We start from the raw sequence: 70553 nt of genomic DNA, 5'->3' as shown, positions 1-70553 counted from the left end.
ACAGTCACTGCCTGACCCAAGTCTTGTCTTTTTATCCCAAGACATCATCCATCCCATGGATGATGATTTTCTCTGGTGAGTCATCTGCCTCCCATCCTTTCTCTGCCTTCCTTCATCTCAGGGAGAAGAGGTGAGGAATAGGGAAAGGGAGAGGACGCCATATGGGGACCCACCACAGGCCAGGCGTGTGCAGGTGGTTCACACGTCAGAGGCAGTGGTGGGAAGGGCCTCCTCTGCGCCGGGCACTGTCTGGCACTGTGCCTCTGTTGGCTGGGCTAATCCTCGGGCCAACCCTCCAAGGTGGGTGGTGCTACTGTCCACTGCACAGACAGGGAACCGACGCCCAGCACGGAGATGCAGCGGCCAAGCCGGATTCAGGCCACAGAGCCACCGCCTTGCACTGCACTTACCGTCCTCACACGGCACACCTCTTGGGCACAAGATGTCTCATTGTATACCCGAGAAACAGACCTGAATGTACCAGAGGTGAGATTCAAATCCAGGGCTGTGAGATTCCAGATGCAGTGCTGTGGGCCCACATGTAGGGGTGTCTGAGCTCCAGGTGTAAGGGAGTGAGACCCAGATGCAGATGTCGCCTGGCGTCAGGCACTTCCTTCGTCTGTCTGTCCCATTAGACAGGGAGGCACCTGCTCTGGACGGGACTTGTCCACCCCGAGTCCTTTCTGCTGGAGCTCACCTTCAAGGCCATTCTTATATCCTTGTGTCTCTGGGCCCCCATCTGTGTGCCAGGTGGCGCTAGTGGTAAAGAACCCGCCTGCCAACGCAGGAGACACAAAAGACCTTTGTTCAATCCCTGCGTCGGGAAGATCCCCTGGAGAAGGGCGTGGCAACCCACTCCCGTGTTCTTGCCTGGAGAATCCCGTGGACAGAAGAGCCTGATGGGTTGCAGTCCATGGGGGTCACAAAGAGTCAGACACGACTGAAGAGACTTAGCCCACACCCAGGTAGGGAGACCCTGCCAACCTCTCCTGATCCTCTCTTTATCCGTGTAACCTAGCACCAAACACAGCACCTGGCACAGAGCCAGATCTCAGGAATGATTCTTACATTTAAAAAATGGGATAGGGAGTAGCTCCTCGGGGCCAGGGGGGGAGGGTGAAGGACAGGCAGCTGCGTAGGGGTTGGGGAGGGGCTCCGTGTACATATTTTGGGGAGAGATGGGGCTGTGTGTGTAGGGGACAGGTTGACTTTCTGTGTAACCCTTCATGAGCTCAGTGTCAGGGTGCAAAGACGGAACTAGATTCTGGCAGCAATGGGAGCCTGGGCCTAGCGACTGTTCCCGGCCATCTGTGCGGTCGAGAGAGGCTGTGCAGCTGGTGCTGGACTTATCAGCTGGTAATTAAGGCCAAGTGGGTGAGTTCCTGAGGGTCTGGGGCTGATCTGTGTTGCATCTTGCTAACAACAAGCACCTAAAAATGTCCACTGGTGGGGAGTGATTTGCTCATTCAACAGGCGAATCCCACCTGGAGCCAGTTCAAATAAAATCAACTATTTTGATGGCATCCGATGATAATGTGAAAGCTCAGGGCCATGGAAAGCTTAGGCCGAGATGAGGCCCTAAGCCATCTGGGGCTGCACAGTCAGGGAAATCTTGCAAGAGTAGGCCAGGCAAGGAGAAAGGTGAGGGAAAGGCAGTCAGGTGGGGGCTATTGATAGGCAAGAGCACGTGGGCAGGAGACAGAATTTGGGACTCAGTCCCACAGGTCACTGAAGCCGTGAGAACGAAAGGCCCTGAGGAGTAACTGGAGAGGGAGGAAAGTCTGGAGCAGCCCACAGGGTCCCAGGAAGTATCAGAAGGGATTTCTGGACAGGACGGGCCTTGGCTCCTCCCACACAAGGCCAGGGATGGGAAGACAAGCCGGGGGTCAGAGTGGACCTGTGGTTGTCCCCAAGAGGATGCCAGGAGTTTTAGGCTCAGCGCCCTGAAAGGAGGGCAACCCTAAGCTTCCTGGGCCTCATGAGAGGCAGTCCTGGGAGGCTGGGGCCCAGCCAAAGGCAGTTCCCCGCCCAGCTGCTCCTCCTCCTGCCCGCGCCACACCCAGGCTGCCTGCCGAAATCTGCAGGCTCGGTCCTAGGTTTCCCCAAACACCCTCCCTGGTTCTGGCATGAGTGCCGGCTGCCGGCCGAGTTGGAGTGCTGGCGGCCAGGACCCGGCACCCAGAGAGCCCTGAGGAGTAGCCGCTCAGGTAAGGCCAAAGGCCATCTGTGTCCAGAGGCACACCCAGCCTGGGGACGACTTTGCTGGCTGCGAGTCGGGGTAGTGGCCGGGGCGCATGGCCATCCTGCCGGTGCAGAAGGGAAGGGCCCCTCCCGCCCCTGCTCTGGGTTTTCCCCTTTGTCCTCAGCTGTGAGCAGAGGTGGGAGCCGGGGGCGAGAGAGGGGCTCACAGGGGGGCCAGGAGCTGATCAGGTGGGGCATCCCTGCCTGGGCCTGCGAAACCCCGCCCCCGCTCTGGGTTGGGCTGGGCAGGGAGCCCCCGGGCTGGTGCCTCCTCGGATGCTGCCTGAGAAGCGGCCAGGGGTTCCGCCCACCTCAGGCAGGACTGAGCAGAGACCAGTGGGTGACTCAGAGCAGGGGCCCCACGTTCAAGCTGTAGGTGGTAGAGACAGGATGGCAGAGAGACAGGGTCGGGGGCAGTCACCCCGCCTCCCTCCCTGGGGATCTGTGGGGCTGGGGCAGGGAGTGGGCACACGGGAGGCTTCCCACAACCTGAGGAAAGGGGCCCAGACCCAGAGTGTGGGCCATGAAGCTAGCCTGCCTGGGTTCAAACCCCAGCTCTGCGGCTCACCGTCTGTCACTGTGGGCAAAGGAACTTTGTGCTCCACTTTCCTCATCTGTCAAAGGGGACAAACCTGTGCCCTTCTGTACAGTTGCTGTGTTAATTCATGCCAAATGCTCAGATAACAGGAGGGGAGGACAGCATGGTGACATTTGACCTGGAGCAGACTTGGAAATGGCAGCAGAAACCCCTTAAAGCAGGAGGCTGTGCAGACAGGCTCCCTCAGGTTCTGGGGAGCCCAGGATGGTAAGACCATGCTGCATGCATCAGTGGACCCCCCAGGAACCAGACAGAGTTTCCAAGAGCACACACAGGCACTCCTCACTCTGAACCATAGTCACGTTGCCTAATTGGAGGTAAATCAGATTCCTGTGTGTTCACAAACTCGCCAGTAGAACTGACCAGAGTGGCATTTCTCATTTTGGTGTCTTGACAAGGCTGTCCCACAAGATGACAAAAAGAAAAGTTTCTGTGATCAGAAGAGATGATGCAGTGCTACCTATTCTGTCCCCCTTATTCATGTGAATGTATTCACAGGGTCAAGCAAAGGGACCTGTTTAACTTTGCACTGAAAACAGTGCTTGCTTACTTTTCTTAAACATGGAATCCTTCTCTTTGCTTCTGTTGCCAGGCCACTGAGCAGGGTTCCACGGAACGCCAGGTTGGGAAGCACAGAACACGAGGCTCCTCTTTGAAGCCTAACATACAAAGAGAATCAATGTTCCCTCCTTTTTGTTTCAACTGGTGTGCCATTGGCCTTGCTTCAGATGAGCCACACATGAGCAGGACAACTGTCTGGATATTTCTAATGTTAGACCAGATGGGAGTGTGGGGACAAGGTTCCAACCTTCTCTTTAGCCCCATCTCCCAAGCCAAGTAAAAGGCACAGAACAGGTTCCCCTTGGGAGGAGGCTGTCTAAGGGGAGAGAGCCGTGCTCAGAAAGGAAAAAAAAGTCATTCCAAAATCTGGACCACTGAGGAGGAAGGGTCAGGGTTAAAGACAGAGAGGGAAGGCGGCATTAGCCACCCCCTAAACCCTGGGAGGAGCAGGCAGCTTCGCTCACTTTTATGGGGCAGAGTTGGTGCTGGGCTGAATTACCTGTGCTCCAGGGCCACCTCTGCACCTGACCAGGTGTGACCCTGCATAACCCCTCTGAACCTTAGATCCCCCGTCTGTAAAGGCGACGAGGATAGAGCCCAGTTCTGCCATGGCCATGAGGATCAAAGCTGATGACCCAGTTCTATAAAGCAGGGAGAGGCAGTGCTCTCTAAACCTGGGAAATGACCATCATCCTCTCTCCGCAGCAGCCGCCGACGCCGGGGGCCGCCATGAACTGGGGGATCTTCGAGGGGCTCCTGAGCGGGGCCAACAAGTACTCCACAGCCTTCGGGCGCATCTGGCTGTCCCTGGTCTTCATCTTCCGCGTGCTGGTGTACCTGGTGACGGCCGAGCGAGTGTGGAGCGACGACCACAAGGACTTCGACTGCGACACTCGCCAGCCGGGCTGCTCCAACGTGTGCTTCGACGAGTTCTTCCCCGTGTCCCACGTGCGCCTCTGGGCCCTGCAGCTCATCCTGGTCACGTGCCCCTCACTGCTCGTGGTCATGCACGTGGCCTACCGCCAGGCCCGGGAGAAGAAGTACCAAGAGGCCATCGGGAAGGACGGCGGGCGTCTCTACCTCGACCCCAGCAAGAAGCGGGGAGGGCTCTGGTGGACATACGTCTGCAGCCTGGTGTTCAAGGCGGGCGTGGATGCCACTTTCCTCTACGTGTTCCACTCCATCTACCCCAGGTATACCCTCCCCCGCGTGGTCAAGTGCCACGCGGACCCATGTCCCAACGTGGTGGACTGCTTCATCTCCAAGCCCGAGGAGAAGAACATCTTCACTCTCTTCATGGTGATCACAGCCCTCATCTGCATCGCCCTCAACCTGGTGGAGCTGGCCTACCTGGTGAGCAAGAGATGCCGAGAGTGCCTGGCAGCCAGGAAAGCCCGGTCTGAGAGCCTGGACCACCGTCTGGACTGGGTCACTGCTTCTTCCAAACACGGCGACCTCCTCTCGGGCGACCTCATCTTCCTGGGCTCAGATGTTCCCCCTCCACTCTTACCAGACCACCCTCAGGACCACGTGAAGAAAACCATGGTGTGAGGGGCTGCCTGGTCAGGCCTGGGTTGGAAGGACCCAGGAGCCAACATGCAGCCTTGGGGGTGGGGGTGCTGAGCCGAGAGTAGGGGCAGCCAAGAGGGAGAGTCAGGTGGCCTGGGTTCAAATCATTTCTCCCCAAGCTCCTGCCACCTGCACCAGCTGTGTGGCCTTGGGCAAGTGACCGCCCGGAGCTGAACCTCGGTTTCCTTTTGTATACAATGGAGATGATGAGCCCTGCTGCACCAGGCTGTCGCTGTGAGGAGGGGTTTAATAAGAGAATATACATGCACATGCCTCCAACGTGTGGGGTTCATGGTCAGGGCTTAATAAAATTCAATTCATTCACTGATTCAAGGTGACCTTTGCTCCTTCAATCTTGGCGAGCCTTATCGACTCCTTTCATCAATTTCTTGGCCCTTGCACAGGGCTGCACTTGATCTAGCCAGGTAAGAGGACCCCCCCAGCACTCCTGGGGAGTCTTGCTCCTTGCTTGGGTCAAATCTAGCCTTTATCCCCAGGTGCAGTTTTAGGCCCATGGGTTGTCTGCAAAGAGAATGAAGCTCAGTGAATAAGCAGTCGTGTGTCTCAGGGGAAAGTTCATGGACTTCTGAGTCCTAACACTTGACTTTGAACCCAAGTTCCACTGGGACTCTGGGAGAGCAACTGCAGCTCCTCTCCAAAGTGCGTTAATAATATCGAGCTGGTGGGATTGCTGCAAGGCAGGATGAGCTCACAGTTGCAGACGAGGTTAGCTGGCTGTAAAAGGCCACATAAACGTTAATCATTGGTATTAGGAAGTGCTCTATAAATGCTTGTGGGAAATGAGACAGAGGAGCCCCTCCCTGGCTGCACATTAACCCCTACCTCAGGCCCAAGGCCCCTGTGCAGCCCCCACCAGCTCAGGCTCTTCCTCAGAAGCCCAGGCCCTTGGAGGGTAGGCCGGGAGGCCGTGCCTGGCCCCATGCCAGCTGGAGAATTTCATGCCACAACCTTCATTCCTTGTCTCCACCTGGGCAGCGGTGCCTCATCGAGAGGAACGGAGGGTGGGAGGGTGGGTAGGCCCTCCCACCCCCACATGTCTCACCAGCACTCAGATACGTCCTGCCAGAGGCAGGGAGCAGGAAGAGGGGCAGTGCAAACCTGGGCTGAATCAAGGTTGCCCCTTTTCATAGATGCGAGCTGCTGAGGGTCTCAGCACCAGGCTTCCGGAGAAAAGGGTAGGAGAGAGGCCTAGGGACAAGAGGATGGGGACATTTAGGCAACAGCGTGGGAGGGGGGGGCAGGAAAAAGGCCACTTGGTGCTGACCTGGGCCCGAGCATGAACATACCAGGCTCCGGCACCTGCTCAGGCAGTTTCACCCATATACCTGTCAGCTTGGCGAGCCAGACCCAGCCATGCCCACTGAGCTGCCGAGAAGGCGTGGGCCAGCGGAGAAGAGGCACAGGTGTTTGCTCTGAACGTGTGCCCGGGAAGTCCGCCCACCTGCCTGCCCACCCGGTCACTCCCGTTTGGCTCACTAGTTCAGAAAGCCCCACCCAGCAGGGGAGTGAGGAACAAAAGCTGCCTCCAGGAGGTCCCCAGGCAGACAGGCAGACACGCCAGCCCAGGGACGGGAGAGTGGCTGCTAGAACCACGCAAGGTGAGGACCAGATCCGGCAGACGACTGAGCTGGGAGGCAGAGGCCAGGTGGGCTGAGGATCCCAGGGCACCAAGGGCTGTCAGTTGGGCTTCGGGAGACATCGGGGGAGACAGGATCTCTGGAGAAACTCACGGGAAGCCCGAGGGAAGGGGAAGGACTGTCCTGCCAGACAAGAGGGAAGACAGGAGACTAGAGATGAGATAACAACCCACTCCAGTACTCTCGCCTGGAAAATACCATGGACGGAGGAGCCTGGTAGGCTGCAGTCCATGGGGTCGCTAGGAGCGCGACCTCACTTTCGCTTTTCACTTTCATGCATTGAAGAAGGAAATGGCAACCCACTCCAATATTCTTGCCTGGAGAATCCCAGGGACGGGGAGCCTGGTAGGCTGCCATCAATGGGGTCGCACAGAGTCAGACACAATTGAAGTGATTTAGCAGCAGCAGCAAGTAAGAGGCGGGGTGAGGAAGAAGTGGGGTTTCAATTGGGTTGAGCACACACAGGAACACACAAATGTCTATTGTGTGTTCACTGGTCCAGGCTCAGTACTGAGTCCTAGGGAATCAGGGTAAATAGACCATTTAAGTACCCGTGAGGCACTCTGCCAGGACAGATGGAGGAGGGTGCTTAGAAAATGTCCCAAAGGCACAAGGTCTGAAGATGGCTGATACCTGAGTCAGGGGCAGGAGAGGGGCCAGAGGCAGAGGTAAGACAAGATGGCACGCCAGCTGAGGGGTGTGGAGGATGGAGCACGCAGGACATGGCCTGAATGACACAGTGGCCCACGTGGGCAGCAAACAGCCAGCGAGCCGATGGAGAAGGAAGGTGTCCCTGAAAGCAAAGGTAGATGGTTGGGGGAGGACCATGCCAGAATCTTGCCTCTGGTCTTACCCAGTCCCTCCCAAAGACTGGAATGGTTAGAATTCCAGAGAACTCACTGGGGTCAGGACAGTCAGCCCTCAGGCCCAGCGCCGAAACAGGAGGTGGCAGGATCATACCAAGCCTCCGTGATTCCAAAGAGCCTGTTTGCTTTGGAAGGGAATGTCAGGTGGGGGATGTCCTGGAGCCAGAGAGAAGATGAGGGTAGATATCATCTGAGGTCTGCACAGGGCCTGGGTCAGGCCGGTGCTCAGTTGGAGGAGGTTGAAGAATAAAGATACATGTCCCTCAGACTTCCCTGGTGGTCCAGAGGTTAAGACTCCAGGCTTCCACTGCAGGGGGCATGGGTTCAATCCCTGATTGGAGAAGTTCTGCATGCTATATGGTGTGGCAGAAAAAAAAAAAAAAATGATACACATCCCTCCCCTCCTGCCCAATCCAGGCTGGCAGCTGACCGAACAGTGGATCATCCAACCCACATTTTTGTACTGTTTCTTTAGAAGTTGTGTGACCCACAGAGCTGAAGGTTGGAGTCAGCAAGCTTGGTAGGCACATCATTACAGGATGATTACCCTTCACGTGTACCTGTTACTTTATAGAATAAAATATGTCCTGATTTTGTAACTGGAAGATGGAAGCTTAAGACCAGCTCTGCCACTTCCAGCCATGTGCCTTGGGCGGGTGCCTCTCGGGGCTTTAGCTCCCTCCCTCTGAATCTAGGATGATGGCAATCCCTACCCCACCAAGTCACGGCCAGTGCGGACATGATAACGCGGTGGTTGTGAAATCATGTGCCCGTCACACCCTTAATGAAGGTGCCCATTTCCAGGTTCTTCCAGCCCTGTGACGCCGGGCCGAGATCGTCCACTCAGGGAAGCAAGGCCGGGTCAGCATGAACTGGGCGTTCCTGCGGGATGTGCTGAGCGGGGTCAACAAGTACTCCACGGCGCTGGGCCGCATCTGGCTGTCCGTGGTCTTCATCTTCCGCGTGCTGGTCTACGTGGTGGCGGCGGAGGAGGTGTGGGACGACGAGCAGAAGGACTTCGTCTGCAACACCAAGCAGCCCGGCTGCCCCAACGTCTGCTACGACCAGTTCTTCCCCGTGTCCCACGTGCGCCTCTGGGCCCTGCAGCTCATCCTGGTCACGTGCCCCTCGCTCTTCGTGGTCATGCACGTGGCCTACCGCCAGGAGCGGGAGCGGAAGCACCGCCGGAAGCACGGGCCCCACGCCCCATGCTTGTACGACAACCCGGACAAGAAGCGGGGCGGGCTCTGGTGGACCTACCTGCTGAGCCTCGTCTTCAAGGCGGCCGTCGACGCGGGCTTCCTCTACGTCTTCCACCGCCTCTACGAGGACTACAACATGCCGCGGGTGGTGGCCTGCTCCGAGTCGCCCTGCCCCCACACCGTGGACTGCTACATCTCCCGGCCCACCGAGAAGAAGCTCTTCACCTACTTCATGGTGGCCACCGCCGTCCTCTGCATCCTCCTCAACCTCTGTGAGGTCTCCTACCTGGTGGGCAAGAGGTGCCTGGAGATCCTTGGCCCCAGACCCCGGGGGTCTCGGCGCCGGCCTCACCTGCCGGAGGCGTGTCCACCATATCCCCTCTCCCCGGGGGAGCACCCCCAAGATGGGAACTCTGTCCTAATGAAGGCTGAAATGACCACGGTTGATGCAGGTGGGTTTCCATAACCAGCGAGGTCGGCAGCTGAGACCACCAGAGCCTCTGCCTGCTCCGGAAAGCCACCACAGGGCAGGTGGGGAAGGCAGATGTGGAGCTCCATACACCCACCCGGGGACCAATGCTAAGAAGCAGTTTGGCCTCTGGGTCCTGAGCCCTGGGGGCGGCAGGTTGATAGCTGATGGGGACTTTTGTATGTGGCGATAGGGTATGTCAAGTCCTTAATAAATATGATTTTCTCAGTACTCTGCAGATCAGGGACAGGGAGGGATGGGAAGGAAAGTGGGGGAGAGGGGGTCACGATGGACCTTGGAGAGGCGGCCAAGACACTCAGTGGGCACCTGAGTCCTGGAACCTCAGATCCAGGTTTACCCATCACACACTCACACTCCCACCACACACCCCACAGAGCATGCCCCCAGGAGGTGGTGGGAAACCCAGAGCTTGATCCAGTGGTCTCTGGACTCTGCAACCAGCTGGTCAAAGCAGGAGGGGAGAGATCCTAGGAGACCCTGTGCCAGTATGAGTTGATGCCCCTCAGCCAAGTGCACATGGCTTCCCGATCCTGGCCTCCCTAACCCTGCCCAGCACAGGTACCCAGGGATGAGACCTTCGGAGGGTGAGGGGGAAGGCCTGGCGTGGGTGGGACAGCAGTGAGAGGGATTCCTGGATGGGGGCGTCTGCCTGCGTGTTTAAGAGGCCCATCCCCATGGGCCAGGACCCATGGAGCACCTCCAAGCTGATAGGTTCCTCACAGATCCTTAAGGCTGAGGGATTTTCCTTCTCTTTACTGAATACACAATCCTTCCACCCTACACACACCACTCAGACCTCGACAGCTCCTGAAACAGCTGGACTAGCTCGAGAGCCAGCACCCACACCAGTTTGAGTCACGGGACAACCCTCTGGGAGACCCCTAGGCCCCTCCCATTCAGCAACACCTAAGGTGACCATGTCATCTTTCCCCAAACCTGCTCTCCTCCCGACCACCCCCCAGCACCCCACCATGAACAGCACTGCCACCCACCCCAGTTGTCCGAGCCAGGAACTGGTCTGGCATCCTCCGCCCCTCCCCACCTCCCAGCCCCTCACGGCCCGCATCTCAGAGCAGAACCAAATCCTGCAAATTTAAGTTCCTAAAAATATCCCGAGTCTGCCTCTCCTCTCCCACCCCATAGCCTTACCCCTCCCACTGGGCCTCGCCCCCTGCCCTCCTCTACAAGGACAGAGTGGTTGTGTACGAATCTGACATCATTCCTCCGGCTGTGAAAGTCCTTCCACTATGACCACCATCCCCATTGCCCTCCACCAGGCCCTGTTGACTTCCCCAACCTCACAACAACCCCCTCCTTTCTCCTGAAAAGTAAAAGTGGTAATCACTCAGTTGTGTCCAACTCTTTGTGATCCCATGAACTGTAGCCCACCAGGTTCCACTGTAGCCCACCAGGCTCCTCTGTCCATGGAATTCTCCAGGCAAGAATACTGGAGTGGGTAGCAATTCCCTTCTCCAAGGGATCTTCCTGACACAGGGATCAAACCCGGGTCTCCAGCATAGCAAGCAGATTCTTCACCATCTGAGCCACCAGAGAAGCCCCCTTTCTCCTGGTAACACCAATAACACAGCAAAGGGCTTGAGGATCCTCAACCAGACACATCACGCTGGGTCGTGCCTCCAGCCTTCAGACATGCTGTTCCCTCTGCCTGGAATGCCCTTCCTCCCTCATCTGGGATGCTTCCTCAAACTCCCAGGGACAGCCTTAACCTCCTCCGTGTGCCAGCCTCACCTGCACTCCAGCCACTCTCCCCAAATTGGAGGGGTCCATTCTCCCCATCCAGAGAAGGCAATGGCACCCCACTCCAGTACTCTTGCCTGGAAAATCCCGTGGACGGAGCAGCCTGGTGGGCTGCAGTCCATGGGGTCGCGAAGAGTCGGACACAACTGAGCGACTTTACTTTCACTTTTCACTATCATGCATTGGAGAAGGAAATGGCAACCCACTCCGGTGTTCTTGCCTGGAGAATCCCAGGGACGGGGGAGCCTGGTGGGCTGCCGTCTGTGGGGTCGCACAGAGTCGGACACGACTGAAGCGACTTAGAGGCAGCAGCAGCAGTACTGCCCATCAGTCTGTGAGCCCTTTACACATAGGATGCTGAGTTATCCAGCTCCCCAGCTGCCTTCAACAAATCTTTGTTAAATGAGTAAATGGTCTATGAGCCGCTTGACAGAAGGGACCATGTCTCATTTATCCGAATCTGAATCCTCCACCACACCTAGCCCAGGGAGTTGAGCAAAGTGTTTCCTTGTTTGTGTGCTTTGTTGTTGTTTTAATTAATCCAGCCTACAATATTTTGGCCACCTGATGTGAAGAACTGACTCACTGGAAAAGACCCTGATACTGGGAAAGATTGAAGGCAGGAGAAGGGGACGACAGAGGATGAGATGGTTGGATGGCATCACTGACTCGATGGACATGAGTTTGAGGAATTTCTGGGAATTGATGATGAACAGGGAAGCCTGGCATGCTGCATTCCATGGGGTTGCAAATAGTCGGAAACGATTGAGCGACTGAACTGAACTGAAAATTTTTTGTTGTTTTTAAGTTAACTCTTTTTGAGAACATATTTTAAAAGCAGTCTAGGAACATTTAGGACAACGAAATAATAAGGATACCGTAATTAAATGAATTCAAGACATCCTTAGGGGTACAGTTTTTACAGCCATCCCTTGGTATCCATGGAAGATTGGTTCCATATTTTTTTCTTTAATTTTTATTGGAGTACAGTTGCTTTACAATGCTGTGTTAGCTTCTACTGTAGAGCAAAGTAAATCAGTTGTAGGTGTACATGTTAATACAGCCCCTCTTTTTGGATTTCCTTCCCATTTAGGTCGCCACAGAGCAGTGAGCAGAGTTTCCTGTGGTACATAGTAGATTCTCACTAGTTATCTCTGTTATACCTAGTAGTGTATATTTGTCCATCTCCCAGTTCAGCCCACCCCTATCCCTTCCCCCAGTCTGAAGGTTTTTCAGTTCAGTTCAGTCACTCAGTCGTGTCTGACTCTTTGCAACCCCATGAACCACAGCACATGGTTTTTATAGGTGAGGAAACCTTGACCTGGAGAGGAGAGGGGAACTTCCAAGTCCACAGGATGAGCTGAATCTGTGGGGGGCTAGGTCCCCCATGACCCTTGGAGAGCCTCTATGCCCACCCCTGATTATGCGACAAGATCAGAGAGTTCCCCCCGTCTTAGGTCAGGGTCCCTGGAAGCAGGGCCAGTGGCAGGAGTTTGTGTGTGGGTAAGGAAGAACAAAGGCAGCAGGATAGGGAGAGGGTGGAGCTGTGCAGAGCATTCTGGGAATTCTGGGTATTCTGTGTTCTGGGAAACTCAGTCTTGGCCTGAGCCCCATTGCATGAGGGAACCTTTGGATCATAAATCCCATCACACAATTGTCCCCCGGAGTAAAGAGCATCAGAATTTGGAGCTCCCATAGCTGTCAGTCATTGGTTTCAGGCTATCCCAAGCAGGAGGGCTGGTGGGGAAGGGTTGATGGCGCTCTCTCAGTCAAGGTCAATTCTCTGGGGGAATTGACAAGCCATGAGTGGATCTCTCCCAGGAATGAGGGCGTGGGTGGGGCACCAAAACCATCCACTGACCACGCCACCCCAGGAAACAAGATGACCCCCACCACCAAACCAGACCAGAGCTGTGAGCACCCAACCCCAGAGAACAGGATGGCCATCTCAACCAGCTCAGAACCACACAGCCCCACACTGCTTGGCCCAAGGCAGCTCCCGCATGTAGACCTGCAGACCTGCCATAGACAACTCCGTCTGAGATTCCAGGCTCCCTACTCCAGGGGCTTCCAGGTCCAACATAGGCAAGAGCATCACAGATCCTTGACTAACCCCACACCAGGCCTTTTCATGGATGCTCTTCCCAGAGGTCTTTAAGTCCCAAGCCACTGAGCCCAGTGGAGATGAAACAGCACCTGACCAGCCATCATTCTCTGTCCTTCCACCACCATCTTCCTGAAAACTCTTCCCTCGCTTTGGTCCTGCCATCTTTCTCCTCCACCCTCTGCCCACCCCCATAGCCGCACCTACTTCTCATTCACTAAGGACTGGAGCATGTGACTGTGGTCTTCTGGTATTCTCTCAAAGCCCACGGCCACAGGGACCACTCATGTGTCACTCTGCTCTCTTCATTCCATGCCAGCCTCGTGGCCCGGGACCTCCTCCTCCACTCCATTTGGCTGGCCACTCACAGGACCACAACCCGGGCCTGTCTTCCCCCAGAACTGCTCCACCTTTAGAATCTTCCATTCAGTTCAGGTCGGTAACTATTTACTGTTCACTTCTGTGTGACAGGTCCTGTGTCAGTTACACAGGATTTGTCTGGGAAGAATCAGGCAACAGTCCCTGACCTCATGGAGCATATATGCTATGAAGAGGATGGCTAATGAACTTGTGACATGCTGGGGAAGCCGGGCAGGGGGGACGGGGAGGGCCAGTGGTGGCTGGGGAAGAGGGAAGGGGAGGGGAGTCAACATTCAGGCACCCAGCAAAAGCTTCCCTGGGACTTCTTAAACTGACACCTGGAGAAAGACGAAGATCTTGCCAAACAAAGAGAGAAGGGGATTCCAGGCAGAGGGGAAAGTATATGAAAAGCCTAGCACAGAGATCAAACCTGATGCCAAGGATCGGAAGGAACCCAGGAGGGCTGGAGTCAGGCGAGCAAGTTCATAGTAGGCGTCAGGCTGAAGTAGACAGGGGCCGGATGTGCAGCGCTTTCTCTAGAAGTCTTTGTTAATGATTTCAGACTTTATCCTAAAAACAATGAAAAGTTGCCAGGGAGACCTTGCACAGAAGCCACGTGATCCAATTTACAGGGTCTGGTCACAGCGCGGAGAGGCCAGGGCAGGGCTGTCTGTTTGAAGCCTGATGCAATAGTCCAAGTGAGAAAGAGCAGTGGCCTCAGCCAGGGTGTGCACAGGGGTGATGGAAAGAAATAGCTGGATCAAAGACATGCTTACGAGACAGAATGGAAACGATGTGGTGACTTGGTTGGGTGTGGGGATCAGGAAGAGAGTGAAATCAAAGTGACAGCCAAGTTTCTGGTTCTGGGTGGTGGTGCCACTTCCCGAGTGGAGGAGTAGGTGTGAGGGCGATACTGATAACTTCTGTTTCAAATATGTTGACTTTGAAATTTACAAATAAGATAACCTGCTTACCCCCTCTCATTCATGGACCATATTACATCCCGGCCAGGAAGGCTGCTAAGACACTTATTATCATTCACACCCAAAACCTTGACCTCTCACTTTCTGGACTTACTTGTTTCCAACAATCTTTTTTTCTCCACCTGTCGAACGTCACCACATGCGTGCTCACACCCTAGACCCTGTTTGTACTGAGAACTGCACTGTCTCCTCTCTCTTGTCCCCCTCCAGCAAACTTTCTGCCCCATCTCCTGGCCAATAACCCCACTATCTCAACATCCATCATCCCCTTCACATCCCCACCTTCCCTCCTAACTCCAGTTAAATTCTCCAGGTGGCCCCTGTTCCAGAACATCTGGAGAATAATACCACTGGCTGGCTTCAGGCGCAACTTCTGGTCACAAAGCTCAAGTGGGCACTCCACATGTCTAAGAAATTCTATATTTTCCTAAAACTTTAACCCTATTTTCCAAGATGACTATATCATACCTCTCTTTCCCCAAACCTCAAGCCCCCATTCTCTTAATCCCCCATTTCAGCAGAGAGCCAGGCATCCTATGCCACTGGGCAATAGAAGCAGTAAGCACGCACTGGCTTATCCCCATCCACCAAGTCCGCCTTCTCCCCTTAACATGGATAAAGCATCCTGCTCCTGGTAGCCCCTGCTGCAAGTGGGCACTGTCCCCCATAACCTATCACCCACCCCCACCCCTGACTGTGTTCCACAGCTATTGCCTCACTATTCCTTCTCTATAAATATATCTTATAACATTTCCCTCTCTTTTTTTTTAAATATCCTTCTCCAGCTAATACCCTACTTAAAAAAAACCAAATCCTCTAAAAGTTGTCTACACTTGACATCTCCACTTCCTCATCGCTTTAGTGACTGCTATCAGGACTGCTCTTATCAAGATCATGAATGGCCAACACTGTTGCCAAATCCACTGGTCATCCTCATCTTTCTCCCTCAGCAACACTTGGCCATTGAGAGCTCCCTCCTTAAACACTGTCTCCCCTTGGCTCCCAGGCAGCACCCTCTCCTGACTTACTCCCATCTCGCTGGTGGGTCTTTCTTGATTTCACTAATTGTTCTTGCTGATCTCTAAACGAAAAATGCCCCAGGGCCCAGTTCTCCACCCTCTTTTCTGCTTTATCTGCTCTGTGATCTTGTCCAGAAACACCCATAAAACCATCTCTAAACTGACGATTCTCACATTATAAGTTCACACCTAACCACTCCCCTGAGTGCTAGACTCACCATCCAAAACAGAACTCCTAACCCCCCAGAAGAGGACAGATTTATGTTCTGTCCTGGTCTTCACCATCTTGGAAGATGACATTCCCGTCCACCCAGCTGCTCAATTCAAAGACCTAGATGTCTCTTTCCTCATAATCACATCCCCACTATTAGCAAGTCAAGCTGGATATAATTCCAAAATGTCTTCAAAGTCCATTCCCTTCCTTCCATCTCTGAGAACCACCTCATTGAACACTGGATACCTGAAGTGGCTCCCTGCCCTGACTGCTGATCCTCTGCACTTTCTCCTCCATATGGCAGCCTGAGAGATCTTCCTATCTTGTAAATCAAACCAAGTCACTCCCTTCCTTGAAACCCTCCCAGTGACTTCCCATCAAGGTTGTAAAAATGATGATAAAATCTTTGCTATGGCCTGCAAGGCCCTACCTGGTTAGGCGCTGGTTTCCTCTCCAAACTCATCTCCCTAAGCCCTCCCCTTCTCGAATGCCGCCTCCCCTCCCCACATACACCAGCCTTCTCCCACCACAGTGGAGTCTTTTTGCACCAACGTCTGCCAACCCTCTTCCCCAGAGCTTCACTGTGTCCCTGGCCTTCTTATCTCAAATCAAACATCCTCTCCTCCAGGAGGCCATTTCTGACCCATACCTCCTCTCATGAAACACACAGGCCACACAGTCACCCTCAACCACATGACCCCATTTTATCTTCTTCATGGTGTCTACTAGTATATGACACTTTATTTGTCCACATGTTTGTTCCCTGTATCATCCCACTAGGATGGACTCCTTGAAAACACAGACTCTGTCATGTTCACCCCTTTATCCACCCGCACCCAGGATGGTGCTTGACACACAGTAGGCACTCACCAAAAATGCTTCGACCCACTGAGTGAGTGGTACGCAGGTGAAGACTGGGCTTCAGCCAGGTGAAGAAGTAGACTGTTGGTTTAAGGAGGGAAAGCCCTGGCCAGGAGATAGCAATTTGGGAGTTGTCAGAAAAATATCTGAATGCTCTTAGACACTCAGTCGTGTCCGACTCTTTACACCCCCATGGACTGTTGCCTGCCAGGCCTCTCTGTCCATGGGGATTCTCCAGGCAAGCACACTGGAGTGGGTAGCCTATCTCTTCTCCAGGGGATCTTTCCAACCCAGGAATCAAACCAGGGTCTCCTGCATTACAGGCAGATTGTTTACCAGCTGAGCTACCAGAGAATGTATGAGATAAGATTTTGCTCCAAAATTATCTCTGAGGTAGCAAAGACCTGTCTCACATTCCAGTCCTCACAAAGTCTCCCACATCAGGGCACGCTCTCAATTAGCACGTTTAGAACAACAAAATGCTCTTTGGGGAAAACTCGTTAGCCTGAAATAACCTCAATCAATGAAGTTTTGGATATGTATGAGGATCACTTGGTAGAATCAGAAAATAATGGAGGCAAAAACATTTCAATTAGATTCAAATATTATTCCTGGGGTATGACCTTATAATTGCAAGTATTCATCTTTTTAAGCAAGCCATTCTTTTTTTTTTTTTTTTTTATTAGTTGGAGGCTAATTACTTTACATCATTACAGTAGTTTTTGTTATACATTGAAATGAATTAGCCATGGATTTACATGTATTCCCCATCCCAGTCCCCCCTCCCACCTCCCTCTCCACCTGATCCCTCTGGGTCTTCCCAGTGCACCAGGCCCTAGCACTTGCCTCATGTACCCAACCTGGGCTGGTTATCTGTTTCACCCTAGATAATATACATGTTTCAATGCTGTTCTCTTGAAACATCCCACCCTCGCCTTCTCCCAGAGTCCACAAGTCTGTTCTATACAACTGAGTCTCTTTTTCTGTTTTGCATATAGGGTTATAATTACCATCTTTCTAAAGTCCATATATATGTGTTAGTATACTGTAATGGTCTTTATCTTTCTGGCTTACTTCGCTCTGTATAATGGGCTCCAGTTTCATCCATCTCATTAGAACTGATTCAAATGAATTCTTTTTAATGGCTGAGTAATATTCCATGGTGTATATGTACCACAGCTTCCTCATCCATTCGTCTGCTGATGGGCATCTGGGTTGCTTCCATGTCCTGGCTATTATAAACAGTGCTGCGATGAACATTGGGGTGCACGTGTCTCTTTCAGATCTGGTTTCCTTGGTGTGTATGCCCAGAAGTGGGATTGCTGGGTCATATGGCAGTTCTATTTCCAGCTTTTTAAGAAATCTCCACACTGTTTTCCATAGTGGCTGTACTAGTTTGCATTCCCACCAACAGTGTAAGAGGGTTCCCTTTTCTCCACACCCTCTCCAGCATTTGTTGCTTGTAGACTTTTGGATAGCAGCCATCCTGACTGGCGTATAATGGTACCTCATTGTGGTTTTGATTTGCATTTCTCTGATAATGAGTGATGTTGAGCATCTTTTCATGTGTTTGTTAGCCATCTGTATGTCCTCCTTGGAGAAATGTCTGTTGAGTTCTTTGGCCCATTTTTTGATTGGGTCATTTATTTTTCTGGAGTTGAGCTGGAGGAGTTGCTTGTATATTTTTGAGATTAATCCTTTGTCTGTTGCTTCATTTGCTATTATTTTCTCCCAATCTGAGGGCTGTCTTTTCACCTAAGCAAGCCATTCTTATAAAAAGTCACTTCAAGAACAATAAAGAAAGTGGCTAAGTTGTGGAGACAACAAATACACACCTACCAGATTTTTTATTTTAGTTTAGTTTAGTTTATTTATGCAGCCTAGTACTATGCAATCAGGCTTTTGTGGCAAAGAACAGAGTTTACAGCATCATACACAGATTCAAAAAGCACTATGACACAAATAACTTGGGCAAAAATAAAGTTCATGTGTTCTGTAAAAGGTTCATGATAACAAAGCTTTAGTGATACTAACCCAGGTTTTAAAGAGAAATGTTAAAAGTTTAAATAAAACTGCTTCATACAATAGGAGGAGGAAAAAAAATAAAATGTCTTGCTACAATGTCTTATATGGTATCTGATTTTTAAAGTGTATAGTGAACTAACTTAATAAAGTACATTATTATTTCAACTACACTAAAAGTTTACGTATTCAAGTAGCCCCCAAACCTTTTGGGAAGTCTCCTCACTGGGAATCTAGGGGATTGCTTTTAATTTGGTTTTTATCTGCTATCTGGGCCTCTATGGTAGGTGGATACTCAAGCCCTGAGACTGAAAAAAGTGAAATGAAGTCGCTCAGTCGTGTCCGACTCTTTGCGACCCCATGGACTGTAGTCTACCAGGCTCCTCCGTCCATGGGATTTTCCAAGCAAGAGTACTGGAGTGAGCTGCCATTTCCTTCTCCAGGGGATCTTCCCAACCCAGGGATTGAACCCAGCTCTCCCGCATTGCAGACAGGCGCTTTACCATCTGAGCTACCAAGCCCTGAGACTGGCTAATACTATACAGAGGCTATTTGGGGGAGAAATAAGAAGGCGCCCTTGGATGGAGGCTTAAAGACCAAATGGAGTGGGGCTGTGGGGTAAACTGATATCATAAAAACCCAGGGTTACAATGTCACAGAGGAGGAAGTTAATGTCAGAAGCCAAGAGAAGATTCTAGAAGAGTTTCTAAGAGAAGAAGAAGGTGACCACTGGGGCCAAACACTATGAGTCAAATAAAGACCGCCAAGTGTTCGTTAGATTAACAAAGATGGTCATCGGTGCCCGTGGCAGGGGTATCATCCACAGGGAACGGGCTGCAGAAACCAGGTCCCAACAAACTGAGGGGACAGTGTGAAGGCCAGGCAAATGGTGACAGCAGGAGGGGACAACTGGACGGAAAATGGGGGCTGAAACAGAAGGGAACAGAATGGACTAGGAAATGAAAGGATATTGACTGCAAGAGAATGGGGGCAGTCAAGCAATTTATACATGCATATATAATGAGAGAGCCTTGGGAACATTTAGAAGTGGTGAGATGACTCCAGTAGAGGGGAAAGAAGGTCAGCGTCCCCAAGAGAGTCAGAGGGCATGGGGAGAGCCCTTGGAGGCTCAGACTTCAACAGGAAAAGGACAGGTCAGCTATTGTAACAGGAAGGCAGGGAGGGAAGGGCAGGGCAGGGACGAGTCACCCCACTCTCTAACCGCGGCTTCCCTCAGCCTTCACTCTCCTGCCACATCTGCCCATGTGTGTTGACCTCACAGGCACCTCCAGACTTGACCCTGTGACCCTCTCTCTGTCTGCCAGCCCCTCCTACATTCCTGTCTGTCTGTATCTAGCCTAGACTCCACAGAATCCCTCCCATCACCCTCATCTCACATGGGAGCTTCCAAATAGATGTTTGCCCAACTCCCTACCCCCACTAAGCAGAGACATTATTTTGCCAACAAAGGTCCGTCTAGTCAAGGCTATGGTTTTTCCAGTGGTCATGTATGGATGTGAGAGTTGGACTATAAAGAAAGCTGAGCGCCGAAGAATTTGAACTGTGGTGTTGGAGAAGACTCTTGAGAGTCCCCTGGACTGCAAGGAGATCCAACCAGTCAATCCTAAAGGAGATCAGTCCTGGGTGTTCATTTGGAAGGACTGATGCTGAAGCTGAAACTCCAATACTTTGGCCACCTGATGGGAAGAGCTGACTCATTGGAAAAGACCCTGATGCTGGGAAAGATTGAGGGCAGGAGGAGAAGGGGACGACAGAGGATGAGATGGTTGGATGGCATCACTGACTCAATGGACATGAGTCTGGGTAAACTCCGGGAGCTGGTGATGGACAGGGAGGCCTGGGGTGCTGCGGTCCATGGGGTCGCAAACAGTCGGACACGACTGAGTGACTGAACTGAACTGAACCCCCACTAGTGGCCAGCCTCTCCGAGGGCAGGAACACAGGCTGCCTGGTTTGCCGATGTGTCCTTACACCCCGCACCATGCCTGGTGTATAGTCAGATGGTAAGAAATACTTGCTGAGATAAAACTGGAGTGAACTGCCATCCCACCAATACCCTCACTGTCCCTCTGCCCCTCCTGCTTGGCCAACCCCCGGCCCAGATCCATCCAACCGTGCCGTCCCACCTCCATACCCTGTGCTGGGCTCTGCTGGTGAGAGTCAAACCACCAGCGCTAGGCTGCTGCAAATTCATGTTCTCCAGTCCACGTGACTCTCCTCTTTCCTCCCTGCTTCACTCTATCTGCTGCTCTTCATGCTGGTAGCCTTCTCAACTTTCTCCACTCTCCTTGCACCTTCTAGCAAGTTCCATCTTGTTTTCATCCTACCTCTCCAAGAAAGTAGAAGCTGTCTGAGAAGAACGCTTTCCTATACACGATCACCAGACCTACAGACCTACCATATCCATAGGTCCTCCTCCTCGCCCAGCACAGAAAAGGGGATGAGCTTGCTCCTGCCAACACTCGAATCTGTCCCCCTACCCCGTGCTCAGATGCCCTCCCTCCCCACCTCCTCACTCTCCTGTTTCTTTAACTTCTGCTTCTTTCCTGGCTCTCTCAGCATCCAAGCATGTTCACCTCTCTCCCATCCAAAAACCAAAATCAAAATCCGTCTTTGAACCCCTATCTCCTGCAACTTCCTCCTCATCTCTCTCCTGCCGTGCACAACTGTTCCTCCTGAGTCAGAGATCTGTCTCTACATGCTCATCTCCCTCTGATTCCCACCAGCTATGAGCCAGTCTCGGGCCCAGCACCCCACTCAGACCTTCCCTTGCCAAGCACACCTAAGATTCCTTTGTGAGTAAGCCCAGCGGGTGCTCCCAGTCCTCGGCTTAAACTGTGAGTCATTTTAGAGATTAGGCAGCCCTTCCTTCTTGAGCCTCTTCCCCGATGTATCCTGTCCACTCAGGATTCTCCTCTCCTTCTAATCTGGGGTGCTAAAGTGACAAATACATTCAAGGAATTAGATCTGATAGACAGAGTGCCTGAAGAACTATGGACAGAGGTTCATGACATTGTACAGGAGGAAGGGATCAAGACCATCCCCAAGAAAAAGAAATGCAAAAAGACAAAATGGTTGTCTGAGGAGGCCTTACAAATGGCTGAGAAAAGAAGAGAAGTGAAAGGCAAAAGAGAAAAGGAAAGATATACCCATTTGAATGCAGAGTTCCAAAGAATAGCAAGGAGAGATAAGAAAGCCTTCCTCAGCGATCAATGCAAACAAATAGAGGAAAACAATAGAATGGGAAAGACTAGAGATCTCTTCAAGAAAATTACAGATACCAAGGGAACATTTCATGCAAAGATGGGCACAATAAAGGACAGAAATGGTAGGGACCTAACAGAAGCAGAAAATATTAAGAAGAGGTGGCAAGAATACACAGAAGAACTGTACAAAAAAGATCTTCACGACCCAGGCAATCACAATGGTGTGATCACTCACCTAGAGCCAGACATCCTGGAATGTGAAGTCAAGTGGGCCTTAAGAAAGATCACTAGGAACAAAGCTGGTGGAGGTGATAGAATTCCAGTTGAGCTATTTCAAATCCTAAAAGATGATGCTATGAAAGTGCTTCACTCAATATGCCAGCAAATCTGGAAAACTCACAGTGGCCACAGGACTGGAAAAGGTCAGCTTTCATTCCAATTCCAAAGAAAGGCAATGCCAAAGAGTGCCCAAACTAGCGCATAATTGCACTCACCTCACACGCTAGCAAAGTAATGCTCAAAATTCTCCAAGTCAGGCTTCAACAGTACGTGAACTGTGAACTTCCAGATGTTCAAACTGGATTTAGAAAAGGCAGAGGAACCAGAGATCAAATTGCCAACATTCATTGGATCATAGAAAAAACAAAAGGGTTCCAGAAAAAAAATCTACTTCTGCTTTACTGACTATGCCAGAGCCTTTGACTGTGTGGATCACAACAAACTCTGGAAAATTATTCAAGAGATGGGAATACCAGACCACCTACCTGACCTGCTTCCTGAGAAATCAGTATGCAGGTCAGGAAGCAACAGTTAGAACTAGACATGGAACAACAGACTGGTTCCAAATCAGGAAAGGAGTACACCAAGGCTGTATATTGTCACCCTGCTTATTTAACTTATATGCAGAGTACATCATGAAAATGCCGGGCTGGATGAAGCACAAGCTGGAATCAAGATTGCCAGGAGAAATATCAATAACTTCAGATACACAGATGACACCACCCTTATGGCAGAAAGTGAAAAAGAACTAAAGAGCCTCTTGATGAAATTGAAAGAGAGTGAAAAATTTGACTTAAAACTCAACTTTCAGAAAACTAAGATCATGGCATCTGGTCTCATCACTTCATGGCAAATAGATGGGGAAACAATGGAAACAGGGAGAGACTTCTTGGGGGGGGCTCTAAAATCCATGCAGATGGTGACTGCAGCCATGAAATTAAAAGACGCTTGCTCCTTGGAAGAAAAGCTATGATCAACATTACTTTGCCAACAAAGGTCCATCTAGTCAAGGCTATGGTTTTTCCAGTGGTCATGTATGGATGTGAGAGTTGGACTATAAAGAAACCTGAGCACAGAATAACTGATGTTTTTGAACTGTGGTGTTGGAGAAGACTCTTGAGAGTCCCTTAGACAGCTAGGAGAGCCAACCAGTCTATCCTAAAGGAAATCAGTCCTGAATATTCACTGGAAGGACTGATGCTGAAGCTGAAACTCCAATACTTTGGCCACCTGATGTGAAGAACTGACTCATTGGAAAAGACCCTGATGCTGGGAAAGATTGAAGGCAGGAGGAGAAGGGGACGACAGAGGATGAGATGGTTGGATGGCATCACTGACTCATTAGACATGAATTTGAGCAAACTCCAGGAAATAGTGGAGGACACAGGAACATGCTACAGTCCACTAGGTCACAAAGAGCTGGACATGACTTAGTGACTAAGCAACAACAATATTCTATTGTACGGGTATTAGACCACATTTTGTTCATCTGCTCTTCCTTTGATGGACACACAGGTTGTTTTCAAACACTTGGCCACTGTGAACAGTGCTATTGTGAGTGTTCATGCCAGGCATTTGTGAGTCTCAGTTCCTAGATCTTTCAGATATACACCTGGGCTGGGACTTGCTGGGTCAAGTGGTAATTCTATGCTTAACTATTTGAGGACACACCAAGCTGCCTTCAGCAGAGCCTGCGCCATTTTGCATTTGCACAAGCCAGCCATGAGCATTCCCACTCTTCTCCTTCCCGAGGCCCAGGCCCACGCATCCGGCTGCCTCCAGAGGTCTGTGCACGTGTGTCCCCGGGGGAACTCAGACCACCTGGTAGGGCATCTGGCTGTGTTGAAGCAACCAGCCCTGAGCACACCCCAGACCTGAGGATCCAGAACAGGCCACGTGTTGCAAGTTCAGAGAGGTTTATGGATGGAGTAGGGGATGCGGGCGGAACTGCCTTCTGTGGGCAGTTGCATCATAACAAAGGGTTTCTACAGGCCACATCAGAATGTACCAACAGCCCCTATCAAAAGGTATGCATCAGGATATCATCACAAATACCATTCAGCGAATTCCAGGTGCAAGGTCACTGCCACTGGCCTCTACCCGCCTGTTCTGCTCCTCTCGTGCTCCCAGCTCAGCTAATGGCCAACCACATATCTAGGCACCTAGGTCACATCCTCCTCAGTTTGCAGGAACAGTGAGTTCAGGAACCACAGCCCTGCAACCCAGACCCATCCTAGGCTCTAGTCCCTGGCACCCAATGCCCATCACCTCCTTGACCCAGGATCAAGGTTCCCCAAGCTCTCACCCTGCAGGGGACTGGCTGACTTCAGGCATATTGCACATGTCTCACCCCAGCTAGCTTCACCCGGCCCCCAAGAAAGGGCCCACCTGACCCTTGAACACCAAGGGTTTGGGCCTGGTGGCAAGAAGAGAGGGAAACAGACAAGGCTCGATCAGTAAAAGCTTCCTGGAGGAGGGAGCACGGTCAGACAGAGACTTCTGGAGGGCCAGAGGTTGGGACCATAAGCTAGAAGGGGCTCATTAAACAGTGGCCGTGTGCTAGCCCAGGATTGGGGCTTATTGTGTTTTGGTCTACAAAGTCCCAGACCCTGTTTCAGGCACTGGGAATACACCAGTGGACACAAGACAAAAATGACTATAGATTGTAGTGATGGGGAGACAACTAACAAGAAGAATAAGCAAAATACAAAATACGCTACATGATTATAGTGCTAAGGAGAAAAATAAAACAGGAGAGGAAGGAGCAGGGGTGTAGGAGGTGGGTTGCAACATGAACGGGAAGGCCAGGGAAGGCAAGGGAGCAGCCAGGCAGAGGCTTGTGGGGAAAGTGTGTCGGCCAGAAGGAAGGGTGAGTTCACAGGTGCTGAGGCTGGGAAGACCCAGTGTGCACCCAGGACAGCAAGGAAGTCAATGAGGAAGTGCAGGGGGGAGCCAAGAGGCATCGGGGATGAGGCCAGAATGTTCCAGTGAGGCCTGAATAGGATCGGCTCACATAGGGTCCTACAAGCCATCCTGAAGGCTTTGGCTGTCATTCTGAGTGAGCAAGAAGACAGTGGATCACTTTGAACAAAAATTACTAGCTGTGTTAGCAGTAGATGCACGGGGCAATGGATAAAACAGGGTGACCAGCTGTGAGACTATTGTAATAATGCAGGAAAGAAATGATTCATGGCTTTCACATTGGCCGAATAACACTAATGGAGTCAGTAAGAAGTTTCTCGATTCTGAAAATAATCTGAAAGTAACAACAAAATAATTCACGGACATCAAGAGTTCGGGCTTTTTGAGAATAAGCCACCTGTTCTTGCTCAGCCTTTGCAATAAACCTTTCTAGGCTCCAAGTTCAAAAAAGAAAGAAAGGAAAGAAGAGGGAAAAAAAAAAAAAGATTCACTAACACTGAATGTGCAGTGTGAGAAAAATAAGTCAACGTGACTCCATCTGAGGCCTGAACAGGTAGGTGAGTGAAAGTGCTGTTTACTGCAAGAGTTCATGAGTAGAGAAGACTGAAGAGGAATCTAAGGAATAGGTTGCCAAACACAGGACACCCAGGGAAGTTTCAGTTTCAGATAAACAACTGATTTTTTTTACTTTAAGTATGTCTCATGGACTGTCTGAAATTCAAATTGAACCGAGTGTCCTGAGTTTGGGTTTTTGTTTTTGCTTTCCTTTTGCTTTGTTTCTAAATCTGGCAGTTCTATTAAGAAGCAAATTCAGCTGAATTTGGGAGGTGGTAAGTTTGCAATACCTGCTAGACGTCCAGGGGAAGAGGTTGATCTGGAATTCAGGGAAATGGTCTGGGCTGGAGATAAGTATTTAGGAGTTGTCAGCCTAATTGTGATGTTTTGAACCCTGAGAGGGATGACATTACCAAGAGAGTGAGAAAGGACAGAGAAGGAGTCCTGGGAATAAGCACCCCGATATTTAGAAGTCAGGGAGATCGGGGGTCGGGGTGGGGGTGGGACCAGCAAAGGAGACCTAGCAAGAAAGACCAGAAAGGAAGGAGAAAAGTCAGGAGACAGATGTTCTGGCGGTAAAACGCTGCTGTGAGTGCAAGGAAAGATACATGCTGAAACTTGACTGTGGGGTTGAGCTATGGAAACATTGGTTGGAATAATGTGGAGTAAAAGCCTGATTAGAGTTCCAGAGAGAGAGTAAAAGGAGATGAGGAATTAAGATAACTCATCTGAGAAATTTTGCTATAAAAGAAAAGGAAAGAAATGAGGCTGAGGGTGGAAGATACGGGGTCAAGGGAGTTTTTTTTGTTAGGCTGCAGAAATACCAGGATGCTTATTGTCATGGGAAAGACTGGGTAAAGAACAAAAGGGTGATGACCAGAGGAGAAAGAGGGCGTGGTGAGAGGTCCTGGGAGGTGAGAAGGGACGGGATCCCAGGACACATGTAGATGGCCTGAACCCTTCCCCAACTCAGAGCAGCTCCGGATTACCTCTATTTGAGGATCAAGTTGAGCAGTAGAAGTTCCAGGTCACTCAGGAAGTCCTGAAAGGAAAGCAGCATTCTAGCCCGGCTCTGGGACTAGCCCCTTCCTACCCACAGCCCCAGACACGCAGCAGCAGGACTGGAAAGCCCCCACGCTTCCTCCAACCTGCTTTCCAGAGGGTTCCGTCTGCCCCACCTCTGTGATCAAGGGTGGAGAAGGCCTTCAGGGCTGCCCACAGACACAACAAAACCCCAGCAGGAGACAGAAGCCCCCCGATCGGGGCCCGGGCAGAGCTGCAGACAGGGGCTCCTGCCCGGGGGCATCAGCAGCTGAGCCCAGCCTGGGCGGGAAGACCACAGCGGCAGACTTTGGGCCTGCCGCCCCCGGAGAGCAGGTGCAGGCCCACAGGGGAGTGGGGGTGGCAGGGGCAGCTGCCAAGCCCGGGTGCAACACAGCCCCACCCTGAGACAGGAGGCTGGCCTAGATGGCCTCACACACACTCCCCTGCAGGAAGCAGAATCTTGGCGTGGACAGCACGGCCTGGAGGTCCTCCTTCTGGAATGGGACCCTTGCAGCTCACTCCAGAAACAGCAAGGGCATCTGACAAGGTCAGAGTCATAGGACCTGGGCAGTCAAATCACCTGGTTACTAGGGCAGAATAACGCCACCACACATAGAGCCACACGTGCACACAACCTCACAAACCCCTACCAGTCACCTCCACGAGCACACAGCACACGCACCAAACCTGCGCAGCTGTGCCACAGGCTGCCCCCTGGACACACAGCTACCCCACCTCACCGAGTAACCCACTGTCCTCACACACAGCCTTTTACTTTACAAACAGGCACTGACGTCGGCAACCAGGGAGCTCCCTGATCTCCTGGAAATAATTCCAAGGGATGTTCTGGAGAGCGAGTGCTGAGGAAGTGGGTGAGGTCTCCTCAGATGGGCTGACCAGGGAATACCCCCGTGAGAAGCTGAGACGTGAGTGAGGAGGGGGAAGCTGCCCAAGAGCAGTCCAGGCAGAAGGAAGGACTGACGCGGCTGCTGCAGAACAGAAAGTAGGCCAGGGTGACGGCAGTAGCAACCCGGGAAACGTGATGGCAGGTGAGGCAGGACCAGGTCACTTGGGGTTTTGAGGGCGATGTCAGGAGAGTGGGTGTCAGAATAAAAGTAATGGTACGTCTCTCTAAGCTTTTAATAGGGGAGCGATGTGATCTGATATATAGCATTAAAGCACTACTTTAGCTGGAAGAAGCCATGGGAAAAGAACTTTTTTCAATTCTCAGAGTGGGGAAGGCATGTCTAATTATGACCAAATCCAGAGGCCATAAAAGACAAGATTGATACACTTGACCACACAAAAAAAATGTTTAATTCTGCATGGCAAAACCCCATATGCAAAGACAAAATACAAGTGTCAGACTTAGAGGGGAGGGTAAAATCCTTGTTATTTGCATTATAGACAGAGGGTGTGTTTCTTTAATATGTAAAAAGCACCTAGGAAATCAGTAATTTTAAAAACACAACCACCTAACAGAAAAAAATGGGCAAAAGCAAAAGACAGTTCACAGAAAAAGAAACACAAGTGGCCCTTAAGTGTATGAAAAGATGCTCATTCTCACTCATAATAAGAGAAATGCAAAATAAAAATACAATGAGATACTACTAGCAAAGATCATAAAGTTTGCTAATGCTCTGTATTGATAAGAATATGGGGGAACAAGCACTCTGATGGTAGTATAAACTGATACATCTATGGAGGAGATTTGGCAATATCTGTCAAAATTTTAAATGAGGGACTTCCCTGGTGGTCCAGGGGTTAAGATTGTGCCTTCCAGTGCAGGGGTTGCAGGTTCAATCCCTGGTCAAGGAGCTACGATCCCACATGCTAGCAGCCAAAAAAACAAAACATAATACAGAAGCAATATTATAACAAGTTCAATAAATACTTTTAAAAATTTTTAAATAGCATACTTTAACTCCAAAATTCCACTCCTAAGAATATCCTATAGACACAATTTTTAAAATGTGTTCAGTGATGCTTGTCTAACTGTACTTATTGCAGTGATGTTTACAATGGAAAGAAATACAAGATGGAAAACATCCTTAATTTTCATCGATACAGGAGTGATTAAATATATTACAACACATATGCTATTCAGTTGTATTTTTTTAAGAAACAGCTTCACATACACTATAGGGGAAAATGAAATACTATTCAAATATTTTCTTGATGTGATAGCTCTATACCTACTGACAGAGGAAATGTCGTATATTTTGTTACATGAAAATAGCCAAGTGCAGAACTATGTACCCAGCATACCTCCATAGGGTAAATGAAAAAAAGAGGAATATCTATCAAGCGGAATATGCAGTTGATCTCAAGAAGGAAAAAACAATAACTAGAACTGGTCAGGAGGGCAGCCCTGGTATACAGTCTGGTGCCCAGGGGGCCGTCGAGACTGGCACTAGAAACATGACACCCAGCAGCCGGCAGATAGCACTGCAAGCCCCAGGACGGGCTGAATCCACCCAGGAGAGGAGAGGCTGGAACCAGGATGTGAAGGCACAAGGAAACTAGGAGTCAAAGAAGCAAAGGGAAGAAAGCGTTTTGAGAGGAAAGGAGCGGTCAGCTGTGTCAAGTACTTCTGAAGATACAGGAGGAGGACAGAGACATTACTGCAGGATTTAGCACCTGGGAATCCGTGTTGACCTTACAGGGCTGTCTTTGGTTACAGAGGCGACATTGTTCAAAAGGACTGAAGTGTGACTAGGAGGTGAGGAAGTGGAGAACAAGGTTTGCTCTGAAACGCAGCCCCAGAGGTGGCAGGGTGCTGTTCAGTCTCAGCAAGAATTCTCGGAGTGGCCTCTGATGGCCTCGGCCCTGTGGTTTTGCCCAACCCAGAAACTCGACACAGCTGCGGCCTCCAGAGCTGGCTCTGCTCCTTCTTGGCTGTGTGACCCTGGGCAAATCACCTAACCTCTCTGTGCCTCAATTTTCTCTTTCCTAACAGTGGGAAGGATTGTACCTTCCTCTTGTGGCAGCGTGAGGACGAAGTAAAGCCTGCCCGATAGTGCTTGGACCAAAGATGTCTCTGAGCCCCCAAGGCAGTGATAGTTTTCTACAAGGAGTAAGTAAGTAGGGTGACGGTGTAATCCATCTTCCCAAGCTTGGGGGTACTTTTGAGAGTAAGAGGGGGTGCTGTTAATTACACCAGAGCCACAGGCCTAAGCCAGTACAGTCCTGGGGAGAAGTCATAAATAGTCACCCTCCTGCTAGCAACGTCATCTCAGACAGGGAGTCCTTGGGCCCTTTGGTGACTAAGATCCAGACTCCTCAGGAGACCGGAAACCCTGGAGGTTCCCCGACAAGGCTGAGGCCCAAGGGCTCCCATAGGTTCCTAGTCATGAGACATTAGTCAAGAAGACAAAGCAGCCTTGTCTTCAGGGCCCAGCCCATCTCAGCCCAGTCCAACCCGCAGGCCCCGCCCGCTCCTCAGGGGGTCTAAAGACCAGGCTAGGCGCCCTCACCTCCCGCTTAACCACCATCACCCCCCCACCCCCGCCCCCCACCCCCATCCCCCCCATCCCAGCCACACACACACAAACAGGATCTGCCCCTTGCAGTAACTCCAGGTAACAACCTGCCCCCATCCCACCCTCACCCCTGAACAGAGGATCCACCCCGCTCCATCTCCTCTCCGCAGCAGAGTGCCTCTTCCTGCTGCGGGCACAGGGCCCCTGCCCCCACTCCAGGACGCGGAGCCTGAGCCACGCGCGTGTGCAGGGAGGGCAGCCGCCCACGCAGGGTCGAGGCCATGGACCAGGCGGGGACAGTGACCCGCAGGGCGCGGACGCAGTAGCCGTGGTAACGCACGTGGGCGCGTCCCGATTGCAGTCGGCCCGGGGACCACTTGGCACTTAACAGTGTGGAGCGCTTCACGCCCCGAATCTCATTGGAGCCTTTGCCACACAGCCCTGCCCAGGGCCACCGATGCCCCGGTTTCGCTCACGAAGGAGAGACCGAGACTCAGAATAGCAAGCGTCGAGCCCCGACGAAGGTCGCCGGAGGAGCCAGGCACAACGTCGGGACGAGAACTCGACCCTCGCCGCGGGCGGCTCGCGAGCTCCTCCCCCGACTCGCCCTCTCCTAAGCCGCCCCCGGCTTTGCTGGCCGCCACGCGCCTCCCGGCTACTGCAGAGACGCGGCTCCCTCCCTGCTCGCGCGGGCTTCGGCTCTTGAGGACGCGGGGTCCTGGCTCCCCCGCTGGCCGCGCCGCTGCGGGTAAGCTGCGGGGTGCCTCCCCACCCTGCGACCACGCGCGCCGAGCGCCCCCGGGTGACCCTGGGCGGGGCTGGGGCTTGCTCCTGCCTTCCGGCCAGGCTGAGCCTGGGAGGGGAGAGCATGGGAAGAGATGGAGGGACCTCCCCCACCCCACTCCCCAGCTGCCTTCTCACCCCCTCGGTTCTGGGCGGGGTGGAGGCTCCAGCTGCTGAAGGTTCCTGGACAGCCCCCTCCCACGTCGCGCAAACTTAATGGAACGGACGGGAACTGGGGTGGCGGGTGGGGATAGAGGGGTTTGGCCCCGGGGAGTGGGGCCGACCAGTGGGCACTGTGGAGTGGGCAGTGAAAGCTGGGTTCGGCTGGGTCCCGGGGCATGGGCAAAGCGGATCGCAGGGAGCTGCTCTTGGGGACGGCAGTGGGGACCGGAACCGGCTCCACCAGTCCCCAACCTCGGCTTGGAGGGAAATTCTTTGCCGGTGAGTCGCGCTCCTAGGGCGTGTCAGGCAGGACTGGGCAGACAGGACTGGAAGGTGGAAGGTGCCGGCCAAGGAGGGACAGCCCCCAGGTGGGCTGGCCTGGGATGGCTCAGGTGGAAACACCTGTCTGGGCCCCTCTCCTCCCCGGGCTGGCAGACGGGGTTCCAACCTCCACTGCAGTCTTCTTGAACTCCCACCAGGTGAGTGGCAGGCTGCGGAGGGAATGATCTTTTATGATCCTTACGTCAGCTCAAGAAAGTGGGAATTATTTTCTCCCTTTGGAGATAAGGCAAGAAAGTCAAGGAGATTACCTGGGAAGTCACCCAAGGAGAAGGGGTAGGGCTGAGGCTTGAATCCAGATGTGGCTCCAGGCTCCATGTACTTCCCACTGCCCCTCCCCAAAGGTCTGGGAAGGAACTGGGGAGGGGGCCGGAGAATGACACTTTCATACGCTGTTTTATTGCATGCTACTGCCAGTGCGTGTACAAGAATTGCCCTTGTGAAACAAATTCATGAAAATTCAGAGAGGTAGAGGATTAAACAAACACTTTAATTCCTAATTCCCTGGGTCAGCAGGATCCCCTGGAGAAGGAAATGGCAACCCACTCCAGTATTCTTGTCTGGAAAACCCCATGGTTGGAGGAGCCTGATAGGTTACAGTCCGTGGGGTCACAAAGAGTCGGACACAACTAAGTGACTTCACTTTTTCACTTTAATTCCTAATGGTAATTAAATTCTAGGAAGAAAATAAAGGGGGCAGGAGAAGAGGACTGAGAGGGCAGGGCCTCCAGGTATCTAGGGAAGCCTCTGATTAGAAGATGTTTTAGCAGAGGCCTCAGCGATGACTAGGGCCCAGTCATGCAAGGTTCTGGAGGAAGAGCACCCCAGGCAACAGGGATAATTACAAAGCCCCAGAGGCACTCATTAGAGTGTAGGAGAGTAGGGTGAGGATGTAGAATCCGGAGTTTTATTCTAAGAGTAATGAGAAGCTAGCAGAAAGTTGTTATTGTTGTTGTTATTGCTTTTTTGCTTTGCTGGGTCTTTGCTGCTGCGCAGGCTTTTCTTTAACTGTGGCAAGCGAGGGGCTACTCTCGTTGCAGTGCGCAGTCTCCTCATCGTGGTAGCTCCTCTCGTTGCAGAGCACAGGCTCTAGGACTCTCAGGCTTCAATAATTACGGCTCTAGGGCTCAGTAGTTGAGTTTCCCAGGCTCCGGAGCACAGGCTCAGTAGTCGTGGCACACGGGCTTAGTGGCTCCGTGGGCATGTGCGAGCTTCCTGGACCAGGGATCAAACCCATGTCCCCTGCATTGACAGGTGGCTTCTTTACCACTGCGCCACCAGGGAAGCCCTAGTAGAAAGTTTTAAACAAGGGAGTGACATGATTCAACTTAATGAGCTCCAGGGGCCCAGAAGCAGACACTTAGGCCAGCCAAGTGAGTGAAAGTGCCTCAGCCGTGTCCGACTCTTTGCAACCCCATGGACTACACAGTCCGTGGAATTCTCTAGGTCAGAATACTGGAGTGGGTAGACTTTCCCTTCTTCAGGGGATCTTCCCAACCCAGGGATCAAACCCAGGTCTCCCACACTGCAGGCGGATTCTTTACCAGCTGAACCACCAGGGAAGCCCAAGAAGCCTTCTAGGCCAGCCAAGAGGCTGAGGCAATAATAGCAGCAAGGGTGACGGTGCTGGGAGCAGGGCGGTGGAGGGGTGAGAGGCAGCGATACAGGGATGGTCCTGCAGTCACTGTGCACGCTCAGACGCAGCTCCAGGAGCTCACAGCCCCACATGTACACATGGAGAGGCGTGCGCTCCTACACCCTCTAGGCAGATACTAGGTGCACTCAGGCAGACCCACCTGTCCACACCCTCTGAGTCACTCCAGGACTGGTAGGAAAATGTGTGATCCGGGGACTTAAACAAAGCATGGCTCCCCACCACAAAGCCCTGGCATCCCACATGGCTGGGGTGGCTGGGGCTCCCTCAGGCTCCAGCACAGCCTGCAGCGGGTGTCCCTAGATATTCCCTGGAACTGATGTCCCCAGGAACCAGACCATTACCCTCTCCACACATCCCCCCAGCATGAATTGGTCTCCCGACTTCACAACCCACTGGCTGTGAGGCCTTAGGGAGGTTGATTTCCCCTTTCTGAGCCCCAGTTTCCTCTCTGAAGAATGGGCTTCGTGACCCCAGTTCACAGGAAGGTAGTGAGGCATCAACAAGGTCAGTTCTGAGAACCTGGTCTGGGGCAGATATCCATTGGAGAAGGGGAGAGAAGGTGGTAGAGAGCCCAGCTCTGAATTCAGTTCTAGTTTTAAATGAGTGACTTGACCACTCTAGATTTCACATCACAATGAGTAGCCAGCATTTACTGAGCACTTACTGTGTACCAAGTGCTTTGCAATCATTTTCTCATTTGATTATCAGTTTCTTCATCTGTCAATGAGAAGCATAACATGCCTACCTCACAGAGTCATTATAAGGATTAAATGAGTTCCCTGGTGGCTCAGACGGTAAAGCGTCTGCCTGCAGTGCAGGAGACCCGGGTTCGATCCCTGGGTCGGGAAGATCCCCTGGAGAAGGAAATGGCAACCCACTCCGGTATTCTTACCTGGAAAGTCCCATGGCCTGAGGAGCCTGGTGGGCTACAGTCTGTGGTGTTGCAAAGAGTTGGACACAACTGAGCAACTTCACTTTTCACTTTCATACATAAAGTGTTTAGCTTCTGGCCTGGCCTCATAGTAAGTGTTCAATAAGTAATTATTGTTATCAGCAAGTGTGCATTCCCTTCCTGCCAGCATACTAGTTCTGTTACTTTGGGCAGGCTACTTGACCTGTCTGTGCCTGTTTCCTCTCTGTAGCTTAGTAAGAATAGTCCTGATGTCTCAGAGTGGTTGGGATGAGCAAACGAATCCATCCACACAAAGAACTTACTGGCACACAGTAAAAGCTCTATGTGCGTGTGCTAAGTCGCTTCAGCCGTGTCCAACTCTGGGACCCTTTAGACTGTAGCCTGCCAGGCTCCTCTGTCCATGAGGATTCTCCAGGCAAGAATCCTGGAGTGGCTTGGCATGCACCCCCTCCAGGGAGAAGTTCTCTAGGTGTCTGTCGCCTATTGGTGGTTCACACAGGGGCTTTCCTATTCTGTCAGGTGGGCACGGCCCCGGCGCCCCGCCCCAGGCACCATGGACTGGAAGACGCTCCAGGCCCTGCTGAGCGGAGTCAACAAGTACTCCACGGCCTTCGGACGCATCTGGCTGTCGGTGGTGTTCGTCTTCCGCGTGCTGGTCTACGTGGTGGCCGCGGAGCGCGTGTGGGGGGACGAGCAGAAGGACTTTGACTGCAACACCAAGCAGCCGGGCTGCACCAACGTCTGCTACGATGAGTTCTTCCCCATCTCCAACATCCGCCTCTGGGCCCTGCAGCTCATCTTCGTCACGTGCCCGTCGCTGCTGGTCATCCTGCACGTGGCCTACCGTGAGGAGCGCGAGCGGCGGCACCGGCAGAAACACGGCGACCAGTGCACCAAGCTCTACGACGACACGGGCAAGAAGCACGGCGGCCTCTGGTGGACCTACCTGCTGAGCCTCGTCTTCAAGCTCCTCATCGAATTTCTCTTCCTCTACTTGCTGCACACGCTCTGGTACGGCTTCGGCATGCCCCGCCTGGTGCAGTGCGCCAACGTGGCGCCCTGCCCCAACACCGTGGACTGCTACATCGCCCGGCCCACCGAGAAGAAGCTCTTCACCTACTTCATGGTGGGCGCCTCCGCCGCCTGCATCGTGCTCACCTTCTGCGAGATCTGCTACCTCATCTTCCACAGGGTCGTGCGAAGCCTTCACAGGAAGAGCCAGCGCGGGGGCCGCGGCCACGCCGCCTCCGCCAGCCGGGCCTCCACCTGCCGCTGCCACCACAGGCTGCTGGAGGCCGGGGACCTGAGCCCGGACTCCCGCGACAGCAAGCTGTGTGCTTCGGCACCCACCATGACCCCCATCTGACCACGGGGCCGGGGGGGCCATCCTGGGGCTGCCCGTGGGGACAGCAGCAGGGTCCTATGGTGCCGGTGGAGGGATCCTACGGGTGCTGGGTGCCCCCGCTCTGAATTCACTACACTATGCAGTTCCATTTTTAGCAGATTTTTTCTTTTGAACGCTGGACACTGTGCCATCTATCTGGTATAGGTCACACCACAGGCCCTCCTGGGAGACAGACGTTGAAACAAGCCGGTTAACTGCTGCCTACAAGGTGACACTTGGCAGGGCTTCCCCTAACCCAGGAAGGAGTGATCAGGAGAGGCTTCCCCGAGGGAGGAATATTTAAGGGAGGTAAGATGAGCTTCTTAGCCGGGGAAAGCAAGTGCAGATGCCCAGAGGCCATAGAAAGATGCTTGCCTTGGGTTGGATGCACCAGGCCAAAGGGCATCTTCCTTCCGGAGCGGCACCCAGATTCCTGGGGTGGAAAGGGAAGTATCCACCCAGTGGTGGAGGGCTGGAGGCTGAGAGTGAGCCTGGGAAGAGGAGGAGGCAGCTCTGGTGACACCCAGAGACCCTCTGGGCCGCCACTGCCCTCCAGGAAGCCCCACGCCCCTGGTCATTCCTCCAGCTTCAGGCAGCTTTGCTCCCATCTTCCTTCCACACCGTGCTCAATCTGGTGCCAGCCTCTCAGGGACTTGAGGTGGATGTACTGATAGGAACATCCCCAAGGAATTTTTCTTGAAATGAATAAAGGCTGTGTTTTATACAGGTCGACTCTCCTCTTTTCGCCCACGCTCTCACCCACTTCCCTGGTGGTTCAGACAGTGAAGAATCTGCCAGCAATGCAGGAGATCAGGGTTTGGTCCCTGCGTCGGGAAGACACCCTGGAGAAGGAAATGGCAACCTACTCTAGTATTCTTGCCTGGAAAATTCCATGGGCGGAGGAGCCTGGCAGGCCACAGTCCATGGGTCACAAAGAGTTAGACATGACTGAGCGACTAACACTTTCTGGGATCATATCTCCAGCCCAAATCTTCCACCAAATGCCACCAAGCAGCTCTATTTGCATGACCCCAGGCACAGCAAGCTCAACACACCCTAAACCCATCCCACCCACAAGACCTTGAGGGCAGAGAAGGCAGCCCTCAGAAGGGGACAGAGCTCCAGGCTGGGGCTGGGTTGACCCAAGTGCGAATGGAACCTACAGATATATATGCTGCGATTGCACATGTGGTCACAAGAGGGCGCTGTGCTCCCTCTATAACTGGACCGCTACTTTACAGCCAGACCCTGCCCTGAGCACACACAATCACAGCCCTCTGGTTGTAAAGACAAACCACAAGGCCCTCCTCCTTTGTAACCTGATCATTGTCATCCACAACGGGCAGCCCCACCCTATGTACACAAAATCCCTGTTACTCATACTTTTCACTCCTGTGTGCTCACTCCAGGTTTCTCCAACAGCATGCAGCCCAGCCTCACCCAAGTACTGTCCAGCTCCTTCCGTTGCCCTGAGCATTTTCTCCATTCCAGCCTCTCCGGCAGACACAAGGACTGTGCAGGGGAGTAGGATCTGAGCCCAAGGAGCTCAGAGTCTGGGGGAGACAGAGATGCACTCATCCCCTGCACTAACCAAGCCCAGGTGGTTCCCAGTCCTACTCCCAGCACCATGTGCTGACCTGAAATTTAGGGAACACCCAACATCCAAGCCAGGTCAAGATGGAAAGCAAAGAGGGGTGCAAGGTTATACTAACTCAGAGGAACATTTAGTAACTATCAAAGCCAAGGCCGGGAGGCAGTGAGCCAAGAGCTAATGCAGGCGGGGAAAGGGACCCGTGGTTGTGTCGACAGAACAGGCTGGGGTTCACCTTTGCTCTCCTGTGTGGCCATTACCGGGGTGGATGAGCCAGCCAAGTGTAAAGGGCCCAGGGCTGGGCTGACACCCACCTCCCAGGTTGAATCATAGCTTAACCACTTCAGGACCACAGCTTCACCATATTGCACCTCGAGCAGGCTTTCAGAACCTCGGTCTTATCATCAATACAATGGGAATTGTATCAGTCTGTTAGGGTCTCAAAGAAATAAGATGGCACATTCAGACCAAGGAACTGCAAAGAGTTTTCCTTGAGGGACCATTTTTGAAGGTATGGGCCCTGTGTGTGTGTGTGTGTGTGTGTGTGTGTGAGTGTTAGTTGCTCAGTAGTAGCTGACTTTTTGTGATCCTATGGACTGTAGCCCGCCAGGCGCCTCTGTCCATGGGATTCTTCAGGCAAGAATACTGGAGTGGGTTGCCATGCCCTCCTCCAGAGGATCTTCCCAACCCAGGGATCGAACCCACGTCTCCTGTGTCTCTGCATTGGCAGGCGGATTCTTTGCCACTAGCACCACCTGGGAAGCCCCAAAGGTATGGGCATGATTAAGGAAACCCACAAAGGGAACTCTGGGGCTAGTACCAGGGTAGCGATGGATGGGGGTGCTACACAGGAGCTGCAAGGACGCATAGAAGCACAGCAATCAAATACCATGTCTTCACTCTCCCATCTCCTGCCCACCCAACCAGTGCTCCCCCTGAACCAACACAACCAGAAACAAGGGCACGGAAGCCTATTGAGGCAGTGCAGCTCAGGCTCCCAGGGCACAGAGCAGATCTGAGGGGCAAAAGGAACATATTCAGCCCGGTCTCAGGATAGTATCCACTCCTAGGATTATTGTAGAGATAAAAAGAGACAGTGTCAGTAAAACATTAGTTCAGTGTTAACATATCCAGTAAATATCCAAGCACACCCATGCTTAGGAAAGTCTGCCTGCCACCTAGGCCATCTCCTGTGTCAATCCCAGCTTAGACTGGATGATTGCAAAGGTCCCAGGGAGGGGTGATCTCCACCTATTTACTGCCTTGCATTCCAGCACCTTCCAGGGCCTGGTTAAGGGTGTCTTGGAGGTCAGAGCAACCAGAGAACACCACCAGTTATTCCAGCATGGACTGAGCCTCCAGTCTTGGCCCCGCTTCTCCAGGCTTCAGGCCAAGACCACAGATGAGGGACTATTCCAGCCCTGACCATCCCACCTTTGGCCTGAGAGACGACCCCAGCAGTGCCATTCACATTTTCCATCCAACGTGTGTTGAGTTACCATTCACCATCCAGAGCCCAGCACACACCACCATCACAAGGTGACTCTCAAGTCTCCTGGCCTTCTCTTCTGAGGGTTCAGTTCAGTTCAGTCACTCAGTCATGTCCGACTCTTTGCGGCCCCATGGACTGCAGCATGCCAGGCTTCCCTGTCCATCACCAACTCCCGAAGCTTACTCAAACTCATGTCCATCAAGTCAGTGATGCCATCCAACCATCTCATCCTCTCATCCCCTTCTCCTCCCACCTTCAATCTTTCCCAGCATCAGGGTCTTTTCAAATGAGTCAGTTCTTCCCATCAGGTGGCTAGGGTATTGGAGTTTCAGCTTCAGAGTCAGTCCTTCCAATGAACACCCAGGACTGATCTCCTTTAGAATGGACTGGTTGGATCTCCTTGCAGTCCAAGGGACTCTCAAGAGTCTTCTCTAACACCACAGTTCAAAAACATCAATTCTTCTGTGCTCAGCTTTCTTTATGGTCCAACTCTCACATCCATACATGACTACTGGAAAATCCATAGCTTTGACTAGACGGACCTTTGTTGGCAAAGTAATATCTCTGCTTTTTAATATGCTGTCTAGGTTGGTCATAACTTTTCTTCCAAGGATCAAGTGTCTTTTAATTTCATGGCTGTGGTCACCATCTGCAGTGATTTTGGACCCCAAGAAAATAAAGTCTGTCACTGTTTCCCCATCTATTTGTCATGAAGTGATGGGACCAGACGCGATCTTAGTTTTCTGAATGTTGAGTTTTAAGCCAACTTTTTCACTCTCTCCTCTTTCACTTTCATTAAGAGTTTCTTTAGTTCTTCTTCATTTTCTGCCATAATGGTGGTGTCATCTGTATATCTGAAGTTATTAATATTTCTCCTGGCAAACTTGATTCCAGCTTGTGCTTCATCCAGCCCAGCATTTCACATGATGTACTCTGCAAATAAGTTAAATAAGCAGGGTGACAATATACAGTTTTGATGTACTCCTTTCCTGATTTGGAACCAGTCTGTTGTTCCATGTCTAGTTCTAACTGTTGCTTCCTGACCGGCATATAGATTTCTCAGGAAGCAGGTCAGGTGATCTGGTATTCCGATCTCTTGAAGAATTTTCCACAGTTTGTTGTGATCCACACAGTCACTCTGGCATAGTCAATAAAGCAGAAATAGATGTTTTTCTGGTATTCTCTTGATTTTTTGATGATCCAATGGATGTTGGCAATTTGATCTCTGATTCCTCTGCCTTTTCTAAATCCAGCTTGAACATCTGGAAGTTCGCGGTTCATGTACTGTTGAAGCCTGGCTTGGAGAACTTTGAGCATTACTTAGCTAGCATGTGAGATGAGTGCAATTGTGCAGTAGTTTGTGCGTTCTTTGGCACTGCCTTTCTTTGGGATTGGAATGAAAGCTGACCTTTTCCAGTCCTGTGGCCACTGCTGAATTGTTCAAATTTGCTGGCATACTGAGTGCAGCACTTTAACCACATCATCTTTTAGGATTTAAAATAAGTCAACTGGTATTCCATCACTTCTACTAGCTTTGTTCCTAGTGATGCTCCTAAGGCCCACTTGACTTCACACTCCAGGATGTCTGGCTCTAGGTGAGTGATCACACCATCGTGATTGTCTGGGTCATGAGGATCTTTTTTGTATGGTTCTTCTGTGTATTCTTGCCACCTCTTCTTAATATTTTCTGCTTCTGTTAGGTCCATACCATTTCTGTCCTTTATTGAGCCCATCTTTGCATGAAATCTTCCTTTGGTATCTCTAATTTTCTTGAAGAGATCTCTAGTCTTTCCCATTCTATTCTTTTCCTCTATTTCTTCCGAGGGTACACACCTCTATGTCCTCTTCCCCCACCAGGTAGATTCACTGCAAGCTTCCTTCAACAGTGCTTTTGTTGATGTAGATTTCACATACACACTTTCAAGTTTACATCTACTGCATGGTGTGACAGCCAACCTGCAGCCCAAGGCCAATAGATTATTTTGTATTCCTCACCCTGATCCAAGCCCCTTGAAATGGACTAAATGTTTGTGTCCTCCCACAACTCATTTGTTGAAATGCTAACTTCCAGGGCCATGGTATTAAGAGGTGGGGACTTTGGAAAGTGATGGGTCATGAGGGTGGATCTGTGCTCTGATGAGAAGAGACACGAGGGGGATGGTCACTCTCTCTCTCTCTCTCTCTCTCTCTCTCTTTCTCTGCCACGTGAGGACAGACTAAGAAGACAGCCCAACATACACCAGGAAAATGGCCTTCACCGAGAACCCAACCAGGCTGGCACCCTGATCTTGGACTTCCAGCCTCAGAACCATGAGAAGTAAAGTTCTGTTGTTTAAACCACCCAGTCTGTGTGTTGTTACAGCAGCCTGGGCTAAGACACCCCCGTCCTCTCTCAGGGATCCCTGCAACAGTCTCCCTGCTTCCTGCCCCCCGACTCTGCAGACGCTGCAGAAGAGTCGGGAGAGCAAAAGGGCGTCAACAGAAAGGGGAGGAACAGAACCGAACCACAGTCTGTGGGAGCTCTGTGTCCATCAGACAAAGGTGGTGGGGGAGAGGAGTCCCATGTTGCATGGAAATGGCCCGACCCTTGACCACACCTGGCTCAGCCATTGCCCGGGGCCACTCCAGCAGGGCCTGGCCACCTGCACCGCTGAGGCAGACCTGCGTGCTAACAGCTGGGGACTGTCAGCAGGCCTCGCTGCGCACAGCTGGGCAGCGAGTCCTCTGTGAGGCCGTCTGCATCCACCACCCACTCCCACAGTCTAGTCCCAGGAAGGTGGCCAGAGCGATCCCCTAAAACCTAAGTCAGGTTGTCACTCCTACGCCCCAAACCTCTAAAGTCATCTCACACAGACCTGTAGAGACCTACGAGATCTGCCCCACCTGTTCCCTTTGCAAACCCATCTCTTCACCTTGCTAACCTCACTGTCATGTTGACCTTCTTGCTGTTCCCTCAAGCAGGAAACACCAGGCACCTTCCTGCCTCAGCACCTCTGCTCTCTCTTTCCCTCTCCCTGGCATGCGCTTTCTCCTAGAGAGCCACTGGGCTTCCCCTCTTCCTTCAGGGTCCACAACAAAGGTCAGCTGCTTTTGAAGAATTTTGCATCTCTCCTGTTCAAAATCCAAGCCCTCCACCCTCCCCCACCCCTCACCACCACGCCCTGATCCTCCTTTCCTGCTTTATTCTCCATCTACCAGGTATCCCCCTCTGTCACCCTCTAACAGGTTCTATATTCCGTCTGGATCCCTCCAGCTAGAATGTAAAGCCCACAAGACGGGGATTTGTGTTACTGCTGTTCCCTGGTTGAGCTCCAGTGTTTAGCTCAGTAAATAATTTTTTGGATTCACAAACTTATATGCGAGCCTGGTTCCCCACCAGGTGCTGGGCATGCACACAGGACTCAGTCACCTGCCCTCAAGGGGCTCACAGCCCACCAGGGGAGGAGAGATAAAAACAGAAGCAGGTAATGCACCCTGGGTGGGAGTCAGGGAGATGGGAGTGTTCCATCTCTAGAGATTCCGTTTTGCAAGATGAAAATGCTCTGGAGATCCATTGCACAACAATGTGAATGAACACAACTCAGCAGTGTGCTCAGGGGCGGTAGGTGAGCCGCCGAGGGCATGCCGAATCCAGAGGAGGCCAGCAAGGGGACCTTCTAGAAGGGACATGGAGCAAGGTCCTGAATGGCGGAGTGCATGAGGCAAGAGGGAATAGCACAGACAAAGGCAAGAGTCAAGTATGGCTGGATCACTGAGAGAAAGGGGAAGAGGGAGGAGGCTGCAGAGATGGCCGAGGCCAGGAGGCAAAGGAGAAGGATTTTAAGCAGGGCGGTGTGTGGTCTGATTTCTGGGGAAGGGTGGAGGCTGGGCGGGAAGCCAGGAGACCAGGTGGGAGGCCACTGAGATGGTGGCCTACACAGGGTCAGGGCAGTGGGAACAGTGGGGGGTGTGGAGATCTAAGGACGTCTCCCAGGTGGAAGGGCCAGGTGTGGGATTGTCTTGGCTGACCCCGGCTCATCCCTTCCTGGAAGGGGCAGCGTCATTCAAACTCTGCCCTCCAGAGTCTCTGGGGAAGGGTGAAGGCAGCTCCTCCCTCCTTCCCAGTAGATGGGATCAGATCAGATCGGCTCTGCGCTCGGAGAGCCAGCCCCAGGAGAGGAACTCTGGGAGCGGAGGCGGCAGTGGGGGCGTGGTGAGAACCCGCCTCCAGGGACCTCGGTTCTCATGCCCTCAGAGGTCAGAACTTAGAGGGTGCAGTCGTCAGCTCTGGAAGTTCAGGAGGCTCAGCTCAGCATGGTCCTCAGGGACAGGCCTGGAACGGGAAGTCAGCTCAGGCCGATCCCGAAAGTTCTGAGGTCGGAGCTGAGCCCACCACACTTGTGCCCCGGAGGTCCTCCAAAGGCAGGAGCCTTGGGGACCCACCCTGGGACACCGGGAGTCCACAGGCCGAATCCTGGTGTGGAGAAACACAGGACCTTTCTGCCACCAAGCCTCAGACACCACCTTCCTGTTTCCTGAGCTGCCCCATCCTTCACCAATATTCCACCTGAGCTGCCTCCCTCTCAGCGGCTTTCTGCTCCCACCAAGACCCACCCACCGACCCTTTCAGTCACAGAAATGTTTTGTTACAACGTTTTAGCCACCACCCATTGGAAAACTTTCTGTGTACTAATAGTATACTGTGAACTTTGATTGGATCTCCCATCAGCCCTACGGGTAGGAACTATTATGTCCCCAATCTACAGAGGAAGACCTGAGGCACCAGGGTGTGAGCAACTTAATAAGGGCCCAGGGATCAACAGCAGCCTCAACTTCTAGGCCCTACAGCCTCTCCCACCAAGGCGGGTGCAGCCTCAGGACCTGGCAGCCTTTGTTCCTGCTGTTCTTTTGCCTAGAATATTCTCCCCACCCTCCACCTGGCTGATGAGAGTTTCACGTATTGAAGTATGGGGGAGTCACAGCTTATGCAAGAGTTAATTCGAATTTTATGCTAACTAAAACAGCCTGTTTGTGGCCCTATCAAACACACATTGTACAGGTGCTTTAATTATGAAAGAAAAGGGTGCATTGACCAGAAGTAAAGAATGTTCATGTTGAAAATAAAGGTTACATCGTGCCTCCCTTTCTGGAACACCAATGCTGCTACTCCTTCAATGATAAAGAGTTTCTTCCCAGGTGCCAAGGCCGTACTGACTCGCTGTGTACTGCTGATCTGTGATTTCGTGGGTTTTGTTTTTGTTTTTTCGCAACTTTGAAGTATCCCTGATTTGCCTGGTGTTCTTCGTTCCAACAAGATATAAACTGTGCTGAAAAATCGTGCTTCTCCAGAGCACTTGCATCGAGTTATCTGAGAGGCTGTCTCCTGGGCAAGAACACTCAGTTTGGCTCAAATAAAACTCTTTTCTACTCCTAATATCAACTCCTGATTATTCCCATCGCCCTGGCTAATGTTGTCTCCTCCAGGAAACATTCCTACCTGAGCCCCCCTGAGTCAGGAGAACTTCGCATTTTTACTCTTACCCACGGCCTGGCGTGCTGCGATTCATGGGGTTGCAAAGAGTCGGACACAACTGAGCGACTAAACTGAACTGAAGGGCCTATGGGCCCAGTTCCTGCCTGACCCCTCTAGCCGGTGAGAGTCACAGACCAGGGACCACATCTAGCTGGTTTATGGTCAACTCCCCAGCTCCACAGACAACGCCTGCAGCCCATGGATGTTCACGAAAAGGGTAATGCCTGAGTGAACAACGGGCGGGCCCTGCCAACCCCTTTACTTCTTTGGGATGCCTCCCCCCACCCCACATTTAGAGGCATGAGGATGGGATTCAAGCTAAAGGTCAGAAGAGTAGCCGCCGTGGCCTCCCCTCTCCGCCTCCCCAGTCCTGTCTCTAGTGGACCATGGGCATTTCTTAGTGCCCTCTGATGGTGCAGCCTTCCCAGGAATGGGGATGTTCAAGATTTCGGCAAGAACAGGGGCTGACTAGAGACCCCCAGCTTCACCACAGACACTAGGGAAGGCAGATTATAACCCCTCTCTCCCCCGCCCTAAGGAGGCTTCATTCCCAAGGCCTGGTAGGGCTCTGGGCACACAGTGGCCACCCCACAAATGAGGGGTATTCTCGCTTCTCAACAAGAGCAAGAGGCCCCCACGGTCAAGGAGCTGCCCTTCCCTGAAGGCCCCCACACCCTCAGCCCCACCTGCCCATCTCTCAGAGCCTCCCAGGACAGCTGCCTGAGATCAGAAAGTTCTGGCTGTAATCCTTTCGCATGCGGCCACCCTGGAAAACATCATCCCTCCGGGGAACCTCTCTATTGCACAGCCAAAGAAGCAGTCTCTCCCCCTCACACCCCCGACTCCCAGTGCCACCTCCCAGGCCCCTTCCTTGAGAGTGGCTTCAGGGAGCCTGCGCCTCCCGTCCCGCCCCCCACCTCCCGCTCGGAACAGCGCCCGCCGCTTCCTGCCCCCACCCCGCCCCGCGCGCTATTTAAGGCGCCCCCGCCGCCCGGCGCCGTCCAGCAGGGCTCCCGCGGGCGCCGCTCCGGCCGACTTGCGTCCCCTCCACCACCTGGGCTGCCCGAAGGCCGGCGGTGAGTTGGGCTGGGGGGGGAGCTGGGGCGCCACTTGCCAGCAGGCCAGCGGGCAAGGGCCAGGGGGCCACCTGCCAGGAGCGGAAGGTTGCTGCGGGGGGGGGGGGGGGGGGGGGACTTCTCCGAGGTCCCCGTTAGTAAGAGACGTAGGATTTGCACCCAGGTCTGGCTCCAGAGCCCGGCTCTCAACAGCTTTGCTCCCTCGAAGAAGCACCTCCCCCGCCCCTTTCCCCTACCTTCTTCCCCCCCCCGACTCTCCCCCTTAAGTTCTAGGTACTCGGTGGCCTGTGCCTCCACCCCGCTATGACAGTTCCTTTCAAGAGCCTAGAATCTGGCAGCAACAGCTTTGTCAAGGGGAGGGGATTGGAGAAAGGGGACTTAAGCGGCAGGTGGTCACTATTGCTGACAGGTGGAGCTAATGCAGGATGCTGCCTTGAGTGTCTAGCATGCCTTCACCAGGAACTCAGAGGTTAGAGCGAGGCCCGCTGGGCGAGAGCTGCTGAGGAGGGGAGAGGGTACGTGAGGCTTTGGGCCCCCTGGGAAGCTGGAGTTATCACCACCACCTCCCCTCACTGTCTGGGGACAGGCTGTCCTGGGCCGAAGGGAGGAGGGGCATGGCAAAGCTCTGTGACCTTGGATCGGTTCCTCAAATTCTCTGTTCCCTTAGGCTCGGGAGGCTCACCTGGATTGAGCTCCTTCGGCTGGGTCAGGAGGGACCCAGGTGAGACTAGACAGGGCTCCTAGCTGTACCCTTGCCAGAGCTTAGCCGCCATCAGCCAAAGGTCTGCTTTTAGTCCTGCTGGGTGTGAGCCCCCAGGACAGTCCCTTCCCCTCCGGGAGCTCAGTTTCCCAGTAGGTGAAATACACGTGGCCAGCCTCCCGCAGGCCTGTTGAGGACAGCTGAGAAGGATGCTGACCGTGTCTTATGCCTCCCTGCAGACAGAGGCCCGGGAGCCATGGGCGACTGGGGCTTCCTTGAGAAGCTGCTAGACCAGGTCCAGGAGCACTCGACCGTGGTGGGCAAGATCTGGCTGACGGTCCTTTTCATCTTCCGCATTCTCATCCTGGGCCTGGCCGGCGAGTCGGTGTGGGGCGATGAGCAGTCGGATTTCGAGTGTAACACGGCCCAGCCAGGCTGCACCAATGTCTGTTACGACCAGGCCTTCCCCATCTCCCACATCCGCTACTGGGTGCTGCAGTTCCTGTTCGTCAGCACGCCCACCCTGGTCTACCTGGGCCACGTCATCTACCTGTCTCGGCGCGAGGAGCGGCTGCGGCAGAAGGAGGGGGAGCTCCGGGCGCTGCCGGCCAAGGACCCACGCGTGGAGCGGGCGCTGGCAGCCATAGAGCGACAGATGGCCAAGATCTCGGTGGCGGAGGACGGTCACCTGCGGATCCGCGGGGCGCTGATGGGCACCTATGTGGCCAGCGTGCTCTGCAAGAGCGTGCTGGAGGCGGGCTTCCTGTACGGCCAGTGGCGTCTCTATGGCTGGACCATGGAGCCTGTCTTTGTGTGCCAGCGCTCACCCTGCCCCTACCTCGTAGACTGCTTTGTCTCTCGCCCCACGGAGAAGACCATCTTCATCATCTTCATGCTGGTGGTCGGACTCATCTCCCTGGTGCTCAACCTGCTGGAGCTGGCGTACCTGCTGGGCCGCTGCCTCAGCCGGGGGCTGAGGGCCCGGCAGCGCCAGGACGCGCCCCCAGCCCCGGGCACCTCCTCGGAGCCTTACGCTGACCAGGTCTTCTTCTACCTCCCCATGGGCGAGGGGCCCTCGTCCCCGCCGTGCCCCACCTACAACGGGCTCTCGTCCAGTGAGCAGAACTGGGCCAACCTGACTACGGAGGAGAGGCTGGCTTCTTCCAGAGCCCCCCTCTTCCTGGACCCACCCCCCCAGACTGGCCGGAAATCCCCCAGTCGCCCCAGCAGCTCTGCTTCCAAGAAACAGTATGTGTAAGGGCCTGGGGCTTCCATCACCCTGCAGCGGGGCCTGGGAAGTCTTGCTGCCTTTTAATGCAAGGTTCCACAGAGATGGCTGGGGGAGACAGGTGCTGGCTGGCCAGAGAGCCTCCTTGCATGTTGTTCTTGACACCCGCGTCCTTCCTAGTGACCAGAGGACACCACACCTTCCCCTCCAGAATGTGGCTTTGTCCCAGGCACGGACAGAGCCAGCGTGGGGTGCTCTTGGCCAGCAGTGTTTGGGCCCTTTGGTCTTTTTCACCTGGTTCAGAGGGACTCGGAGACAACTTACCCCACCGCCACCTCCGTGGCAGATTCATCTCCACCCAGGTTGTCTGCGCACCCTGTCCTCTCAGTAAAGGCTGGTGAAGGCTGCTGGGTCAGCCTTGATCACACACACACACACACACACACACACACACACCTGTGCGCGCGCACACACACACACACACACACACACACACACACAGCCTGTGCTGGATCTGGCCCTGTCAAGGGGAGTGGGGGTCTTGCTCTCATCACTCCTTCCTACTTCCACTGTTTATCCTTCTAAAATAAACAGGACTTGATCACAAGCGCGGTGTGTGTTGATACTGTCATGCTGTACCCTGGCGTGGGGGGTTGGAGAACAGTTGCTTTGCCCAGGGTTCCTTGCCTCTGCCTTCGGACTCTGCAGTCCCAACACCAGCCAGCGCCTCAAACCCTCAAACTCCTGTGTACCACCTCTCAGCAGCTCTGAGTCCTGAACACTCTGCCTTCTGAAGTGCCTCGGCACCAGCCCCTTCAACCTGTCCATTAATCAGTGGCCTAACCGGTGTCTGTTCTCATCCTGCCCCCTGGCCATCCAGCACCCCGGCCATGCTCCCAACTGCAGTGTGCTTCCTTACTGGGCACTGCTCCTCACCTGCCCTGGGCTTTCCTGGTGGCTCAGAGGGTGAAGAATCTGCCTGTAATGTGGGAGACTCGGGTTCAGTCCCTGGGTCAGGAAGATCCCCTGGAGAAGGGAATGGCAACCCATTCTAGTATTCTTGCCTGGAGAATCCCATGGACTGAGGAGCCTGGCGGGCTACAGTACACGGGGTTTGCGGAAAGTCGGACGTGACTGAGCAATTAACACTTCACCTGCCTGCCAGCCAAGCCCTTCCGAGGCTGGCTCAAGTGGCCCTGCAGCCCTTGGCATTTGAGGAGGCAGGTGTAGACCACTTAGCCCTGCTGCCTCGGCCCGTTCTGTCTGCCCACCAGAAGGAGCAAGTTATGGACTGCACCAGACCTCCTCCCCATGCACCCAAAACTCAGAACAGACAGTGGTCACGTAGAGAGGTGCACGGGGCTGACAAGGTCCGGTGGAGGAACGGAATCTTGCCTCTGAGTCACAAAGGTCTCAGGGGAAAAAAATAAGCAATTGAACTGGATCTTGACAGATAAAATAGAAGTCTACCATGAAGGGAAGGGGACGTCCTACTTAGACAGAAAATTGTGCCCAGGCATGGAGGAGGGGAACCACTGAGGATTAAGGGGCTGCCCAGGGCCTGGTGAGCCATGTGGAATGTGGGAGGTACCACTGAGGATGAGTCCATGCTGGCAGAGTTGACCTGCCATGTGGAAGCTGACCCAGATGGAGGGAAGACTCAGTGGCCCTTGAAGGAAGCTGGTTGTCTCCCTTACCCAGGGAGGCATGGGGCTGGGCTTTTAGGAGGGAGTGGAGTCCATCTCACGTGGCCACATGCTTCTCCTTGAGAGCCTTTGCAGCAGGGGAACAGCTTGGCCCTGTCCCATCGGGACAGGTAGGTCCTGTCAAGGTAGGTAGGGGACTTGAAAGGTGGGTAGGTCTTCAAAGCACCAGCTCTGTATCCTTGATCCCAGGGTTCACTCACTCACTGCTTACCAGCAAGTCTGAATGCTCAGCCTGATAAGTTACACTCCTCACTCTTCTCACTTTGGTTCTCCTTGTTCCCTCTGATTCCCTGAGATCCAATTAGACCAGCCCCCTCACGGTTCCCCAGACTCACTGGGTCGGTTCTCACCCCATTCCTTTGCCAGCCTAGAGTGCCTCTTCCCCAACACTTCCAAATCCCACCCGTCCTTTAAACACATCTGTTCCCCAAAAAGGCAGAGCTTGAATGCAGAAGAGTAAGATGAGCTTTGATGTTAGAGAGTCCTCAGTTTAAATAAGGCCTCTAAGACACATAAAGCCGTGTGGTTTTAATCATTTAATTTCTCCAAGTCTCAGTTTTCTCAACTATAAGATGCAGATAATATTGCCTGCCTCACAGATATAAGAAATTAAAATAAGAGAAAGTATATGATTGCACCTGGCTCCTAATGTCATGCAATAATACTCAGCTCACCCTCTCCAGCAAGATTAGCATTGGTTCTTCCTCTTCCAGGAAGCCCTTCCTGACTTCTCCAGCCAGTCTCCAGTGATGGAGACTACCTTTCAGCAATCTGGACCGCTGCTTGGTCTGAGCCTATTTCGCACACTCTCCACCCCACAGAGCCCCTAAGGATCGCTGGGGTGATGCTCTGAAGCCACTGCAGGCCTAGACCTGCATTCACTTTGACTATGAAAGGAGGAATTCAGTTAGACTGGGCAGAAAGCACACCATTCACGCATTAGAAGACTCCAAAAGGCTGAAGTCCCCTTCAAGGGATCCTTGCCTTCTTGAAACCAAGTAAAAGTAAGACATTTTGATCTGTTATCTGGATGTTTGTCCAACATTTTAAATTTTTCCAATTTTCTAAATATCCACTAGCAAAATAACTAAATTATCAAGATCTGAATTCAGAGCAATCTTTTAGCCCCTCCCCCATTGTTAGACTTACCGCCTCAATTAACTGCTACACCTCTCCGATCTAAAGAGCTCTATGGGAGAGAATGGACACGTGTGTATGTATGGCTGAGTTCATTTGCTATCCACCTGAAACTATCACAGCATTGTTAATCAGCTATAAAAAGTAAAGTCACTCAATCGTGTCCAACTCTTTGCGACCCCATGGACTGTAGCCTACCAGGCTCCTCTGTCCATGGGATTCTCCAGCAAGAGTACTGGAGTAGGTTGCCATTTCCTTCTCCAGGAGATCTTCCCGACCCAGGGATTAAACCCAGGTCTCCCGCATTGCAGGCAGATGCTTTACCATCGGAGCCACAGGGAAGGCCTCGTTAATCAGCTATATCCTAATATAAAAATAAAAAGTTAAAAAAAAAAGACAGCTCTAAAATGACAGAAGACTGTGTAAAATAAAGAGCACTGTAAATTTTAAAAGGTAGGGAGGGGATTCTCCCTCAGTCAGGCTGAGAGGCCAGAGCTGTGGGGTCAGAGGTTGGTCTCTTAGAGCCAACCCCACCTGGGGGCCCGGGGAGCCTGTTTCTGATGTCTCTGCCTGTCCTGTCTTGGAAAGTGGGAGAAGACCGGTGTCGGTGAGCGAGGAGGGCATCCTTCCCCTCCCTCAAGGCTCACCCACTCTGAGCTTGGTGTCAGGGTGAGGTCAGGCCAGGGCCCAGGGTCGTGGGCCTTCGTCAAGGCTGGTGTTGAGGGCAAGTGGGCTGGGGATTTAAGGATGAGGACAGTGCAGGGGGGAGGGGAGCACACAGGTTAGGGGCCTTGTGATGAGGGCGCGTGCGATGAAGGGTGGCTGTGAGCCCCGGCCCAGCCCCACTCACTTCCTAGGGCTGTCATAACAAAGCCCCACAGACTGGGTGGCTCCAGTGACAGAAGTGTATTGTCTGAGTTCTGCAGGCCAGAAGTCCAAGATCAAGGTGTCCGCAGGGCTGGTTCCCAGGCAGGGCTGTGAGGAAGAGTTTGTTCCGAGCCCCACTCCTGACTTCGGGAGGGTCGCTGCCACCCTCGGCATTCCTCAGCTTACAGACTCATCACCCCCATCTTTGCCTTTATCTTTGCCTGGCATTCTCCCTGCGTGCCTGTCTGTCGTGGGTCCAAACTTCTCCTTTTTATAAAGATACCATTCCTATTGGATTAGGGTCATCCTAACGACTTCATTTTAGGGCGTCCCGGGTGGCTCATTGGTAAAGAATCTGCCTGCCAATGCAGGAGATGCAGGTTCAGTGATCGCTGGGTTGGGAAGATCCCCTGGAGGAGGAGATGGCAACCTCCTCCAGTATTCTTGCCTGGGAAATCCCATGGACAGAGGAGACTTGCGGGCTATAGTCCGCAGGGTTGCAAAAAATATCGGATACAACTGAGTACATATGCAGTGACTTCATTTTAACTTGCTCACTTCTGTAAAGACCCTATTTCCATATAAGGTCACATTCTGAGTGGCTAGGGGTTAGCAATACATTTTGGGGGAACACAGTTGAACCCATACCACCACTCCATGGGCCCACCTCACCTCTGAGCATTGACAGAAGTAGTCAAGGAGAAGGTTAATATATACTGAACTCAACACTACTGTATTTAAAACAGATAACCAACAAGGACAGGGAACTCTGCTCAATATTCTGTAATAAGCTAAACCAGAAAAGAATTTGAAAAAGAACAGATACAGGTATATGTATAAATGAATCACTTTGCCATACACCTGAAATTGACACATTGTTAATCAACTATGCTCTAATATAAAATAAAAATTACATATATGTATAAACAATATGAGCATATATAGTATTCAGGCATCTCTTTTGTGATGTGGCTTGGATGGAACACAGCAGATTCACATTTCATTTCTTCCATCACATTCTTTTTCCTCCCACCAGCCCATCCCTCACCAACAAAATCTAAGTCGATAACAGGCAACTCTCAGTCACAGAAAGAATCGCTTCTCGGCCTTTTGGCTAAGATCAAGTGTAGTATCTGTTCTTATCAGTCACAGAAAGAGCTGGGGGAGGCTGGACTCCCGCCTCCCGCTCACTTCACTGTGGTCCTTTCTCCTCTCTGGGTCTTTAGAGTCACCACTGTGAGATGAAAGGATTGGATGGGAATCAGGTGCATGGCAGCTGTGAGGAGTTCTCAGGAGTAACTCGTCCCTCATCATTGCCCTGCAGCTCACAAAAGATGTGGTATTTTTCATGAATCAGAACAGATTCAAGATTTTTTTTTAATTTGTTTATTTTTAATTGAAGGATAATTGCTTTACAGAATTTTGTTGTTTTCTGTCAAACCTCAACATGAATCAGCCATAGGTATACATATATCACCTCCCTTTTGAAACTCCCTCCCATCTCCCTCCCCATCCCACCCCTCTAGGTTGATACAGGGCCCCTGTTTGAGTTTCCTGAGACCTACAGCAAATTCCCATAGGCTGTCTATTTTACACATGGTAATGGAAGTTTCCATGTTACTCTTTCCATACATCTCACCCTCTCGTCCCCTCTCCCCACATGCATAAGTCTGTTCTCTATGTCTGTTTCTCCATTGCTGCCTTGCAAATAAATTCTTCAGTACCATTTTTCTAGATTTCGTATATATGCATTAGTATATGATATTTACCTGGAGAAGGAAACAGCAAGCCACTCCAGTGCTTTTGCCCAGAAAATCCCATGGACGGAGGAGCTACAGTCCATGGGGTCGCAAAAAGTCAGACACGACTGAGCGACTTCACTTTCACTTCACTTCACGATATTTATCTTCCTCTTTCTGATTTACTTCACTCTGTATAATAGACTCAAGGTTCATGTCTTATAATAAGGTCAATTCCAGTCAGTCGAATCCACATTGCCTTTCTGAGTAAGAAAAAGACAGGGTTATGTGGAGTGCACTGGGAATTTTTCACAACCCAAGGTCATCTTATCTGCAGCCCATGGGAGCAGTGGACATCATGAGCCGCACATAAACAAAGCCAAGAGTTCGTGGGCTGGGTGATGTCAAAACTTCTTCCCAATCTAATGTGCAGACTCACTGACCACTGGGTTGCTGACCTCATGAATTTACTGAACTCCAGTGCCTTCAATGGAGGGGGGGCGGGGCCTTCATTTCCTTTCACACTAACGTCAACTTGACTACTGATGTTTCCAGGAAGAAGTATTCCTCTCAGGATTGTTAGAACTTCTTTTACCACCTTACAGTTCCTCCCACCAGCTCTGGCTCAGACTTCAAGGGCCACATAAGGCTCAACAGCTCTGCCCTTCCCACCCAAGCACTGCAGCCACCAAGCTGGTCCTGAGCATGTTCTTTCCCTATTCCTCCAGCTGGCTGAATTTCAGAAGTCTCTGGCCAACCTGCAGTTTGTCTACTTTCCTCTAAACATGTGCCACAGTCCTCTGGGTGCTAGACAAGGTACTCCAGATGGTCAGAATCCAGATTATCACCTTTCTTGTCTCAAAACTTCTACCTCTATTAATGCAATCTAGGCTTACATTAACTTTTCTATTTTTTTCTCTTTTTCATATATAGTGATTCTATATATGCTATTATGGAATATAATAATATTCTATATTATTAGGGAAAATAATAAAGGTAGTAATGCATGATCATTATACACAATGAGACCCCAACATCTAAGGGTAACAACTGTTAATATTCAGAAGTGATTCCTTCCAGACACTTCCATGTGTATATTTAAATAAAATCTGAATAAAGGTATAACCATAATTTTGTATTCTGCTTTTTTTTTAATTTACATTAAATCATAAGCCTTTTCTTCATGTTATCAAGCATCCTTCAGAAACCACTTAATGTCTTTATCATATGGCTTTATCACAAGACAGCACGTTAAATAGCAGAGACATCCCTTTGCTGACAAAGATCCATATAGTTAAAGCTATGGTTTTTCCAGTAGTCATGCATGGATGTGAAAGTTGGACCATAAAGAAGACTGAGCACTGAAGAATTAATATTTTTGAACTGTGGTGCTGGAGAGGATTCTTGAGAGTCCCTTTGACAGAAAGGAGCTCAAACCAGTCAATCCTAAAGGAAATCAACCCTTAATATTCATTGAAAGGACTGATGCTGAAGCTGAAGTTCCAATACTTTGGCCACCTGATGCAAAGAGCCAACTCATTTCCCTGATACTAGGAAAGATTTAAGGCAGGAGGAGAAAGGGGCAACAGAGGATGAGATGGTTGGGTGGCTTCACTGACTCAATGGGCATGAGTTTGAGCAAACTCCGGGAGATGGTGAAGGACGGGGAAGCCCAGCGTGCTGCAGCCCATGGAGTCGCAAAGTTGGACAACACTTAGCAACTGAACAACAAAAATTATCTACTTAACCATGTTGGATTTTTAGATTGTTTGCAACTAATTATCCTCTATTATATATTTGGGCTTCCCTGGTGGCTCAGCTGGTAAAAAATCTGCCTGCAATGTGGGAGACCTGGGTTCAATCCCTGGGTTGGGAAGATCCCCCGGAGAAGGGAAAGGCTACCCACTCCAGTATTCTGGCCTGGAGAATGTCATGGTATAGTCCATGGAGTCGCAAAGAGTCAGGCACGACTGAACAACCTTCAAAAATTCAAATAAATTGTACTGTGATGTGGATTGCTGTACGCTTTCCAAATTGTCTATTTCCTTAAAAGAAAGACATTCTAAGAAGTGAAATTACTGGGTCAAAAGGTATGACACTTAAACTTTTTAAAAGTTAGGGGCTTTTTTCTGATTGTGAAAGTAATTCATTGTGGATGATTCAGAAAAGCACAGCTAAATCATAAGACTTAAACCACCTCTGAGGGTGTAGAGAAAGTGGAGCTGAAAAGACTGAAAGTAGGTGCTCCTGGGTCCCCTCCTCCATTCTGAGCAGTGAGGTGCCCACCCTTCCCCTACCCTCTGGAGCTGAGTAGCGGGTGGGAGCGCCATAAAGAACATGGAGGAAAGAAACGGAAGTTACACGCTGAATGGCGAGACCCTCAGCCATCTCCCCACAGCTGGCTCCCAGAGGGCTGGTTGATAGATAAGACTCAAAGAAGAGGATCTGACCTAGACAGCCAGGCAGGGAAGGCTCCCTGAGGAGGTGAGCTTCAGCACCTGAAAGGTGAGGAGGAAGGCTCCAGGGAAGAGATGTGAAGAGCATCTCACAAGGAGGGAACAGCTGAAGAAGAGAGGGTATCCATATATTCATTCAGGACGGTTTTGGATGTAACACAAGCTTCTTTCTGGTAAAAATGTCGCATATGTTCAATAGTGTTGTATGAAAGTGTCCATTTCAAAACACTCACACTAGCACTATTAAAATTGTTGATTCCTTTGTTTATTAATTATGAATCAGGAAAAAATATATCATCTTTCAATGAATAAACCTTGATTAGTAGTGAGCCTAAAGATTTTAAGATATACATCTTTAACATGTGTTTCTTCTGTGGGTTTTTTTGTTTTTTGGGGGTTTCTTGCCCATTTTTCACTCAGGTTTTCTGCTTTGTGATCAATTTGTGTAACTTCCTTATAGAGAGAAAATTTCAACTCTTTATCTGGTCTATTTTTTATTTTAAAAACTTCTTGGGACTTTCCTGGTGGTACAGTGTTTAAGAATCTGCTCTTCCACTGCAGGTTCCCCTGCTTGGGGAAGTAAGATCCCACCCTCCACCGCGCAACTAAACCTGTGTCACAGCTACGGAGCCCACACAACTAGAGAAGGCCTGCCCATCACAATGCAGAGCCCACACACCGCAAGGAAGACCCAGTCTTCGTTCCCACCTCAACGAAGCCCAGTCAAAAAAAAATTCTCAGCGTGTTATTTTGTCCTTTAGTTTCTATTTAGCCAAATACATCAGTTTTTCTTTTTTATTATTAATTTTTTTATTGAAGGATAATTGCTTTACAGAATTTTGTTGTTTTCTGTCAAACCTCAACATGAATCAGCCATAGGTATACATATATCCCCTCCCTTCTGAAACTCCCTCCCATCTCCCACCCCCATCCCACCCCTCTAGGTTGATACAGAGCCCCTGTTTGAGTTTCCTGAGACATGCAGCAATTCCCATAGGCTATCTATTTTACACATGGTGATGTAAGTTTCCATATTACTCTTTCCTTACATCTCACCCTCTCCTCCCCTCTCCCCACGTCCATAAGTCTGTTCTCTATGTCTGTTTCTCCATTGCTGCCCTGCAAATAAATTTTTCAGTACCATTTTTCTAGATTCTGCATATATGCATTAGTATGCGGTATTTATCTTTCTCTTCCTGACTCACTTCACTCTGTACAATAGATTCTAATTTCATCCACCTCATTAGAACTGACTCAAATGCATTCCTTTTACAGCTGAGTAATATTCCTTGTGTATATGTACCACAACTTCTTTATCCATTCATCTGTCGATGGACATCTAGGTTGCTTCCATGTTATGACTATTGTAAATAGTGCTGCAATGAACAATGGGATACATGTGTCTCTATCAGTTTTGGCTTCCTCAAGGTATATGCCAAGGAGTGGGATTACTGGGTCATATGGTGGTTTTATTCCTGGTAAGGAAGGAATCTGATAAGGATTCCTGATAAGGAATCTCCATACCGTCTTCCATAGTGGCTGTATCAATTTACAGTCCCACCAACAATGTAACAGCATTCCCTTTTCTCCACACCCTCTCCAGCATTTACTGTTTGTAGACTTTTCGATGATGGCCATCCTGACCGGTGTGAGGTGATATCTCAATAGTTTTTTCTCTACAATAATCCTTACTACATAAATTTGTGATATCAGCTTGACCATATACTACATTTTTGTACATAAAATGGCCTGTTTCTGGACTACCTAAAATTCTGTTCCATCAACCTATCAAATTACATGATACTACCACCCTTTTCATTAGAGTAGCTTTGTAACTTACTTACAGTAACTTAGAGTTACTTACAGTAACTTAGAGTAGCTTTGTAACACCTTAATATCTGGTAACAGGAGGAGAAGGGGACGACAGAGGATGAGATGGTTGGATGGCATCACTGACTCAATGGACATGAGTTTGAGTAAACTCCGGGAGTTGGTGATGGACAGGGAGGCCTGGCGTGCTGCAATTCATGGGGTCGCAAAGAGTCGGACACGACTGAGCGACTGAGCTGAACTGAACTGAGTATCTGGTAGAATACATTCTACCAAAGAATTGATGCTTTTGAATTGTGGTGCTTCTTTCTTGAGAATCCCTTGGACTACAGAGAAATCAAACCAGTCAATTCTAAAGGAAATTAACCCTGAATATTCATTGAAAGGACTATTGCTAACGCTGAAGCCCCAGTACTTTGGCCACCTGATATGAAGAGTCGGCTCATTGGAAAAGACCCTGATAGTGGGAAAGACTGAATGTAAAAGGAGAAAGGATGAGGATAAGATGGTTAGACAGCATCACTGACTCAATGGACGTGAATCTGAGCAAACTCCAGGAGATAGTGGAGGACAGAGAAATCTGGCATGCTATAGTCCATGATGTCACAAACAGTCAGACATGACTAAGCAACTGAACAAAAAATTGTTCTTACTTTTCTTGAGAATCTTGGAAGCCAGGTATATATTCTCCAGGAAGATGTTTGAAAGAATATTCTGTGTGGAATCTGACAGATTCAAAAGAAAAGACTTATAGGAATGGGTACTAGGATTCCCCAAGGAACAGAGAGTTAGATGATCATACAATGAAGACCTCAGTCAGGAAGCCCCACTCATTCACCCAGAGCAACTTTTCAGTGACCCTCTCTCAAATATGAGCACACAGCCAAGGATGTCAGGCATTCAAGGGAAGCATCTTATATGAAAGAGTCTGAAACAAACAGAATAAAGTTTTCTAGAGGATACAGATTATGTATGGAGACTAAAACCTCTTTTAACTATCACTGCTTTCTTTAGAAAGATAAAAGTGCATTGCAGCCTTGAAAAAAAGAGACGATGTGCTAAAGAAGAAACATGCAGAGAGCAACAAAATCAAATTCTTGGAAAATAAAAAAAAACATAATTTGTTGTTTTTCAGTCATGTCCAACTCTTTGTAACCCCATGGACTGTAGCATACCGGGCTTCCCTGTCCTTCACCATCTCCCAGAGCTTGCTCAAATTCAAGTCCATTGAGTTGGTGATGCCATCTAAACTTCTCATTCTCTGTCATCCCCTTCTCCTCCTGCCTTCAATCTTTCCCAGCATCAGGGTCTTGTCCAGTGAGTTGGCTCTTCATAATACCTGTATCTTTATCTTTTACTCTATTTTCTGGGGTGGTTGCCTAGCTATCTTCTAAGATGTTTATTGAAGTTTTCAGTTCTACTACTATCATAATCACACTACTACCACTTCAATAAATATTTTGGAAGATAGCTAGGCAACCACTCCATAAAATAGAGTAAAAGACAAAGATATAGACATTACAAAAGTTTAGCTTTTTTTTTTTTTAAGTTAGAAGACCAACTAACGGGAGTTCTAAAAAGGGGAACAGGAAAAAAAGTGAAAGTAATCAGAGAAAAATCCTAGATTGAGAGGACTTTCGATCAGTAGTGCCCGGCTCAATGTACAATATAGGTCCTCTATATTGTCTGAATATTTTCAAAACACAGAAGACAAAGAGATGAGCCTACAAGTTTCCAGAGGAAGACAAAACAAAATCTCAAGAATCAGAAGGGCGTCACACTTTGCAACAATACCAGAGGCTACAATAGTAGAAAATGAATCGCAGCCTTCAAACTTCTGAGTCAAGTGATTTCCAGCGTGAAATTCTATACCCAGGACAATGACCAACAAAACCAGACTATATGCTCTGTGACTGCTTTAACAGCAGATTCCCTGAAGGCTTGAACACACTTGCTATGAAGCCAGCTGGACTCAATGCCCTCTTTATGTCCTCCTTCAAAATTTTTTTCACCATCACTCAGCGACCATTTGCCTATTCAAAATTTTCTTCTTCATGAATCTATCTTAGCAATTTATGTTTTGCCACAAAAATCACCTGTTTAATTGTTTGAGCAATCTTTTGCCATCAGACCATATATTCTCACGTTACTTACACTTCAACTAAAAGCCTTAGTAAAATTGTTCCTAGGCTTCTTTGTGTGCCGTATAGAGAGAGACGTTTCATAATTAGGGTCATGCTAGTTTGGCAAAATATAATTGGAAAGCTTTCCAGCTAAAGCCCTCAAGTGTTTTACATGTGGGCTGCCACTAAGCTATTACTAAGCCTGAGCTCCTGTAATTGTGAATCTGAGAATTAAAACTGACACATCTGACATCTGCACCAGCGAAATGCCATCATGTCCACTTCAGTCCATTGCTCCAACTGACAAGAACCGTCCTCGTAAATCTGGATTCTGTCATCTGGAGCATTAGCCACTTCTAGCTTCCATAAATTGGATTTATTTTTTATCTGTCAAATCTGAGAGTTTAATGCAATTAAGTAGCCTTTCCTGGTGGAGACTGTTTATTCCAGGATCTGTATGTTTGGTGTCTTTGTTAAGTGGAAAATGTTGTTTCTAAAAGGCATATCCTAGGACTTCCCTGGGAGCCCAGTGGCTAAGACTCCACACTCCCAACGCAGGGGGGGCAGGTTGCCTCCCTCATCAGAGAACTATTAATAAATCCCACATGCTGCAGCTGAAGATCCCTCATGTGGCAACTAAGACCCAGCACACCCAAATAAATAAATACTTTTAAAAATAAAAGTAAATGTATAAAAGGCATAGCCTTTGCTCGCCCCCTCCAAAGGTAGGGAGGCAGCTGAGCAAAGTATCAGGTGAACCTGAGCGTGTGGGGGGCCTGAGTACCCAGGCCAGGTCCGGGGCTCACTGAACAGCGGTCAGTCCAGCTTGGCTGTGACCCAGAGGAGCTCTGAAACCAGAAACAGAAACTCAGTGTAGGGAGGGTGAGTTCCCACAAGGGGGAATGAGGGGCAGACACAGGAGACCAAGCCCAGCACAAGGCCAAAAGCGTGAGATGTGTTAGGTTAGGGCCACAGGTGCACAAGCCAAGTTTTAGCCATGGGAAGACCCATTCTCAGCCTTACGGTAGTTGGTCCCTGCAGAGAACAGAACTCAGTAAGGCAGCGAGCCCAGGATGGCTTCCCAAGATTGGCTCTAGAGAGGCCTCCAGACAGACTGAAGCGATGACAGCAGAGTGTGGTCAGAGCCAGACGTACCTAGAGTAGACACAATGAGGGACAACCAAGACCAAGAACTCCACCAACCCAACAGAGGCATTAACGGGAGTTTTGACATTATTTCCAAATGAGGTTAAACACACAACTGGGTTTTAACAAATGTGTTAAAAAGCATTAAATACTAACATATTTCAAACATTACACAATTTTTGTAACTCTCTATATACAATTCTTTGCCAAAGAACACACAGAAGAACTATACAAAAAAGATCTTCATGATCCAGATAACCATGATTGTGTGATCACTCACCTAGAGCCAGACATCCTGGAATGTGAAGTCAAGTGGGCCTTAGGAAGCATCAGTACAAACAAAGCTAGTGGAGGTGATGGAGTTCCAGTTGAGCTATTTCAAATCCCAAAAGATGATGTGGTTAAAGTGCTGCACTCAATACACCAGCAAATTTGGAAAACTCAGCAGTGGCCACAGGACTGGAAAAGATCAGTTTTCATTCCAATCCCAAATAAAGGCAATGCCAAAGAATGTTCAAACTAGCTCACAATTGCACTCATCTCACAGGCTAGCAAAGTAATTCTCACAGTTCTCCAAGTGAGGCTTCAATAATACATGAACTGCAAACTTCCAGATGTTCAAGATGGTTTTAGAAAAGGCAGAGGAACCAGAGATCAAATTGCCAACATCCGTTGGATCATCAAAAAAGCAAGAGAATACCAGAAAAACAACTACTCCTGCTTTATTGATTATGTCAAAGCCTTTGACTACATAGATCACCACAAACTGAGGAAAATTCTTCAAGAGATGAGAATACCAGATCACCTGACCTGCTTCCTGAGAAATCTATATGCAGGTCAAGAAGCAACAGTTAGAACTGGACATGGAACAACAGACTGGTTCCAAATTGGGAAAGGAGTACATCAAGGCTGCATATTGTCACCCTGCTTATTTAACTTATATGCAGAGTACATCATGCAAAATGCTGGGCTGGATGAAGCACAAGCTGGAATCAAGTTTGCTGGGAGAAATAAATATCAATAGCCTCAGATACATAGATGATACCACCCTTACAGCAGAAAGTGAAGAACTAAAGAGCTTCTTGATGAAAGTGAAAGAAGAGAGTGAAAAAGCTGGCGTAAAACTCAACTTTCTAAAAACTAAGATCAGGCATCTGGTCCTATCACTTCATGGTAAATAGATGGGGAAACAATGGAAACAGTGACAGACTATTTTCTTGGGGTCCAAAATCACTGCAGATGGTGACTGCAGCCATGAAATTAAAAGATGCTTGCTCCTTGGAAGAAAAGCTACAACTCGCCTAGAGAGCATATTAAAAAAGAGACATTACCTTGCTGACAAAGGTCCGTCTAGTCAAGGCTATGGTTTTTCCAAGAGTCATGTGAGAGTTGGACTATAAAGAAAGCTGAGCACTGAAAAATTGATGCTTTTGAACTGTGGTGTTGGTAAAGACTCATGAGTCCCTTGGATTGTAAGGAGATCCAACCAGTCCATCCTAAAGGAAATCAATCCTGAATATTCACTGGAAGGACTCATGCTGAAGCTGAAACTCCAATACTTTACCCACCTGATGTGGAGAACTGACTCATTGAAAAAGACCCTGATGCTGAGAAAGATTGAAGGCGGGAAGAGAAGGTGATGACAGAGGACGAGATGGCTGGATGGCATCGCCGACTCTATGGACATGAGTTTGAGCAAGCTCCAGGAGACAGTGAGAGACAGGGAAGCCCTGGCGTGCTACAGTCCATGGGGTTTCAAAAAGTCTGACATGACTGAGCGGGTGAACTGAACTGAACTGATCCTCAGGGGAAACTATTTAACCAGAGCTTAAGCTACTCTGGGCTTCCTAGGTGGCGCTAGTGGTAAAGATCCCGCCTGCCAGTGCAGGGGACATAAGAGAAGATCCCCTGGAGGAGGGCATGGCAACCCACTCCAGGATTCTTGCCTGGAGAATCCCATGGACAGAGGAGCCTGGCGGGCTACAGCCCCTTGGGTCACACAGAGTTGGACACAGCTGAAGCGACACAGTACCCACATTACTGGAGTTTTATCAGAGCCTAACTGACCTGTGAGGGAAGGAAAATATCCAGCTCCAATCCCCTATTGCCAACTCGTCTCACCAAAGGGAAGCAGGGAGGAAATACATGAGAAGAACTTGGGAGGCTCACAGTCCAGAACCTCATTAAAAGACTGAGATAATCATAGCACTACAGAACACTTCCCTTGTCCCCACACCTCCCCACCACATTACTAAAGTCCTATTTACATCAGTTCCCTTTACCTAATACTTCATGGCCAGCTAGCAAGAAAAAATTATGAGACAAACTAAAAGGCAAAAACAGTTTGAGGAGTCAGAGCAAACATCAGAACCAGATACAGATATGATAGGGATGTTGAATTTACCAGCTTGGGAGTTTAAAATAACTATGATTAATATGATAAGGGCTCTAGTGAATAAAAGAGATAGGATGCAAGAACAGATGGTCAATGAAAACAGAGAGACAGAAATGCTAAGAAAGAATCAAAAACAACTATTGGAGATTTTTAAAAAAAAACATTATAATAGAATTAAAGAATGCCTTTGAGGAGTTTATAAGTAGAATACACAAAGCTGAGGAAAGAATCTCTGAGCTGAAAAATAACACAATAGAAAATTTCAAAACTGAAAAGCAAAACAAAAACAAAAAAGCCAGAAACCAACAACAGAATAGAGTATCCAAGAACTATGGGATAACTATGAAAAGTATAATATATACATAATGGGACTACAAGAAGAAAAAAAGATAAAAGAACAGAAGAAATATTGGAAGCAATAATGACTCAGAATCTCCCCAAAATTAATGTCTGACACCAAACCACAGACCAAAGAAGCTCAGGGAACAATAAGCAGGATAAATGTCAAAAATACTAAAATTAGGCAAGTGTGGCATCACTGACTCAATGGACATGAGTTTGAGCAAACTCCAGGAGATGGTGAAGGACAGGGAAGCCTGGTGTGCTGCAATCTGTGGGGTTGCAAAGAGTCAGACATGACTTAGTGACTGAACAACAAGGCAAGTGTGTGTTAGGCACTCAGTCGTGTCTAACTCTTTGCGACCCCCATGGACTATCGCCCACCAGGTTCCTCTATTCCTGGGATTTCCCAGGCAAGGATGCTGGTGTGGGTTGCCATTCCCTTCTCAAGAGTATCTTCCCAACCCAGGGATTGAACCCAAGTCTCCTGCATTGCAAGCAGATTCTTTACCATATGAACCTCCAGGGAAAATATCATATTCAAATTGCAGAAAATCAAAAATGAAGAAAAAAAATCCTGAAAGAATTCAGAAGGGAAAAACACCTTACCTGTAGGAGGAGCAAAGATAAGAATTATATCTACCTCTCCTCAGAAACTATGCAAGCAAGAAGAAAGTAAAGTGAAATAAACTCAGAATAGAGGGTAAATACCTCAACTTGACAAAGAATATCTACAAAAAACCTACAGTAAACATACCTAATGGTGAGAAATTAGAAACTTCCCCACTCAGATTAGGAATAAGGCAAAGATGTCTCCTTTCTCCACTCCTTCTCAATGTCACAATCAAAGGAGTCAAAAAGCTATGTCTACGTACACACTACTGCAAATGGATAACCAACGAGGACCTTCTATAGAGCATGTGGAACTGCTCACTGCCATGTGGCAGCCGGGATGGGAGAGAGGTTTAACATTGTTAACCGGCTCTGTCCCGGTATAAAATAAAGAGTGTACATGCACGTAGAGGAAAAAACTATTAAAAAAAAAACTTATGTCCACAAAATGAAAAACAAAGAAACCTTATACCCACACAAAAAGTTGCACATAGATGTTTACAGAAGCTTTATTAAAAATTTCCAAAACTTGGAGACAGCTAAGATCGCCTTCAGTAGGTGAGGGGATAAACCGTGGTACATTCAGACAATGGAATACTATACAGCACTAACAAGAAATGAGCTATTAAGCCAATGAAAGACATGAAGGAAACTTAAATGCTTACTACCTAGTAAAAGAAGTTAAAAAGCTTACATACTGTATGATTCCAACTATAGGACATTCTGGCAAAGGTGAAATTATGGCGACAGTGAAAAAAAATCAGTGGTTGCCAAGGGTTAGAGAGGAGAGAGGGATAAATAAGCATACTGATGATTTTAGGACAATGAAACTATTCTGTGTGATACTGTAATAGCGGATACATATCCTTATACAGTTGTCAAAACCCACAGAATATACAGCAGGAAGAGTGAATCCTAATGTAAACCATAGACTTTGGGTGATGATCAGTGTAGGTTCATTAAATACAACAAACGTATCACTCTGGTTCTGGATGTTGATAGTGGGAGAGACTGGAGGTGGGGAGGGGAAAAGGAAGGCAGTATATGGGAACTATGCATTTTCTATTCAATTTTGCTGTAAACCTAAAACTTCTGTAAAAATGATTTGTATTTTCTTAAGGAAAAATGGAAAAATATACCACCCAAATACTAACAGTTGAATGGATATATATATCAGACAAGATATACTTTAGAACAAAGAATACTACCAGGGGTAGGAGAGCATCTCATAATGTAAAGGCACCAATTCAAGGGACTTCCCTGGTGGCCCAGTGTAAGACATCACACTTCCATTGCAGGGGGTGTGGGTTCAATCCCTTGTTGGGGAACTAAGATCCCACATGCCACACAGTGTAGCCAAAAAAAAAAAAAAAACCCCAAATTCAAGAAGATACATCCATCTTAAATGGGTGTGAATGCACTTAATGACAGTCTCAAAATGCAATATTCCTAAAAAAAGAACTAGGTTAGAGGATATATACTATCTGTTTTAAGGACTTACTATGATTAAAAAGGTGTGGTATTAGTATAGCAATAAATAATAGATCAACAGAACTGAATAGAAAATTCAGAAATAGATCTACACATACGTTTTCAGTTGCTTTTTGACAAAGATGTAAGATAAGTAAGTGAGGAAAGGATGGTTTCTTCATCAAAAGGTCCTGGAACAATTGGATATTGAAGGGGAAAAGGAACCTGAGCTCTTACCTCACACCATACATAAAAATTAACCCCAAGTAAGTAAAAAACCTAAACACGAGAGCTAATGAGAAAAACTTCCAGAAGCGAAAAGAAGATAAATTCTCGGGTTGAGTAAAGATTTGTTAGAACACTAAAGTACAAACCATGCAAGAAAAAATTGATAAATGGGATTTCATCAAAAGTGATCATTGATATACATGAAAAGATAATGTAAGTAAATAAGGAAATACATGTTAAAACCATAATGAAATACCATAACAAAATCCACTTGGAAGGATAAAAGACTGATCATACCAGCGACATGGATGAATTGTAAAAACAAGCTGAGTAAAAAACACAAAAGACACTGAGTTATATAATTCCATTTACGAAATTCTGGAAAAGACAAAACTTCAGTGAGAGAAAGCAGATTGATGGTTGCCAGCTTCCTGAGCTATAAGTAGAGCACAATCTCTATTAGAACCTACCTCATAGGGTTGTTGCAAGGATTAAGTAAGAATTAAATGAGAAAATCTCTATAGGGAACTTAGCACAGACCCTGCACATGGAAAGAATTCAGTGATGGTTGTGAAGTTGAAAGTCGCTCAGTCATGTCCAACTCTTTGTGACCCCACGGACTGTAACCTGCCAGGCTTCTCTGTCCATGGACTTCTCCAGGCAAGAATACTGGAGTGGGTGGCCATTTCCTTCTCCAGCTATTCCCTTTTCCAGGGGATCTTCCCAACCCAGGGGTCAAACCCAGGTCTCCCACATTGCAGGTGGATTCTTTACCAGCTGAGCCACCAGGGAAGCCCTAGTGATTGTTAGTTACACATATTTTTCAAAGCACTGATATTTTTGTGGCAGAGCCCGCTAGGATTCACCCATATCATGTTGTCAACTTCTTCCTGGACACACTGCTACACTCCATTTCTAGCCTCTTTGCATTTGGGTAGGACCACACAACTAGTTCTCACCCATATGTAGATGAAACGTGTATAATGTAACGTAGATGAAAGTGATATGAGTTACCTGTGAGCATGGCAGTTAGGAGTGAGTTGCCTTCCCCATGACTTCTCTGTTTGCTGGAGGATAGAGAGGGTCCAATGGAGGACTCAGACCCTAGAAGAGAATGAAACTGCAACACGGAGGAAGCCTAGGTCCCTGAACGGCAGCATGAAGTAGCTCCCTCCTTCCCGCACTGGACTATGCAATAAGCAACAAATGGACTTCACCTGTATTAAGCCGTAGACAGTTGTGAGAGTGTGTGTGTGTGTGTGTGTGTGTGTGTGTGTGTGTGCTCAGTTGCTTGGTCACGTCTGACTCTTTGTGACCCCATCGACTGTAGCCCACCAGGCTCCTCCGTCCATCTTGCTGAGATTATCCCAGCAAGAACCCTGAAGTGGATTGCCATTTCCTCTTTCAGGGAATCTTCCCGACTCAGGGATCGAACCCAGGTCTCCTGCATTACCAGGAGGGTTCTTTACCACTAAGCCACCTGGGAAGCCCCATGGAGAGATGGGTGAGTTCTTGTTGCTGGTGTTATTGCTATAGCATTAGTCTGCCTGACTAATCAAATATATGTATACCCATTCTCATCCTTCCTACTCTGAACACAACTCCCCAAAAGCCCTCAGCTTTCTATTCTTCAGTTTCCATCCCTTGCTCTATGCTCAACCTCCATCTTTATTTTTTCTCATAGTCCTTAGACCAAAGTCATTGAAAGACCAAATCCCACCAACAATTCAAGGTTCTACGTAGTATATCTTTATCTATAGGCAGTAAGGCACAATAGAATGAACATAACTTGGCATTTCTAAGACTTAGATCCAAATCTCTCTATAAATTACCAGCATTGTGACCTTGGTTGTGTGACTCTTTCTCTCTGAGACTCAGAGTCTCCATCTGTAAAGTGGGGATACCAGTGTCTCCTTCAAATGATTGTTGTGAAGGTTAAACTAGGTAACAGATGGTAGGACCTATATAGCCTGATCCATGTGAGTCCTGCAAATGAACCCAAAACTACTTGCCTCGTCCCCAAGGGCTACCAAGGCTGGCCAGGCTCCCAGGAGCCAGCCTACCATGCAGAGGTCTGTGAATAGGTGGGGAGAGGTACTCCTGGCCCCAGCGCAGGATAGCATCTGCTCAACCCCCTTCCTGAACCCAAGGAAACAGGACTATAGCCCTCTTACTGCTAATACTGCGGCGACCTCCTTTAAATCACACACTGACAATAACACCAGCAGCACCCGTCACGTACTAATGCTGGTTACAATCTACGGGATTTATTGTGGTGTGTATTCCCCAGAAGAAAAATAAGATGCTAGAAGCACATTTCATTTTCACAGCAAGCCTAGGAGGTACTTATTCTACAGATGAAGAAAGCAAGGTTCAGAGAGATTTTAAGTAACCTGCTGAAAGTTACATAGCCATTAGGTAGCAAAGCTAGAAATTGACCTGTGCATACGTTCAATCTTCCATCGATTTATTCAACAAATCATTTCTGCCCTCTGCTCTGTGCCAGGCCCTAGGCTGGGCCTGAAGACACAAAGACGCAAGGAGACCAAGCCCTTGAGGTTCTCACAGACAGAGACCCCTGACTCATTAGCTACCATCCCAAGCAGAATGGAGCCTGTGCAGTGCTGCTCCGGCTCTGGTCCCTTCCTCCCGTTCTGCTACCTCCCAGAGCTGCAGGGCCCCAGCAACAGCCCAGAGACATTTCCTGAGGCCACTATTTTCCTTGGCTCCATGGTGGGAGACGATGTGCCCAGCAAGGTGGAAAACAAGATGGGGGAGGGGGCGCAGACCTTGCAGCACCCTGTCCCCGTCGCTGGTGGGAGCCTGGAACAGACGGGGCTGCCCTGGTCACAGCCTCCAGCCCCTCCAGGCCATTGTTCCCATGTTGTGACAGGGGGTTCAGCTGGAGCCTGCAGGCCGGGGGCTTCCTCCCCAGCCCGCCAGCCGGCCTGCTAGGACAGCTGGAGGAAACAGGCGCGGGGGAGCCAGCTCTCCACTCCAATAACAACAGGCTGCCTGCCCACTGGCGGCCTTGCTGGGGGCCCGGCTTGGAGCCAGAGAGGCCACCCCACTCCACCCCGCCACTGGCAAAACATGTTTTCTTGTTTTCCAAGGGGGAGCAGGAGGCTCGTACCCATCCTGAGTCAACACAGGAACTGATAAGCACAGACAGGCCTGGCTGCCAGGGTGCCAGCTGGGGCGGTGGAGACAAGAGTAGAGCCAGGGCCAGGCCTACCTGGGAGGCCATTCCGGCCAATAGGCCAGGTTCAGAGTCAGAAGGGGAAAGCAAGGCCCTGGATGCTCCAGGGATAGAGCTCCCAACCTCAAATCTGCCTTTACTGAAAAGAGAAACCTCAGGGGTTGCCAGGCTACAGCACCATCACTGACCTCAGACACAGAGCACACTGACTTTGGGGTTACAAGTGTCCATCCACCTGGCTGCTTCTCGGCCAGCCTCGATGCCAGGCCTATTACCAGCATCACCATTTTCAGTCCTTGGAGAACATGAAAAGTGAGGACTACTGCCCATCACCTTTCTCAGATAAGGAGACAGGTTCAGGGGGGCAAAGTGACACACCCAAGGCCACATGGTGACTGGTGCCCGTTGAGGATCTGAATCTACACTTGCCAGACCAGAAAGTTCATGTCCTTCTGATCACACTCTAGACAGTCCTACAGCCCTTTGTATTCACAGGGGCTTTAGCTCATGAAACACTCAGCAAGTTTACTGTATTACTTTCTTAGCGCTGCAGTGGGAGCCACTATCAACCTGCCATTTTTATCAGGAAGCTATTAGTGTCTTAGTTTCTATATCCCCCAAAGCAGATCCTGCAGTAAGGGTTTGAATGCAAAGTCGTTTATTCTGGAGTTGATCCCAGGAAGCTCCTACAAGGCAGGGAAGAAGGAAACGAACTCAGGGTGACTCAAGAAGCTGGGACTGCTATGGGCAGTCGGGGCTCAGTCCTATTGGAGACTCTGGGACACACACAGGATAGAATCATGCCCAGAGATGCAAGGAAGCTGCAGTATTTACCCACCACTCCCACCCAGCTCTGGCTAAGAGCTAAGGTGCTACTCCTGACGCCTTAGCTCTCCAAGCCTTCAGACCGCCCGTGAGGGTGCTGAGCATGGTCCTGCAACCAGAGAAAGTCCTCAGGCAGAGAAACACAAGCTGACATAACAGTATGTACCGGAAAAGTCAGGGCCCAGAGGACGTGAGTGGGGTGGGCACAGACAGCCACTGTGACAGTTAGTAAAACAGGGAGCATCACTCTCATTTTGTAGACATAACCCCTTGTCCCCTTAGGCTAAACCATCCCCATACGCTATGCATACTAGAGTTGTGGTCCCATAGGCCCCTCATCAGCTTTAAGTAAAGAGCCTGATCTCTCATCAAGGGTCACAGCCCCTGCATCCAACCCAAAGGGTTTGCACCCCATCAAGAGATTTCGAGTCCCACCATCCTCAACAATTCTGACCCTGCCCAGAGAGAGCCTAGGTCCTTTGATTCCTCCCACTGCCACCTCTGCCTTCCATCTCCACCCACAACTTCCCCCTCCAAAATGTTGGGGTTGTATTTCTTCTCTTTGGGGGGAGATGATCTTAATATTACTGTCCAGGAGCCATATAATCAGTCCCCCAATATCCCTCACCATTTCTCCCACGATTCCCAGGCTCTTGTTCAAAGAAGACCCATGGTAGGCTGCTCACTCGATGCCAGAGTGCCCAATGCAGACACACAAATGAGGCTGCAGCCAGCGTTCTGCTGCACAGATGAGGGAAAGCTCTGAAAATCATGGGGTTTCTCCACCTTGAGAGATGGGATATTGCCTGCCATATCATTAAACAAAGGATGTCCCAGTCATCAGCGACTGCAGCCCTCCAACAGGAGCTGGTGAGCCCTGAGGAACCTCAGGAAGGAGAAGAATCCCTGACTTATAATAGCCATCAGACTGCAGCCACTCCCCACGGTAAACCCTGAGGAAACTCAAGATATGAAAATACAGGATACTGGTCCCAGACAGCTGAGGTGCCTATCAGAAAAATGATTTCCATGAGTCCAGACTCTTGCACCTTCCCTTACATAGAAAAGCACTAGATTCCTCAAGATATCTGGTTTTAATTAATATATTTAGATGATCAGACTATCTGCCCTCTGTCACAAAACTCCTATATATCCTGACTTCCCCCTTTGCCTCCTCAGAAAAGTTCTCTCAGAATTATTTGAGGTGATGCTCCTGGGCTTGAAGTCGTAAAAATTTCTGACAAATAAAACATAACTCCCAGGGACTTACCTGGCGGTCCAGTGGTTAGAAATCTGCCTTGCAATGCTGGAGATGTGGGTTCCAGCCCTGGTTGGGGAACTAGGATCCCGTGCACCAGGGGGCCACTAAGCCCGTATGTCACAATGAAGACCCAGGGCAGCCTAAATAAATAAAATAAACAAAATTTAAAACATAACTCTCAACTTCTACAATGTGCATATATTTTCAAGTCAACAAACTTTAACTCAGGACACTCCCTCCTGATTCCAAGTCTTTGGAAAATACAGGGTGAGCATCCTGTCACTTGAGGTCTGTAACAGATGCTCGAAAGCAGTGCTCTGTCTGCTTTGGTCCCACCATTGGTCCCTACATAGGGGTACACCAAGGTG

General features: G+C 50.1%; 4 protein-coding genes, 1 long non-coding RNA gene and 1 pseudogene across 5 annotated transcripts; 5 read left to right on the top strand and 1 right to left on the bottom strand.

Annotated features, from left to right (window-relative positions):
• Window positions 1-3984: 3984 nt before the first annotated feature.
• On the top strand, window positions 3985-5297 carry GJB5 (gap junction protein beta 5). Its single transcript, XM_020908686.2, has one exon. The coding sequence runs from the start codon at window positions 4082-4084 to the stop codon at window positions 4949-4951; it is 870 nt and encodes a 289-aa protein (XP_020764345.2). The 5' UTR covers window positions 3985-4081; the 3' UTR covers window positions 4952-5297.
• A 3004-nt stretch (window positions 5298-8301) lies between these two features.
• GJB4 (gap junction protein beta 4) lies at window positions 8302-9395 on the top strand. The gene has a single exon (XM_020908684.2). It carries the CDS (start codon window positions 8361-8363, stop codon window positions 9159-9161), a length of 801 nt encoding a protein of 266 aa, XP_020764343.2. The 5' UTR covers window positions 8302-8360; the 3' UTR covers window positions 9162-9395.
• A 20920-nt stretch (window positions 9396-30315) lies between these two features.
• On the top strand, window positions 30316-35979 carry GJB3 (gap junction protein beta 3). The gene is made up of 2 exons (XM_020908683.2): window positions 30316-30763; window positions 34389-35979. Exon 2 carries the CDS (start codon window positions 34423-34425, stop codon window positions 35233-35235), a length of 813 nt encoding a protein of 270 aa, XP_020764342.1. The 5' UTR covers window positions 30316-30763; window positions 34389-34422; the 3' UTR covers window positions 35236-35979.
• Window positions 35980-44846: 8867 nt separating this feature from the next.
• GJA4 (gap junction protein alpha 4) lies at window positions 44847-46882 on the top strand. The gene is made up of 2 exons (XM_020908681.2): window positions 44847-44924; window positions 45864-46882. The coding sequence occupies exon 2, from the start codon at window positions 45881-45883 to the stop codon at window positions 46880-46882; it is 1002 nt and encodes a 333-aa protein (XP_020764340.1). The 5' UTR covers window positions 44847-44924; window positions 45864-45880.
• Window positions 46883-51656: 4774 nt separating this feature from the next.
• Window positions 51657-51758, top strand: LOC139035389 (U2 spliceosomal RNA; annotated as a pseudogene).
• A 174-nt stretch (window positions 51759-51932) lies between these two features.
• Window positions 51933-70321, bottom strand: LOC139035081 (uncharacterized). Its single transcript, XR_011487597.1, has 2 exons — window positions 70195-70321; window positions 51933-52564 (listed from the first exon to the last, which is right to left on the bottom strand). It is a non-coding gene; the product is annotated as an uncharacterized lncRNA (long non-coding RNA).
• Between the last annotated feature and the right edge of the window lie 232 nt (window positions 70322-70553).

Source organism: Odocoileus virginianus, chromosome 5, assembly GCF_023699985.2.
Source record: "Odocoileus virginianus isolate 20LAN1187 ecotype Illinois chromosome 5, Ovbor_1.2, whole genome shotgun sequence".
In the NCBI taxonomy this organism is placed as follows: Eukaryota; Metazoa; Chordata; class Mammalia; order Artiodactyla; family Cervidae; genus Odocoileus; species Odocoileus virginianus.
The sequence above is the reverse complement of the archived record's forward strand: the minus strand, read 5'-3'. Positions and strand labels throughout refer to the sequence as shown.

What these genes read in the sequence shown, in the direction of transcription:
- GJA4 (XM_020908681.2), top strand. Translation starts at nt 45,881, where the DNA reads ATGGGCGACTGGGGCTTCCTTGAGAAGCTGCTAGACCAGGTCCAGGAG.
- GJB3 (XM_020908683.2), top strand. Translation starts at nt 34,423, where the DNA reads ATGGACTGGAAGACGCTCCAGGCCCTGCTGAGCGGAGTCAACAAGTAC.
- GJB4 (XM_020908684.2), top strand. Translation starts at nt 8,361, where the DNA reads ATGAACTGGGCGTTCCTGCGGGATGTGCTGAGCGGGGTCAACAAGTAC.
- GJB5 (XM_020908686.2), top strand. Translation starts at nt 4,082, where the DNA reads ATGACCATCATCCTCTCTCCGCAGCAGCCGCCGACGCCGGGGGCCGCC.